This window comes from Nelumbo lutea, chromosome 7 (genome assembly GCF_056320005.1).
Source record: "Nelumbo lutea isolate HS-2025 chromosome 7, American lotus-T2T, whole genome shotgun sequence".
NCBI classification, from domain to species: domain Eukaryota; kingdom Viridiplantae; phylum Streptophyta; class Magnoliopsida; order Proteales; family Nelumbonaceae; genus Nelumbo; species Nelumbo lutea.
This window is the reverse complement of record NC_142690.1, coordinates 18,395,709-18,467,797: the sequence shown is the minus strand read 5'-3', so window position 1 is coordinate 18,467,797 and position 72,089 is coordinate 18,395,709. Positions and strand designations below refer to the sequence as shown.

Here is a 72,089-nt window from a genome sequence, read left to right as displayed (position 1 = left end):
GTATATGTTGAACTAAAGAATCACAAGACCATGAGGCATTTAGTATTAAAATGTTCTTAAAGCCTCTAATAGCAAGAGAATATATAAGTGTATTGTACAATTTATCTTTGCAAGATTTGATAGATTTGAAATCAATAATACAATATCAGGGTTAATTGAAAAATGGACAAATTTCTTAAACCATGCATATGGTTTAGGAAATTAACTAACTATACCCTTACTATTTTAGACAACTGATAGAAAACTTAAGGGTGATTTAAGACAATATGTAAACATTAAGGGTGGAGTTAGTCAATTTTCTAAACCATAGGGGTACTTTAAGAGAATTTTCCCTTGAAAATTTTAGGATAGTTGGATTCTTGAATGAAGCTATTTATTTGGTTCACTATAGATAGACTAAATCTCATAATTGATGACACTAATTTGAGGAAATGTTTGTAATGATGATGTTTTGAATTGAAACATAATATGCATACATCTACATTGTTCCTACAACAATTATAATCCTCCATTATTATGTTTGTAGTTAATACTACACAATAATTTGAAAAACCCAAATCCTAATGTTTATAATCCTTGTGTATTTAGTACTACACTATCAAGTTGCTTCCTCTTCCTTCATAGTTGCAAAAATGGTTTTTCATAACTTAGGCCATGTTTAGGAGTGCTTAAGTTAAATATAAGTGTTTAAAAATATGTGCTTATTTGAATAAGCACTTATTTGCATTTGGCACGCAACTTTTTCAAGTGCTCATTTTTTAAAATAAACACTTATTTTATATTGGGCATTTGGTAGTCTTTTTCTCTAATAAACACTTAAATAAGTATTTGTAACTATTTTCTTTCAAAATTTCAAAATATACTCTTTGAAAGCACTTTTAATAAATTATTTTTATAAAAACATTTTTATGAATTGAAAGTAATTTTATAAAAACACTTTTATGGAAATACTTTTATAAAAGTGATTTTGTAAAAAAACTTTCATAAAAATACTTTTATAAAATTCAATCAGGGACAATTTTATAAGTCGTATTTTAAAATTCAACTAGGAATAATTTTGGAAGAAGAAAAAAATGAATAAGTGCTTATTGTATAAGCACTTAAAAAAATTGGAAATTTGGGCTTAAAAAATAACCCATTATTTTTAAAATAAGCACTTATTTTAGGCTTATTTCCCAAATACCAATAAGTGCTTAATGATCCAAATGAGAACTTATTTTTAAGCACTCCCAAACAAGGCCATAGTGTGGGGTTGATCTAAGCCAACCTCCTCAACCCACAGGAGGTGTTCATTTTCATGGTGTTTTTAATATTTTAAGATACTGTTTGAGTATTTTTTTTTTCAACTTGTTCATTAGTGGAGTATTTTTTTTTTGGTAATATAGTACTCATTTTATCTTGGCTCTCAATTATAGTATTGCCAATTAGAAGAGTTAATATCGTTTATTCAAATAAAAGCTCCACTTTTATAGATTTAAAAAATTGTGGAGAAATAGGCCTTGAATGTTGGCTTCATATGCATTAAAGGTGTAATGGATGGTTCCACATTTAATGAGTTAACCAAGTTTCCACAATCAATATATTGATTACCTAGTAATGGAAAGTTATCTTCAAAGTCATCATTGGTACTAGTAAAAGTTCGTGTTTGTTGCACATGACAATATCAAGATAAGTCATCATGGTAATTTTAGCATCTTTATTAGAACTTATATAATAAAGATAAGTAATTAAAGCATAGTGTGTTACTATTTCAAAGCATGTATGTGTGTGTATTATATATATATATATATATATATATATAAAGATAGATAGATAGAGAGAGAGAGAGATAACTTTGTAGTTCTTTTGAGTTTTTTATCATATAATTATGGCATCATAGGCTAACCCATTTGACTTGAAAGGAAAAACAAATTAATTTTTGGGTGGGCTTAAATTTTTAATTTTATTTTCATAATTAATAATTTTAAAAATAATTATTTTTTATCACATTCATCTTTGTTTAGTAAGATAAATGTATAATTTTTTATATTTTTGTAACTTTAATATATTTCTATCTATTTTTATTTTATTTTAATTATTGTGTCATTGATTGACCCATTTTACCAAATAGGTTGGACCGCTAACCCACCACTTAGAAGGAAAAATATATTTGTTTTCAAGTTAGTTAAGCTTTTTTATTATATTTCCATCACTAATAAAAATAAGTATTATCTACCACACTTATTTTTGTTTAATATGATGAATACATAATATTAGAAATGTATCTTAATGTTTTCTACAAAGTTTCTATATTTTTTAATACTTTTTTTTTGTGTTTCTATATTTAAAAATTTTATTATTTAATTATGACATCATAGGATTGACCCATTTGATCTAAAAGAATGAACCAAGGTTCAAAGCACTAATACTCTTGATGTGCAAAATTTTGCATATTGATTAAACATATATATTATCACTTAAAAACAATTAATCCCCTAAAGCCCCTTTATTTAGCATATTGATCATCAAAAGATATGATACAATATGCTTGATATAAGGTGTATCATATTGATACTTTGAACATTGGATGAATTGTCGATTCATCACTCAAAAAGAAAAACGATTTCATTTCTAAGGTAGTTTTAAATTTGGGGTAATTACTTAAATATACTATATGATTTGATTAAACTACTTAAATATACCTTGTTAAAGCTTTAAGATTGACAAAAGATTAAAGGGCAAAAGAGGCCCTTGACCATTTTTTAAATTTTCAAAATAAGCCAATATCACTAACCCTAACCCCCTGTCCCAAAATTTGTATAAAGTTTGGTTTTTATAAAGAAAAATCAGCATTAAGAGAATATCTTTATCTTTTTTCTTTTTCTATTAAAAACAATTCATTAACCATCTTGTGTAGGTCTTAAATCACCAAATTAATGTTCTTTTATTGGTTCAAGAAAAATGTATATTTCAAGTGTTGAATATAACTTGCATATAAAATATCCAGTTATGGATCAATGAAATTTCCATTATGTAGGGAGTCAGTTAAGTTGCAAGTTATATAAGAGAGTGAATGTAACTAAGGAGATTGTCTAGAGTTTAATATCACTGAATTATGTTGGTTATCCCAACATCTCTCTCTCTCTCTCTCTCTCTCTCACACACACACACACACACACACATTTCAAGGTCCTGTTGTGATGCAGAGAACTCATTGTCTCATGTGCTCTCAACTATAGGTCCTAGAGCCAGAACCTCCAGAGTGGGAAAAAGAAAGATCAGGTTGAATGTTATAAAATATTTCTCTTGGTATTAAATTGCAAGCATATTTCAATATACTCTCCATAACAAAACACATTATTGTCTAGATGGAGTTGCATAAAGGCAAAACAACTATAGAGTAATCTGTTTTCCATATTTAAGCATTAATGAATTGGAGTGTGTGACACCAATACCAGGCCTTGCATGCTTCATAGGCTTATATGAGACTGAGAACTCAACAAAGTAGTGGCCAATCATCTTAGGCTTGATTTCAACTTGGTTAAAAACTTTCCTGCTTTAGACATTGGCCAATAACATTTTTAATCATTTCATGAACAAAACACTCTAACACTTTCAATCATCTCATAAACACATTTGTACAAGTTCTTAATCAATGCTTGGGCTTCATCTTTAAATCTTGTTGAAACCTTTTGTAAGCATGAGAATAGAAAAAGTTGACAAAATCTTTGGTGGAGATTAACTCCCTCGAAGGAGAACTTCTTGAACATTCTCTTCTTTGGTTGCACTCCTTTTACCTCTAATTCTTTATCCGTAATGACTTCACTTGTTTTGTAAGTGCTCTAAAGCTAACACTATTTCCTATCTGCCATGAGTGCACTTGCTACCTCTCTTTGTCCATTTACTTTGTTTCAATAATTCCTTTGAATGAAGAATTATTGGGTTCTATTCAACAAGTTTAAATCATTGAGGTTTGGGTTTCATTATTTAAAGAAGGCATTTTCAACTATGAAGGGTAAAATTGGCATTATGATGAAATATAATAGGCACGTGATATCATATGTAAATAGACCTAAATCACTAAGGGGAGGCCTATTTGTAGAGGTGTAAATTGGGTCATGAGGTGGGTCTAGGCCAAACTATTTTTTTTTTGTTTTGTTTTTTTGACATTTTGAATATTTTTTTTAATTTTTTTGCTAAGTAAACACTTCACTTTCCTTAATTCCTTTGACCTTTGAGAACAAATTGGAAAAATAAAAAATCTAACAAACAAATGAAAAAAATACTTAAATCTTAACAAAATATAAATTAGACAACAAATTGGAAAAAATAGGAATTTTATTTCTTGAATTTGAACAATACAATGGTCAATGGATGAATGAAATATAGAAAATGGAATAAAATATAAAAATATAGTGCAATTATAAATTGAAAATAAAAAAAATATATTATTGAAAAAATAACAACTAATTTAAATAAAATTGAAAAAAATGCAATAATTAAAAAAAATGAAAAAAATTACAAGAATTGAAATATTGAGTATACAAAAAAAATAAAAAAATATTGACTTCATTTTTCTTCAAGTTCCACGTCCACTTGCATCTTCATCTAATCATCTCCTTGATTTTCATCATCTACTTTAGGTGAAACACCAAATCTAATGTCATGCCCTCCTTTGTCTTGTAATATATTCTCAACATCCAACAAATCTTTAAGGTAGATGTACATCTCCAAACTTTCATCATTCCTGCAATTTCTCTTGTCGTCCATTACCCTAATACCTGCACAAAACCAAGATTCTAATGAAACTGTAGACACTGGAGGGGTTAGTAGATCATGTGCCATGCGGCAATGACTATATAGTTGTTTTTCATGTCCTCTCCACAAGGCTAAAATATCAAAATTATCCCTTTCCTTCCAGTCGAAGGAATTAGCTAAAGTAGAAATACTTGCATGTAAATAAAAATTAAGTTTAGTAAATTAACTTGTTGATGAAGTGGTACTAGATTTCTATCTCTTATTTATTAGAGTGATTTTTGTCTTTTCCACTACTAGAACTAGTTGTTTTAGAAGCAAAACTTGTAGTTGTACAAGATTTCCACAAGATTTCCTACGCCCTACCACTTAGATCCATATAAACTATACATTTATCACTTGGGAGGGTATTTTGGTCATTATAAAGTCATTTATCACTTTACCTAAATACCCCCTAAACTAATTGTTATATAGATGTTGGGGGCATTATTGTCATTTTATCTCCCACTAAAGCCAAAATACATAAACACCCCCATATAGCTGTGTATAGCTATTGGGGGTATTTTTGTAAAAAAACCCAAAAAATTGAAACTAGCCATTGGGGGGGGGGGTCTCCAATGGCTAGTTCTTCGGGTGAGTCATGCTCGGCCCACTATGGGCCTATGGGTAGGGTCGTGCTAGCCCATGGGCCACGGGCGACACGATACACATACTTGAAACCCCAAGCCCAACACGGTCCATACAATCGTACCATGCCATAGCACGGCCTATGAACCATTGGGCCGGGTTGGCTCAAAATCATGTCGGGCCATGCCAAGACATAGGTGACACGACCCAATTTACACCTCTACCTATTTGTGTCAAGTAGGGCCAACAAACAATTTATACTTGAGTAGTTTTGAAAACCACTAGGTATATTTAAGTAATTAACCCCTTTAAATTTTGTATCTCAGTTTTATCATTAATAAAAATACTTTGTATTTATCAAACTTATTTTTGTTTAATATGATCCATTATAATATTAAAGATGTTTCCAATTTTACTCATAATATTTTTTATATTGTTATATTTTTGTTACTTCATTATGACATCATGGGATGATCCATTTGTCCGAATTAGTTGAAGTACTTACTTCCCACTTAGATGGAAGAATGGTTTCATTTTTAAGTTGTTTAAACATCTAGGTTTTGTATTGTTAAATTATTGGACATAGATTTAATTAGTATAATTTATTGGTAAGAAACATAAATACCTCAAATATATGATTTAATGAGAGAGAATGAGAGATATATAACACATTAAATATAGGACTTAATTAGAGGGAATTGAATAAATATAAAAGTAGGGATATTTAAGTTAAGAAGAAGTCAACAAAACTCATTTATTCAAGGGCAAATTTCTTAAACTACCCCCACTATTTAACTAATTGACTAACTACCCTTAGTGTTTAACTAATGCCTTGCACCACCATACTGTTTCTGATAATTGGCATTGTTATTAAGTGCTAACAGAGAAAATGAAATGTCAAATTTACCCTCCACTATTCCTCAAATTTTCAAAATAAAACCCAAATTTTAGGAGATAGGAAGCAGTTCACTGCTCCATTTCCATCTTCGTCTCTGTTTTCTGTCTTGTCTTCGTTTTCTGTCTCTTGCCTCTTGCCTTTGTTTTCCTATGCAGAGTGTAGTAAGTCGACAAGTCTACGCCTCAACCTTGGCTCATTTTAGTAGCTTCCTACAAGCAGAAGAACCTGAATCATAGAAACCGATTAGAAATAGGGAGAGGGTTATTGATCTGCATCTTGATATAGAGAAGGTTGATAAAGAAAGTTGCAGTGTTAGTGGTGCCAGAAACAGGTGGATCAAGCTAAATGTTGGTGGTAAGCTATTTGAAACCATTGTTTGAATAATGCAAGCTAGTGGTCCCAATTCTACTCTTGTAGCACTAGCAGATCGAGAGTTCACTATTCCAAACCAATTTTTATAGATCAAGACCCTGAAATCTTCTTAGTCCTTCTTTATGTTCTCATCTTTACCAGAGTGTCCTAAGGCATGTGTTGCTTGGTCTCCCAGAGCGTGTTTTACCAGATTCCCCACACTTTTGCCTGAAACTCTGACAAGAGAATGGCGGAAGCGGGTGGAGCTCAGGAGCAGTTTACCTTTGCAAGTGTTTGGGTACACTTAACTTATGTATTTAAAAAGAGCAGAAATTTGTGTTTCCTAACAGTTTACCTTGAAGAGTGTAAATGTTTACTTCCAATTTTTTGAACCAAACTTTTATTCTCTTCTTCACCATTTTTAATCTAGGCTCAGCTTGGAAACAAATATGTACAGTACAAATACATAGTTTTACACTCTACATATTTGCATTTGTACTCCTTCCAAACTGAACCTTAGCTTTTGCTTGAACACAAAATAGAGCAAGCAACACCTTTCCTTTCTGCCATTCTCTTTGTCTCTCTTCCTCATCTCCTTCTGATGGTCAATCTCCTTAACCATCACCGACGAACTAGAGCATTAGAACTACCGTTGCAACTCTCTTCTATTCGAAATGACTATAGATCTCGCATCTTCGGTCTCTAACAACTTCGATTCGTTCTTTCTTTGGCGGCACTTTAGAGCGTAAATCTCTTTGTTAGCACTCTAGAGTAGAAACCCCTTTCGCCTTTGCTCAAGTACTCCTTGACATTACAGCAAAAAACCCTTTTCCTTCATAGTATGTTTTGTTCAATTGATCTCTTCTTTGATAGCACGGGGTTGAAACCCCCTCTTTCCTTGTCGGTTTCTTTATTGGTGAAACCCTCTCTCAACCATTAACCAAGGTCTCTTTCAGCAATAAATCTTCTTCTTCAATCTTTGTTGTTTGATAATTGTATTGCATTTGCACCATTAAATGTCAAACAAGATTGGCACATTCATACATGCAAATGCCAAACAGATTCGCATTTTTACAAACTAGACAGTACTATTGCATTTGTACTCTATACTTGTGTTTACATCTTTTCAAATATAGCCTAGGCTCAGTTTGGAAAAAATACAAATATAAATTATAAATATGTAGAATACAAAATCTTGTATTTTATATGCATTTATATTTAAAATCTTTACACTCTTTTTGCCAAGAATGCAAAAACAAATATATTGGGTGCAAATACCAAATACAAGGTTTTGCATCATATATGTTTATATTTGTATTCTTACCAACAAATTAAGTCAAATGAAATCATACTTATTGACCAACACCTACTAAGAGATGGTGCCAACTAGCTCAATTGCTTAATAACTGGTTGCAGTGAAGACTTGAAATCAAATCCCATTGTTGTGCTATCATCAAAGTTGGGGATTATGGGTAGGATTGCATCTCTGGGCGAGCCCAACTCAACCCGAGTTTTTGCACAAATTGGGCCTGTACTTTTTGGGTTATAGATTTGCCTTGTGCCAAAAAATTCGAGCTTGACCTAAATTTAGCTTAAGCTTCGATTGAAGCCTCGGGTAGCCTGAATTTGACCCAACCCAAGCCCAGTCGAACAAAAACATATATATAAATGCATTTTATTTATATAAAAACCTTTTTTAATTTTATATACATTTATTATATATGTATAAAACATGCATCAATAAATTCTACTCTTAAATTACATCATAAAGCTCAATAAAAGATGGACCATATAAAAAATTGTCTTCATAAATTCTTTCAAATCCATCCAACTGAAGCCCAGCTCAAATTTCTATTGGATTAAACTCCCAACCCAATCCGTCCAAATTGCACCCGAGTTTAAATCAGCCCCCCACAATATTGTCCTGTACAACGTTTTACACTACATTCCTGCCGTGTATTGAGAACATTTTGCGATAATGACATTTCAGCGAGAGATGTTTTCAATACACAGTGAGGGAGACCGTACCCCTAATAAGGGTGCAACCGCAACGAGACCAAATCAGCCCCCCACAAGGGGATGTACCGTGTGACGTTGTGGGGGCCTGACGAGGCAAACATCCATTGGCCTTATGCAATGGATGGTCGACGACTCGACGTGTTAACGTGGCGCGATTGATCCATTGTTTCTTGTTTGTAAGCGCCACGGTAGATAGTAAATTCTGTTTCATTTACCCTGTTTCCGTTACATTCAGAACTAAATAGATTACAGAGCGAGATCTCAAATCTCGGTTGGTCACTCTAAACAATCTTGCCACCGTCAAGCTGCTATCTTCTCTGGTTTGATCGATTTCTTCGCATTGGTTAAAGAAGGAGGTGCCTCATCAGGCATGCAAGCACTCTCTGCTTCTGTCATTAGGGTTTCTCTCCTCCGATCGTTTCTCTGTTCTGCATTCAGTGTTTACTATTTGTTTACTTCTTTGTTGCTCTTCATCCTTCTTTATTCTTAACAAGTTCTTGTCAATGTGTGTTCAGAGGCTTGGTGGTGGATCTTTTATGTCGGTTGCTGGAAGCAGTAGAGAGAGTGGTCGGCTCCCGAGAGAAGTGAAGGGGATTCTGCAGTCCTTGGCTTCCGGTTGGAATGATGTCGCCGATTCAAAGGCGTTGCAGGTGATCCCGCTGAAGGGGGCGATGACCAATGAAGTTTACGAGATAAAGTGGCCAACCAGAGCTGGTGAACCCGCCCGAAAGGTTCTGGTTCGGGTTTATGGTGAAGGCGTGGACACTTTCTTTGACCGGACTGACGAGATTCGTACGTTTGAGTTCATGTCGAAGAATGGCCAGGGACCTCGGTTGCTGGGGCGGTTCCCGAATGGGAGGATCGAGGAGTTCATTCATGCTCGGGTATGCCATCCTTGTTCACTTTTTGTTATTGCTCTCTCTCTCTCTCTCACACACACACACACACACACACACACAAACAATGAAATGTTGGACTGACACTGTTCTTATTACTGCAAATCTCTATTTTTTTCCCAGATCGTAGTAATTATTTTAACTTGATGTGATAGATTGCACCATATGACTCTTTTTATCATCTCTAGATGGTCTGGCATATGCATTTTGAATTACAAAGAAGAAAACCATTTTTCTAGAAGAATAAAGATGCAGATTGGGTGTGGATTCTTCTTTCTTTAAGATTTATAGGTGACACCTGAGCAACTACAGGAAATATCTTGAACTTTGAGGTTTGTGAAACCGAGTGGATATTTGTAACTGTTAATCCAACTGGATGGTAAATCGGTAACATTCAATCATCTTTCAATGTTAACCCTCTCCAATGTTCAGACTAAGGCACTGGCAACTTCAAGATGTTCTTGATTGGCAATTTGGTCTTTGCTCTTCAGTTGGTCATGCTTTCATTAATTTCACTATTGTATCATCATGCTTGGTTAGAGCTGGTTTTAACAAAAGATTTGTCTCCACATGGTGTTTCTCACCCAAAAAGGAAACGAAGAATATTGAAACAATGAAGATGAGTTGTTGAATTAATATCAAGGTCGCAGGCCAGTATCTGATTTGAAGGAACTTGTGTGGGATTGGTCTCTTTCCTCAGGGAACAAGGTAGAACCTCCTGAAGCACTTATTATCACATAATAGATAGGTATGTTCTCCCTTAGATGGTTAGACCACCATATTAAGATGATTATTGATCAGGCAATTTTAGAATGAGAAGCACAGGCTAACACAAGCATAAAAAGTACATCGTATGAGCAGATATCAAAACATTGCCAACCTCACAAAAGTATACCTGGGCCTAGGGAACCCATACAAGTTCTGGTTGGCCTATCCCTTCCTTTGCAAGTGAATTGGCAAGGGCATTGGCTAAGCTAAGCACCAACCTAATGAGAGGTTGGTTACTAAAAGGAGGGACAATTAGTTCCATATATCTGATATAAAGGAATAATAAAGGAATGTGGAATTAACATTTCTGCCATTCATCAAGCATAAGAAGCACACATGAGAGGAAATACAAATGCTCCAAAGATTTTGGTATCCCAAAAGAGTATTCCAGTCATTGGTTATCTACAAAGCAGACTACAAAAGCTTTTGTTATCTCTATAAATATAAAAGATTTGAATTAAGCTTCTTTTTATGTATACCAAATTAACCTCTAAGTGTGCATTTAATCTGACTGAGAATGCTCTAATAATTTCTAGGCTAGATTATACTGTGATTTTTCTAATGCTACTAATCTGCAATAACTGTAAACTTAGAGCAAAAGACTTTTAAAGAAAAGAAAAAAAGAGGAAATATGAAAATTTCCAGAAGTCATTCCAATCCAACTCATTTTGAAAAGTAAGGAGCCACTGATGAGGGACTACTAGACAGTAGTAAACCACTACCATTGTCTACATCTAGAGTGATTACAGGTAAGGTAGTCATGGTTGCCAAAGGACAGGCATCAGTGGAGAGGTTGCTTGGGATTCCATAGGATTGGATAAACTAAATCCATGACGTAACAGTAAGTCAAAAGATTCCCTCTTTGAGGTGAAGTTGGGTCAGAAGATAAAGAAGGTTGGGTTGACATTGACATTTCCTGAATCTTCTGGGATTGGAGTGTGGATGCGGAACAAGTTAAAGATGAGGATAGGGAAGATGACCTGGATTCAACATTGATTTGAGATCAAGAGTGCCTATGTTGAAGGCTCTAATGCTCATGTCATGGAGGATCTGTTCAGACTATCAAGGAGATTTCAGATTTGGCAAAGTTTCCTAACATTGAACAGCTTTTGTTTCAGTGCAGACACAGATGGTGCCTCTCATTTGGATAAAAGTTCTCTAAACCAGGTGTACAGGAGCAAGGTGTATATGAGTTGGAAGTAATTCGTAATTCTGCTTCTGTTCCTAGTCAAGAAGACATTGGCATGCATCGACTCCAAACTTTTCCATTCAATTAGAGAGTGTTACAGGTAATGTCTTAGGATTGGATGTATCATCTTCTCAACATATTCTAGTGGGTTGTTTGATTGATAATCTTCTGCTTGTCCCTGAAACCCCAAAAGTTACTGATGTCTTTCCATTTCTTCTACCCAAATCCCCATTCATTCACCTCTCAACATTACTAGATTTTTGTAATTTATCAAAAAAAAAACTAGATTTTTGTAGTTTTCTTTGGTTCAGTCACCTTGGGTTGTTGATATTGTTAGGTTTTCTGAAGTCTGAACTACATAAGGGTCTCAATTATAGAATGCCGCAGGAGCTTGATATTGCACCTATAACCACAAACCACTAATCTAGGGGAGATGCTGTCATTTGTGGGGGGTGAAAATTCACGAAGTTCTTGGAATCAGATTTCTTAGCTTCCTTATAATTGTCTCTTATTAATAATGTGGTGGATGGACTGGGTTTTGATTGCTCTCCTGCTGTTGTTGTGAGAATATCAAGCCCTGTAGATGCTTTTGTCTTAGGGGAAGAGTGACTGTGAGAACCCCCTATGCATGTCTTATACAACTGCCTGATTAGGTTGTAGGCAACCTTGTTTGGATGCCACTAGTAGAGAGGTGATTGCTATAGATGAGCATCCTATCTTCCCTTTTCAACCTGTTCTTATCTCTAACCCCTTTGTTGTGTCATAACCTGCTGATGATATGTGATAACTGCTAAGTTGAGTCTGGATTTTTCCAACCACAAGGAGAAAAGGCATTTTCTAAGTGGGAGGTGGGTTTTTTTCTTGTAAAGTTAGCAAAGGAGGAAATCTGAAGTGAAGTCCCAATGGGTTTGTACACAATACAGTGGAGTTCCAAGAGGGAGAGAATACATGCTGTAAGAGTTTATAAGGACAGTTAGTTGGAATTTGGGAGCTTTAGAGGGAGTGACATGGTGGAAACATTGTAAATATGCAAAATATGGAATGATATTTTATGAAATGAGAAAAGAAGCATAGGTACGCCCTTTTAAATTATTATCTTGTTCCACATCACTAAACAAAGCTAAGAAACTAAGGTTATAGACAAAAGAATATGTTCAGAAGTTGCCCTGTAAGCCATAGGATTCAGAGCTTTGTGATAGAATGAGTTAAAGAAAAATTTAAACTAACAGAGAATGCAAATGGTTGTAATAGATCAACCAAATAATCTATTACACAAAGAAAAACTAATATTCAACTTCCTGCTTGAAATGAATATTCAGCAGCTCAAAGTGATAATCATGTAAGTTAGGTAGGCAATAACATTGTTACTCCACATATCTACAATATTATCACCAACTTATGTTACAGTACTATCTCTTATATTAGTGCCGGTAGTGTTGACTAGGGAATATGTATGTCATGGAAACTATCTCTTGTATTCCACATAGTACTGTTAGTGTTCATTGGGGAATATGTTGATTTTGGTAAAATTTTGTTTCACTACCCATGGAAATAGAAATATGTCATGGAAATATTAGGGAAGTTAGGGACATTTTAAACCATTGTTAAGGCTAAGATAATTCACATCCAAGAATCCAAACTTCCTGAGAAACATTCATAATGTGTTCTGAGTGTGTGGTCATCTAGAGATTCTAACCTCGTTAAAGTGCTTGGTGGAACTTGTGGGCAGATTATATGTTCCTTGAAACTAAAGTCCAAGGCTGTTGGCTTAGACCAAGTGCTGGCAAATGCCTACAGCCCTAATTCTTATAAAGGGAAGAGAATTATGGGAGGAATTCTATAGCATAAAGGGTTTGTGGGTTTTAGGTGGGAACTCTAATATTATTAAGATTTGTTGAAGAAAGTAATAATAGCAGCAGGGCTATTACTACAGACATGAGAAACTTCTGTTTATTAATGATTGTGAGCTTAGTGGTCCACTTTTAGTGTGGGCATGTTTCAAATGGACCAATTATCAGAGTTCTCCTATGTGTTGTAAGCTGGATAGGTTTTTATTCACCCTAGATTAAGGCCCACTATCCTTGTGTTTCAAGTTCTGCCCTTCCTGGATCAAGGGGTGCAAGTTAGGCCAGGTTAGATTGGGTTGAGATCAATCCTAGCCCAACCTGAGTTGTTGAGCCCCCAAACCTATCCCTAACCCATCCTAATGACATTGGGTTGGGTTCTAATTGGGCTCAATTAGGTTTGGGTTTGTCCAAATTCTTCACTTCTTATTTCTTTTAGGAAGAAAAAAAACATTATAAGTATAATATGTTAAACCACCTAAGGAGGTTTATGAACTAAATGCAGTATTCATGCAGAGGCCACTCCCCACTCTCCCTATGGCCTGTATACTAATGCTTTTTGGTCTCTCCCTATACATACTGTGAAGAGAGTTTGTGCTGTTTATCATTAATAGCAATAACAAATAACAATAATTTCCTTATATTTCTGGGTACACATTTTTTGTATTATCTCAACATTTTCAACAAATATACATGTTTTACTTGTCAGAAGGAAGGGTATTATGCATATGGATGTCTAAGGCAAGCCCTCAGAAAATTTTTCTGATATTCCAACCAAGTCAAATTAGAAAGATCAGGAACCGATAACCATTTAGAAAGATTGAAGAATCTGCACCAACAGAAATTAACCAAAAAACAAGAGTGGACCAGTTGATATAGGATGAGAGAGAATAAGGAAAACATGAGTATGTCTTTATGAGGAAGGTTAAGGTATACAAATCATGATGGTATGAAGAAAAGATAGAAATATAAAGGTGAAGTCAGATGAACAACAAAATACAGAAGAGTTAATAGTACCTCTGAGTTCCTCCGATCAAGGTACATGAACTCCACCTTTGTTACTATCGTTAGTTCTTGCTGCAGTTAGTTGATAATAGGATACAATCTGGTTGTCTCATATATGTCTCACACATTTACTTCTTTATATTCTGACCTCACCATTTGAAATTTTATTGTTGTTCTTGAAGCTGATAACCATTTTTTTTATCCTGTTTTTCTGGAATTTCAGACACTATCAGCATCTGACTTGCGAGATCCAGAAATATCTGCTCTTATAGCTTCTAAATTGAGGGAATTCCATGATATTGAAATGCCTGGTCCCAAAAATGTAACTCTGTGGGATAGGTTGAGGTATTTGTACATACACAAATTTTAAGGTTTTCAATAGCAGTAAAGATGCTAAGCTGAATTTATCCCTCTTTTCAGAAAGTTTCTTAATGCTGCCAAAAGTTTGAGTTCCCCTGAAGAATCCAAAAGTTTTTGTTTGGATAAGATGGAAGAGGAAATCTGTATATTGGAAAGGAGGTTGTCAGGGAATTATCAATGTATAGGATTTTGCCACAATGATTTGCAGTATGGGAACATAATGATGGACGAAGAAAGCAAATCAATTACCATTATTGTAAGTTCTACATCCATATCTCCCTCTGTTCCAAACATGCAAACCATATAATGGGAGAATGTTTTGCCATGTGCTTATCTGCTGACTGTTCATTAGAGTTCTGTTTTCATATATGAATAGTAAAGAGCCTGTTGAAATGGATAAAACCCAACTTCTGAAAGTATTTGCTCAACTGAGTTTTTGAGAGTTTTTCATGATTTGTAATCCAAGTTACAAGAATCACTACTTGCACAAATGATGTCCATAGATGTAGTGGCCAGTATTACCTGATTTATCACTTTTAATATTGCAAACTAAGTATCATCAGAGTAACTGTTGGATTGAGTACATGGTCATGACAAATTCATTTTTGTATTTGCATGTATTTTTTATTGGAAGGTGCATTGTGGGCTAAGTAAGTGCCAAACTGCTAGCTCTAATTTCACGCCAAGTTTATTTGAGGGCACCCTGTCCATTCAACATCAAGTCAGCCACCTGTATGTGTGTGTGTGTACGGTACTTGTGTATTTTTGTATATGTAAATTTGTGTTTGTATATTCTCTTGTGTATGCCAGTGTGTGTGTATGTGTGTGGCTGACTTGAGGGCACCATATCTATGATTTGATGTCAAGTCAGCCACCTGTTCTAATGTTTAATGTGCTTTTTTTATGTATGTATGGATGGATGGATGCATCCATGCATGCATGTATGTATGTATGCGCGTGCGTGTCTGTATGGTATTGTATTTATATATGTGCATGAGTGTGTGTTCCTATATATGTGTGTATGTAAAGCTGCTAACATCAAGTCAGGCATCTTTTGCCATGATATTCAACATCAAGTCGGGCACCTTTTGCCAGCTTTTAATTGCTTATAAAGGTCAAACTGCTATATCTAATCTCATCCGAAGCTTATTTAAGGGTTCTCTTCCATGATTTAACATCATGTCAGGCACCTTTTACCAGCTTTTAATTGCTTATAAAGGTCAAGCTGCTATTGTCTAATCTCATCCCAAGCATATTTCCAGATTTTAATTTGCTTATAAAGGTCAACCACCTATTGCCAGATTTTAATTTGCTTTTCTATGTTTTTATATATGTGTATGTGTGTGGTAAACCATTTTTTCTTCCTTTTATAGGACTATGAGTATGCAAGTTACAATCCTGTTGCTTATGATATTGCAAACCACTTCTGTGAGATGGTAGCTGACTATCATACAGAAACACCTCATGTTTTGGACTTCAGCAAATACCCTGGTTTGTATTTGTAGAGTTTTAACTCTCTCCTTTGGTTTATTGCTTTCAGTTTCATTTTAAATTCTGGTTTCAATTTAAGTAATCTTGCTATATCTGCATTTGGCGATAGGGTTGGAGGAGCGTCAAAGATTTTTGCATATATATACGAGTTCAGGTAACAAAGTAGTTGTGATGATTGCATGGGTTTATATCGGATACGATATTACATTCTTTCTAGGATTGATTTACTTTAAGGTGTCTAGTATGTAAAATCCATCATAGTTCAAAGAGTTGGTTGTCTCCAGTTCATGGAACAGTTGGTTTGGCATGCGGGGAGAGTGTCAGTTGTGTATTTAAATTCAGAAGCAACCAAAACTCAAGGGTGACCAATTGTTCTCTTTACATTAGTTTATCATAAGAACCAGATCCCAAAAGCATTGGTATCTGTATAATTCTGAACAGTTAGCTAAAGTTAAACTGTAATGTCTACAGTTACCAGTTTACTTTGGTCAATAGGGGGAATTTAGTTAATGAGGTATTGTTTGGGCCAAATGTTAGAGAAGTTGAAGGTCAGTTGGTGTTTCCCACAAACAGTGGTGCAAATGTTAGCGGGTTGTTACATAAAAGGGTAAAAACAAAGGCGACACCTGATCTGGAAAACAATTCTCCTGGAAACTGTTTAGGCTATTTGGAGAGAAGGAAACAAGAGTATTTGAAGAAAAGGAAATGGAGCAGATAGAGTTGGCAAGGAAGGTAGAAGTCCAATTATACTTTTGGATGACAGCAAGAAAGGAAATGGAAGATGTTCACTAACTTGCTAAACTGGCAGTAGACTATTGTTCTGGGCTTTTCTTTTTGTAAATAATAGTATACAAAAGCTGGAGTCTTTTATTTTTCTGATGTATTTCCTGTGTAATTATCCACTGCACAGATTTTTTTGTAAAAGCACAAGATGCAAAAAAGTGCGAGGGGCATTTTGTGCCCAAGGCACTAGGCACAAGGCAAGGCATGTGACTTTTTGAAGCAAGGCGTAAAAATGCAAAAAATGGCAAAGAAATTAAACATATTACATAGTATCATTCAAAAAATAGAAACTTAAATTTTCAAATACATGTTTTAAAAAACCTATTACCTCAAATTAAAATACATAAATATTCATCAAAAAAATTAAAACACATAAATATAGCATGTAAAACATATTCAAATGAAAATGTAAAAAATAAAACCAAGCGCAACAGATAAAACATATTTAAGCATGTGAAACATTCAATCTCTTTATTTATTTTTTATTTTTTGATAACTGAGTGAAATCTCTTTAATTTTTTCTCAATTGCATTACTTCAAATAACTAATGTGATGTCAAGCATTTTGCATTCCTAATTTTATGAGACACCTTTTGTACCAAGCCCCTTGAGGCAAGCCTAAACAAGTCTATGTTTTTTTTTTTTCTTTTTTTTTTGATAAATCCCAAACAAGTCTATGTTAGTGTCTTAAATTTTTATTTTGTGTGACTAGTTTTTTTTTATCATCAAAGGAAACTTTTATTTGAAATTGGATTTAAGAAGTTTTACAACAATGTGTATGGAACAAGAAGTCCCACACAAATACATATTTCTGTCCCTTTACAATGCAGCCCAAAACAATTGTTGCCTCAAAGCCCCTTGTTTAGCAAGATAATCAGCTAGCCCATTTGCACTCCTTCTAACCCATTTGAATTCTGCTTCTATCTCCCATGCAACCTTTTCCACATCCCTTATCACTTGTTTGAATGTCCACGGAGTAGTTCTATTGTTATTAGCCCAAGAGATGATCACCTTGGAATCCCCTTCAACCTCAATTTGCCTCATTCCTAGTTGCTTGGCTATCTTCAATCCTTGTAGCAATGCCATTACCTCGGCTTTTAGAGAGTTGCCCATGCCAATAGGACCAGAGAATAATGCTAATATCCTCCCTTCAGAATTTCTGATTACTCTCCCGGTACCTGACAATCCCGGATTCCCAAATGAACTTCCATTAAAATTCAGTGTAATTCTGTTACCATTTGGAAGTTTCCATTCCAACCTTATTCTCTCTTTCACTCTTGAAGATTGTGCTACTTGTCCAGGATCTCATAATGTCTGTGACTGAGAACTCTTGGAATATATGCAAAGAACTTACCCAATGGGCTACTTTAACTTTGATTGTGTCAATCACCTCCTCCGTGGTTCTACTCTTTTCTAAGAATATTCTGTTATTCCTTTCTTCCCATATCACCCAACAAATAGCTGCCTTTGTAGCTTTCCACATAACCTTCCCTCTTTTCTTTGATTGCCTCAAAAAGTCACGGTTAAAAAGACCTGCCACATCTTGAGGGGAAACCCACCTGCAACCAAAGAGAAGACAAAAAGAATCACAAACATGATGCACAAAAGAACAGAATAAAAAAAGGTGTGTCAAGGTCTCACCACTTTCCTTACAAAGGGAGCACATGTGAGGAGAAAGGCAAGAAAAAGGCCTTTTTTGCATCATATCACACGTATTAACCTTACCAAGGAAAATTTCCCAACAGAAGGCTTGAATTTTTGGGGGGATAGGCTTACTCCTAATTTCTTTTACAGGGAAGTCCCTAGCTGGGTTGCTAGGTGAGGCAAGGACATTAAAGAAAGAGGAACAAGAGAAGAGGCCATATGTGGAGCCTTTCCAAATTCTGGAATCTTCCAAGGACGGGTCCAAAAGGACTTGTCTTAGAATATCTAGCAAGTGAATTAAAGATGCACATTCATTTTCCCTCATGCCCCTTCTAAAACCCAGATTCCAATTGATCCCACTTGGGCCAGGATTACCCAAAAGACTTATTGTTTTCCCTTTTAAGTTTGACAAAGAGTATAGGTCAGGAAAAAGGTCTTTGAGTGGACTATCTCCCACCCAAAGATCTTCCCATAAACAAACTTTATTGCCCTGGCCCACATCAAACCGAATGGAATTAAGGAAAGATGGGTAAATTTCATGGATAGCTTTCCAAGGAGAACAAGAGGATACATGAGGGGCGACTTTTGCATCCCAACCATTCCCATCCAAACCATGGATACTCGCAATGACTTTGTGCCACAATCTATCTCTCTCAAAAGGGAACCTCCACAATCATTTTCCTAGTAGAGCTGAGTTCTAAGTGAAATATTTCCTATTCCCAAACCCCCTTTATCCTTGGGCTTTCTAACTTGATCCCAATTTATTAGGTGATCCTTCCTCTCCTCTCTGGATCCCAAAGGAAATCTCTCATGTATTTTTCTAACCTCCTTGCCACTTTATAGGGTATTCTAAACGTTGAGAGGAAGTAGACAGGGAGGTTTGCCAACGTGGCTCTGATCAGTGTCATCCTTCCACCAAGAGAGATGTAATTCCTCCTCCAAAGAGCTAGCTTCTTAGCAAATCTTTCAATGAATGGCTTCCAAAAATCTTCTGACCTAGGATTACCACCTAAAGGTATCCCCAAATAGCTAGTTGGCCAACTTCTAATCTCACACCCCAAAATTTCTACATCTATTAGGTTCCCCTTCCTCCAGATTGATCCCTACGATGCCAGTTTTGGTCCAATTAATCCTTAAACCTATTATCCCCACAGAGTTATCCAGTAGCCTCTTTAGATTCACCACACCTTCCTCGTTACCACCCTCACAAAAGAAGATTGTGTCATTTGCAAATTGGAGGTGGGTAACAACCTCTTGATTTCTACCTATCCTCCACCCCTGAACAACCCTTGGGAGTCGGCTTTTGCCACCATTCTACTTAACACCTTAGCCACTACAGTAAAGAGAAAGGGAGATAAGGGGTCTCCTTGCCTAATTCCTCTCTCCACCGGAAATAAATCCCTCGCTACTCCATTAATAAGAATTGAGTAATGGGCAGAATTTAGACATCCTCTAATCCAAGATCTCCCCTTAGTTCCAAAGCCCAACCTTTCTAACATTTGAAGTAGATCTTCCCAATTAACCATGTCATAAGCTTTCTCTAGGTCCACCTTACACACCAACCCTTTTCCTCTACCCTTTCTTTTCTCTGCAACACACTCATTGGCTACTAGAATTTGATCCACAATCTGCCTACCTTCCACAAAAGTGCCTTGGAAAGGTGAGATGATTGATGGAAGCACTTTCTTGATCCTTTCTGAAAGAACCTTTGCAATAATTTTATATACTCCCAACAAGACTAATTGGCCTATAGTCTTTAGGGGTTTTGGCCTCCCTCCTCTTCGGGATTAAAGTTATAAAAGTGGCATTCACCCCTCGAGGTACCTCTCCTTTGAGAAAGAATTCATCGAACACATCCAGGATATCATTTTTCAGCCAATCCCAACATTCTTGATAAAAGGCCATTGAAAATCCATCCGGTCCGGGGGCTTTTGATCTATCCATGGAGAAGATTGCATTCTTCATTTCCTCCAAAGTGAAATTCCTCTCCAAAGACAAAGATTGTTCTTCTGAGAGCCTATCCCCTTCTATTTCTGGTAGTTCTGTTGTCACCCCACTTGAGCTTGTGAAGATTTCTTTGAAGTAGTTCACAAAGATCCTTATGATCTCCTGGCTTTCTCTTACTTCCTGACCCCCCTCCTCCACACTGAAGATCAAATTTTTCTTTCTCCTTCCATTTGCAATTGCATGGAAAAATTTCGTATTACCATCTCCTTCAACAATCCATTGACACCTTGGCTTTTGTCTCCAAGAAATTTCCTCCTTTCTTAAAGTCTCTTCCAATTCTTGCTTGATTTTCCATTGATCCTCTCTCTCTTCTTCTGTTAAACTTCCGCTAGCCTCATTTTTGTCAAGCTCCTCGATCTTCCTTACTATATTGTCTTTTATTTCCTCCACCCTCCCGAAATGCTCTTTGTTCCACATTTATTTTCCTTTTTATCCTCTTTAATTTCCATGCAAAACTTAACAATTTCATACTCCCCAAAGGCCTGAGTTCCTGCCACCATTCTTTTAGTCTGGTTTTAAATGAGTGATCCTCAAACCACATGTTTTCAAATCTGAAAGGAGTTGAGCCTCCCCCTGAAATTTCCTTCTCAATGGAAATGGGGCAATGATCCGAGGTGACCCTAGGTAGCCCTTTCACTACTATTGAGCCCCACAATTCTTCCCAGTCAAGAGTAAATAGAAATGTATCTAGTTTGGAGCAAGTTGGGGGGGATTGGAAGTTTGACCATGTATAGTCCACCCTTAACATTGGAGGTTCAATCAATTCAAGGGAATCGATTAAGTTATTAAAATTCCTCATGCTTGGTAGTGATTCCTTGGTTCGGCCTATTTGTTTCTCCTGAAAATCTGATAACATTGAAATCACCCCCCACACACCACGGTCCCTCCCAAACTCCTTTAATTGCACATAACTCCTCCCAAAAGGCCTCCCTGTCTCTATAGGAATTGGGACCATATACATTTGTAACCACCCACTCACACCCGTTCGAGGGTCTTCTAATTTTTATGGAAACTGAGTATATGCCAATCAATTCCACCACACATTCCATTTCGTCATTTCTCCAAATAGTCAAAATTCCTCCTGAAGCTTCCCATGAAGGGGCAAACGACCAGCTTAGAACCCTAGCTCCCCAAATGCTTCTTATCCACCTTCTATTCAGCTGTAAAAACTTGGTTTCTTGAATCAAAATCAGATCTGGTCTTTCTTTCTTGAGAGTGCTCCTAATTGTTCTCCTCTTTTTGGCACTTCCAAGGCCTCTTACATTCCAACTGACTATCTTCATTTCAATCTGCTTGAAACCCCTAATCAGTGGCTACCTATTGTGTCCCTCTTTTTCTTTTCAAGCTCCCTTCTTCCTGCCTTTCATAGTTAATTCCGCACTTAAGCTTCTCTAGCTCGGTTTGCTTTCTTCTTCTTTGCTTTCCTTTCCTCCTTAAATATACCTTTTTTCCTTCACTCTTTCTTCCCACTCTTTTGTTTTCTTCTGACTTTTCTTTCTCCTCCTGACTCAGCCTCCTAGCAACCTCCTGGGTTACAGGTCGGGGAACTAACTCTGGATGGGTGATGAGGTGGTTTGCTCTATTAACAACAGTCTCCTCTCCTAGGGTCGGGTCCACTAGGTTCTCCAGGATTAGGGACCAGATTCTAGCTCTCTCCTGTTCTAGGCTATCTTCCAAAATGTTCTCAGATTCTTGAGCTGTGGCACAATCCATTAGAGTATACGGAGGAAAGGCATTGGTTGTTCCTGCACAGATCGAGACACAACACTTGGAAGGGTGCAAAAAATGCTTAACAGACTGGAAAGGTAAACACAAAGAAATGGGATTAGGGACTCCCTGTGCCAGCGATTCTGAGACCTTCCCTAAATCAATACCCTCTGATTCGGGCTCCCTGTCAGGCAACACTTATATAACATCTAGTTTCTGATCCTCTTGTGCCTCTTTGCTTGGGTCGGTGTCGAGATCCAACACACCAATTTTAGTATCTTGACGATGTGTCTTCTCTGGGATTTCTTTGACTTCCCTCCTGACTGACGCTGAGTTCACCACTAAGACTGGTGCAGGACTATTGTCCGATTCTTCTCTTGAACCAAACTGCAGCATTTAGAGGGAGTTTCGAACAGCAAATCAGTTCCCATCGTTTCGTCTTCCCACAAGATTCGAGTTTTAGCAGTATTCACACTTCTGATGCTATCTTCCAGCTCCAACAGGTTTGCCTTCTCTTGCAATAAATCTTCCCAGTCACTTTCCTCTTCTGATTCATCGCTCTCATGCCTATTGAACTTTGGATTTGGTTTCTCAGGGGATGTTGAGTTGTTCGGTGTCACCGGTTTCCATAACCAAGTGTCGTCACTGCCTTCTCTAGGGACCCTTGAACCACTGGTGGCGGCCCTGCTTCTCTGTAACACACCCATGGCGGGGGGACGAAATACAGGGGTCGAGAGAGACGATGATAGACCCCTGCGATTGTCCATCGACTTTTGGTTTGAGCTGTGCTTTGGTTCGAGCGGTTCACCCGTTGGGTTGACTGGATCCGCATGCTTAGCCTTAAATGAGCATTTATTGCTCATTCCAGCTGTCGCCTCCACATACGATCGAACTGATGCCACGCGTGAGTTGATGGACGGCTCAGATTGAAGATTTTCTGTGGTGCCCTGAAATCCCATTTTCGAACTGACTGTTCACTTGCCTTTGTTTTGCAAAAACGGTCAAGTTTCTTTGTTTCTTTGACCCTTGCCACGTCATCATCTTCAACCTCCCACAGATTTCTCTACAATCTCTCCTCCACCGATGATAGCAGGCCACACCACGGGTTGAGAATCTCCGACTCCCAACTTCACTGTTCCTGGAACTTCTTCCACCTTAATCCCTCTCACACCCATTACGGCTGCACTGAGATTTGAAGTGTCCAGCTCTTCCAAGGCGCCACCGCAATGGGATACGATTTGCGTGAAAGTTTCAGAGGACCATGAATGGAACGGAAGCCCAACCACTTTCAGCCTGAAAACTTCTGTTTGGTCTACACGATTTGCACTGAGTGTCCACTGGCTAACTACCATTATTCCTTCTGAAGTCTGAATGGGGAGAGCATGAACCTCCCCAACCATCCTTCCCATTTCTAACAGGGCCTTATCTGCTTGGAACTGTCACAAATAGAAGGACCCTTCGGAATTCAATTTCTGTTTTAGTTCCTCCGCTATCAAACCCCATTTGGCCACCTTCTTTTTTGATGAGACAACGTATTTTTCAATTTCTGTTTTAGTTCCTCTGCTATCAAACCCCATTTGGCCACCTTCTTTTTTGATGAGACAACGTATTTTTCAATATCTGTTTTAGTTCCTCTGCTATCAAACCCCATTTGGCCACCTTCTTTTTTGACGAGACAACGTATTTTTCATTCCAGCCCTTTTCCTTTCCTGAACCTGTTTTTGAATGGAGGAGTTCACTATTGTTGGCCTGGTATTGCCTTGACTGTTCCATATTTCTTCACAAAAAATCCTGTAATTCTTTCGCAACCATAATCCAACCTTCACTCTGGTTTCCACATGGGATGCATATCATCTGTTTCTTGCCTAGCCCAAACCACTCTGTAACTGTGATGAACCACCCTTTCCTATTAAACCGTTGTTCTGCTTCAAACATCTTACCATTTAATTTCATACTGTTCTTCCAATTCTGGGATCTTCTTGACATTATGGCAACGTCCAGAAAACCTTTTAACCATACGACCACATTCTTCGGAAGGTACACTGAAGCTTTTTTCTCTTCCCTGATCTTCAATGACACCAGATTCCTTGATTTCACTTCCTCGAACTTAAAGAGTTTTGCTTCAACGGATGCTTCCTTTCTCCATCTACCCACTGTTTCAAACCTCTCCATCTTATCTCCAAAGCAAGAATACTATCACCAAAGCTCCTGTAGCAATGGTATTGTTAGCGTAGGGGTATTTCTGTCTTTATACCTTGATTGATGTTGATGATTTGTAATGTTGTGTTGGAACATGTGCTCTTAACTTAAGTAAGGGCACATAGGTCTTTTCAGTCATGTTTTAATAATAATATAAACACTTACTGGCCGACTAGGAGAAGTCGAGTTGACTCTGTCAGTTCGAACCATAATTCTCTCTTCTCCCTTTCTCTCTCTCTCTCTCTTTCTTTATCACCTTTTTTTCTTCTACATAACTGAACTCAATCAGGCCGAACTCTAAGGCATACCTGAATTATAACATGGTATCAGAGTTAGGTTAAATCTGCCTAGATTTCTGCTTGCCTAGGGTTCATTCTCTGTGCACCCTATCTAGGGTTTTCCTCTTTTTTTTTGTGTTCAATTGGAGATAAGGGAAAGGGTTGAAAAGGAGTGATCACTCTCTTCCCTTGGGGGTCTCTATGCCTCCAGTCAGGTCGTATGTGGTCGGTTGCTATGATTTCTGAGATCGCCCTCTCCTAGTAGAGGAAGAATAGAGGGCCGAACTGTGTGGATAGTGGCTGTTGTGTGTGGTGGTTGTGTGTGAAGCGGCTGTTGTGTGTGGACTGCTCTCCTGCTCGTATGGGTGTTACTTCAGCGATAAGGTAAGAGATTTCAGTGCATGATATCTATTATGGATTAAATAGGAGGTGTGTTTCAGACCGTATGCTAGGGTTTCGGCCAGTAAGAGCTAGGGTTTATGTTGGTTTCTTTGTGCTTTCTGAAGGAAGAGATATGATCATATAGTGGTGAGATTTCAGGTAGTTGTAGGAGTAGGGTTTGTGGTGTGAGCACACTTTTCAGCAAACAACAAGTGCTGAAATCAGTGTGACAGGTGTGATCTAGGGTTTGTGGTGTAAAGAGCACACATTCCAGCAACAATTAGTATTGCAATCAGTGTGACAGGTGTGACCTAGTGGTGTGTAGTGTGCAAATCTCAGTGATAATAGAATTCAGCAAGTGTGCAGAATTGGTGATAACATAATGGGAGACAATAATGATTATAAACCTAGTGTGGTGGTGCCTACGAACTACCTAAATGTTCAGATGACCTCCATTAAGTTAAATGGAGAGAATTATGTGCCTTGGGCTAAATCCGTTGAAGTCTTTCTGAAGGCAAAGAAGAAAGTAAAACACATCAGAGAGGAGAAACCCTCCTCTGACTCTCACGAGTATGAAGACTGGGAGCAAGAGGATGCTCAGATCATCACATGGTTGTGGAATAGTATGGAACCTGGGATTAGTGTGAACTTTGCGTTCCTTGATACTGCCAAAGATGTGTGGGACCATGCGAAGAAATTGTATTCGGGGCAGGACAATACAACCAGAGTTTATCAGCTTTATCAAGAGTACTTTAATCTGCAACAGGGCAATCAGTCTTGAGGAGTACTATGCCAACATGAGGAACATACGTAATGAGTTGAATGTCTATCATCCTCTCACTTCTGATGTCAAGATTCAACAGCAACAAATAGAGCAACTTGATGTGACTAGATTTTTGGTGGGACTAAAGTCTGAATATGAACCAGTACGGGCTCAGATATTAGGGGGATCAGCTCTTCCGTCCCTAGAAGAGGTATTTGCTCGACTTCGGAGGATTTCTATCGGATCTACTAAGAACTCTAAAATCTCAGATAGATCTGCCTTTGCTGCATCGAGAGGCCGTGGTGGTAGAGGTGGAGCTCGGGGAGCTCAGTCTGGCCGTGGTGGTGGTAGTGGTTCTGCATATGGCCGAAGTGGCAATGGTGGGTCTACTCATAATCGTGGTGGTGGTCGTACTGGGAGCAGAGATTCAGGGGGAGCCCGTGGTAGAGGACGTAGCTTAGGCCCGAGGAAGTGCAATCATTGTAGTATGGATGGACATACCATCAACTATTGTTATGATCTACATGGTCCTCCCTCAACCTGGGCCAATCATGCCACGACCAGTGACTCAAGTTCCAGCTTTAGACAGGAGAATCATTCATCTGACTAGTTGCCTCCTACATCCACAGATGGTCCCATGAAGGAGATAGTGAGTGTTCCCTGTGATGAATATGAGAGGTTTATCCAATCACAGCAGAACACGACGACTTTTGCTCACTCAGGTATGGCTTGTCTGGCATCTATACCCAATCCCTAGATCATTGACTCTGGAGCCTCCGATCACATGACTGGAACTCTAGGTGTGTTTTCCTCCTTATATCATTGCTCAACATCACAATCTGTCACCCTTGCTAATGGTTCCACATCCTCAATTTGTGGTGTTGGTAATGTTGACCTAGATCCTGTATCCCTCTCATCAGTTCTGTATGTTCTTAAATTGCCTTTTAACCTTGTCTGTTAGTAAGCTGACCAAATCACTTAACTGCTCCATTACCTTTTATCCTTCTATGTGTGTCTTTCAGGATCTCAAGACGAGGATGAAGATTGGTGGAGGGCATGAAGCAGGTGGATTGTATTATCTTGACGGTGGTGGTGGTAGAACTTCAACAGCTCTCCAGTCATTTCTTTCTCCTCTCCAGTGGCACTGTCGATTTGGTCATCTATCGCTAAAAGTCTTGAAGTTCTTGGTTCCGTCCTTGAGTCAGCTTTTTGTTTTGGATTGTGAGTCGTGTCAGTTTGGGAAACACCATCGTGTTCCCTTTAGTTCTAGGGTTGATAACCGTGTGTCGAGTCATTTTTCTTTAGTTCATTCAGATGTTTGGGGTGCTTATAAAGTGATGTCATATAATGGATATTGATATTTTGTCATTTTTGTGGATGATTTTTCAAGGATGTCGTGGCTTTATTTAATGAAAGAAAGAAGTGAATTGTTTACCATTTTTCAAAAATTTTATGCTGAGATTCGTAACCAATTTGGTACCCATATCAAAGTTTTTCGTTTTGATAATGGCCGCGAATATTTATCCTCATCATTTCAAGAATACCTGGACCAACACGGCATTATACATCAGACCTCGTGTACCTACACCCCACAACAAAACGGGGTGGCTGAGAGAAAGAATCGCCATCTCCTTGAAACAACAAGATACCTAATGCATCACATGCATGTTCCCAAACCTTTTTGGAGTGATGCAGTGCTTACCTCTTGTTTTTTGATTAATCGGATGTCCACGTTCATCCTTGATGGTCATTCTCCGTTTCAGGTCTTGTTTTCCACTTTGTCTCCGTTCCCTCTTACGCCGAGAGTTTTTGGGTGTGTCTGTTTTGTCCATAATCTGGGTCCCGGGAACAACAAGTTTGATGCCCGTTCTCTCAAGTGCATCTTCCTTGGCTATTCTCGGACCCAGAAAGGGTATAGGTGTTACCATCCTGGTTCTCGACAGTCCTTTGTGTGTGCTGATGTCAGTTTCTTTGAGTCTACTCTGTTCTTTTTGGGGTCTGGTGATGCTTCTTCCTCCTCATCACCTCCTCTTCAACTTCTTGTTGTCGATTCTCCTCCCTTTGTTCCAGTCGTGACCAAATCCTTGCCTCCGGTGCCACCACCTGTTGAATGCCCACCTATCTGTCATGTGTATACACATCGCCCACGTGCACCAACTACTACTCCTCCGGCTACATCTCTGTCGATGGATTCGGCACTGGACCCGCACTTAGCATCTGAGATTGATCTACCCATTGCTTTGCGGAAAGGTAAACGTACTTGCACCCTTCATCCCATTTCTAATTATGTTTCTCTTACTCACCTTTCCGCTTCCCATCGCTAGTTTGTTACCTTGTTATCATAAGTTATTGTTCCTAAAGATGTCAAAGAAGCCCTTGCCTCTCTAGGGTGGTGTTGTGCCATGGAAGAAGAACTCTCAACCCTTCATCATAATCATACTTGGGACCTCATTGCTCTTCCTCCTGGGAAGCAAGCCGTTGGTTGTAAATGGGTTTATACGGTTATGTATCTGCCTGATGGTAGTGTTGAACGCTTGAAAGCGCGATTAGTTGCAAAAGGGTACTCCCAAACCTATGGCATTGACTACACAGAGACCTTATCACTGGTTGCTAAGATAGGGTCAGTTCGTGTTGTGATCTCTCTTGCAGCCATGTATGAGTGGCCACTATATCAGCTTGATATCAAGAATGCCTTTTTGCATGGTGACTTACTCGAGAAGGTCTACATGGAGCAACCTCCAGGGTTTGTTGCTCAGGGGGAGGATAGTAAGGTGTGCAGAGTAAGGAAGGCTATATATGGGCTTAAACAGTCTCCTCGAGCATGGTTTGGTAGGTTCAGTGAGGTGGTAAAGAAGTTTGGTATGAAACAGTGCAAAGTTGACCATTCTGTATTTAGTCATGACTCTCCGGGAGGAAAAATACTATTGGTGGTGTATGTAGATGATATTGTTATTACTGGGAATGATAACATTGGTATTGACAGGCTGAAGACTTATCTGCAGGATCACTTTCAGACAAAGGATCTGGGTAAACTGAAATACTTCTTAGGGATAGAGGTAGCGAGATCCAAGTATGGGATTAACCTGTGCCAGAGGAAGTATGTGCTTGATTTGCTGGAAGAAACAGGTTTGTTGGGTGCCAAACCAGCTGAAACACCCATGGACACAAATACCAAGCTAAGCAGTGATATAGGTGAAGTGTTTGAAGACCCTGGCAGATACCGGCGACTTGTGGGCAAATTGAACTACCTAACCATTACTAGACCAGACATCTCATTTGCAGTTAGTATGGTAAGCCAGTTTATGCAAAAACCTCTGATTCCTCATTGAAATGCGGTTTTGAGAATTGTGAAGTATCTAAAAGGGGCTTCGGGTCGCGGTCTGATATACAAGAGTGGGGGAAAGCTTGAAATAGAAGGGTATTCTGATGCTGATTGGGCCGGTTCTATGTCTGATAGGTGGTCTACTACAGGCTATTGCACGTTTCTAGGAGGTAACCTGGTGACATGGAAAAGTAAGAAGCAGATGGTTGTGGCAAGAAGCAGTGCAAAAGCAGAATATAGGGTTATGGCGCACACCGCTTGTGAATTAGTGTGGCTAAGGACCCTTCTACAGGAAGTAGGGTACAACATTAACACTCCAGTGAAGCTCTATTGTGATAACCAGGCTACAGTTCATATCTCCTCTAATCCAGTGTTTCATGAAAGAACCAAGCACATTGAGGTTGACTGTCACTTTGTGAGGGAGAAGGTGCTGAATGGAGAGCTAGACACTACACATGTGGCTGACTTATTTACAAAAGGCTTGAGTCGGGGAAGAGTGGACTACATATGTAACAAGCTGGGAGTATATGATATATACTCACCAGCTTGAGGGGGAGTGTTAGCGTAGGGGTATTTCTGTCTTTATACCTTGATTGATGTTGATGATCTGTAATGTTGTGTTGGAACATGTGCTCTTAACTTAAGTAAGGGCACATAGGTCTTTTCAGTCATGTTTTTAATAATAATATAAATACTTACTGGCCGACTGGGAGAAGTCGAGTTGACTATGTCAGTTCGAACCAGAATTCTCTCCTCTTTCTCTCTCTCTCTCTCTTTCTTTATCACCTTTTCTTCTTCTACATAACTGAACTCAGTCAGGCCGAACTCTAAGGCAGACCTGAATTATAACAGGTATATTTGTTTAAAACATGATAATTACAATTTAATCAATGATGCCTTGTCATAACTCATAAGCCACCACAGCATGCATACTGCCATTAAAAACTTATGTAGGCACTGTACAATAGCCTTGTTATGCTTTTGCGAAGCTATTGCAAATAACTAGTTTTGTAATTTTAATTATAATTCTATCTTTTAAAAATGTCTTATATTAAAGAGATGAATGAAGAACATTAGCAAAAAAGGTGGTTCTCACAAGGCACACCAAGCGCATGCCTTTTGAAAGTGTTGTGCCTGGGGCTTAGGAGAGGTGCATACCTTAAATGTGCCTTACCTGTGCGCCTAGTCATGCATTTTAAATCACTGGGACTGAATATCTGTCAAAATAGAGATGTAGATTTTTTCTTCACATTAATCAACTCATCTATTTATTGATATGACTACTTTTATTTCAAAGACTAAATATTGTATCCTTTTTATTTCGGTCTTCTCAGTTATGGTTAGATCTTTATGCAGGTGATCAACCTGGAGATCTTGAAGTGGAACAACTGGTCCAAGATGTTGAAAAATATACTCTTGCAAGTCATCTATTTTGGGGTCTATGGGGAATAATTTCGGTACATCCTTCTTCTTTCATGATTATTTAGCTTCTATTCCACAAGCAGGAATTAAAGTATTATCATGTGATGATTTTTTTTCACTCTAACCAATAACTAAAGAATCTCTTGATAAGAAAACATAATACATGAGCTGTATACAAAATGGATTTGTAAAAACTCAAACGAAGAAAAGATTTAATAAGGCACTTAGAACCATCTATATCTGCCCGCCATACAAAAGCCAAGGCAAGCTAGAAATTTATTAAAATAGAAAGAATCCTATCCAAAATCCAAAAGAAACGATAGCCACTCTCAACTCTAATATATTCACTTGGCACTTAATAAACACCCCATTTAACACACAAGAGCACCCTAAATCCCAATTACAACTGAAGTCTACTTAACTAAACCTTGTTTCAAACTCTCAATTATGTGGAGCTGGCTACATTAATCCTGTTCCATCATTTCCATTCTGTATGGATAATATCTCTCAATTATTACTTGGATGATAATATTATTTACATGGGACTAAAAATGCTCTTGGAAACAGCCTCTCTATATGTGCAGGGGTAAGACTGCATACACCTGTCCCTCCCCATATCCCCCATTGGCGGGATCCTTGCACACTGGGCTTCGAGCTTCCCTTTTAGACTAAAATTGTTAAATAGCTTTACTGTGGCTACATACTTTTCCACCGTTGTGCTCTATCAAGAGCCATATTTTCTGTCAAATTGTAAGTTGGATTATTTTTTAACACTTCAGACCACATTTCCTTTGGTCTTCCTCTTGATATTTTAGAATCTTCTACTTGCACTAATTCACTTATTGCTACAGTCATTGGTCATCTATACACATGACCAAACCATCTTGCTTGACTACTAATTGGAGCTACGTCTAAGTCCTCATTAGTGTTCTTATTTCTATTTATGTCCTTTCTAGTTTTGCCATTGCTGCAGTCACTGGTCATCTATGCACATGACCAAACCATCTTGCTTGACTACTAATTGGAGCTACGTCTAAGTCCTCATTAGTGTTCTTATTTCTGTTAATGTCCTTTCTAGTTTTCCCATGATTCATGCCAAGTTGCCAACATCTTCATCTTGCTAATTCCTGATTCTAGTATAAACCACCTACTCCTATCTTGATCCTCTGCCACGATGGTCCCTATTGGAAGATAGTATGGAGCTTTTTGCCTGACCCTTGTTTATGTTAAATACAAAAAGGAGCAAGGTTGGTTGAGATCGTAGACAACCTTTAAGGACATATTATAGGATTCAACAAGTACTGATTTTGCATGACGACAGTGGCAGAGCCAGGAATGTTCTTTTCGTAATGAAAAAGTTATAATAGGGGTTCACAACATAAACAATAAAAATATTATTACAAAAGGTCAGAAATGAATAAATGACACGAGGGGTGAGAGAGTTGCCATACCTTTGGGTTATAGGTTTTGCGGCAACAGGAGTGTAAAACAGCCCAGGCCGGCATGGCCTGGGCCTATGTCTTTCATTTATATATATATCTATCTATATATATATATATATTTTAATTGCCTTTTATGAAGGTCCCATGCTAGGGTCTTAAATTCTTAATTCTCACACAAACAGGTCCCATGCTAGGGTCTTAAATTCTTAATTCTCACACAAAAAATAATGTTTTTATAATTTTAATTGCCTTTTATGAAGATATTTTATTAGGATGAATGAATGAACAACATTAGCAAATAGGGGGTCCTCTCCAAGCTCCTCCTTTACCTATTTTATATTTTCATCTGTCCTCTACACCGTCACTACCTGATATGTCTAACTCATCTGGCCAACACTCCCCTGTCTGTAAATACATATAAGACCCTCTCTGTTTTTAAATCAGTTAATAAGTTCTGAATTTTCTACTTCTTACATTGGATCCAATCCAATTATCTTGATGTTGTTGATTCCTTCAATAAACTATTAGGTGTTAATTTCTACTAGTCTCATTAGGTTCTGATTCCAAGAGAAGCTCAGGTGTTGATTCCCAGGTTATTTTATCTTTCTTTTTCATTCGTAGGTCCATTCAGCATTAATTTGGTATCAGAGCTGTCAAATTACTTGGTCCATGGTTTTGTTTATGGGAAAATCTATGTTGCGGAAAAGATATGGTATGGAAAGAGTTTTGACCGATCAAAACCCACCCATGAATTTTGATAAATAGCACCTGATTTGCTACCAATCTATGATTCTAGTTGACTGGTCAGAAGTTTTTTAGATGTCGTATATTTTTCATATCATAGTCATACTCTTTGTTTATTACTTCTTTTTACCATAACGTTTTTTCATATAGAAAATTGCCTACCATGACAATATAATTTGCTGAAGTGGTTGAGATTTTACTGTTCGCGTGCTGTGTATGTATTACACTGATGAAATAATCGACACAGTAAGAAGAGGAATTCAAATCTTCTTAATTTCTTAGCACTTCCCTCTGATTTGTCTTGTATAATTGCAGGCACATGTAAACGTAATTGATTTTGATTACATGGAATATGCAAGGCAGAGGTTTCAACAGTACTGGCTAACTAAATAATGTTGGTAAACTTCATCTGGAACTTGTCCCCAACTATTGGTTTCAATGAATTGTATAGTTTCTGTTTTTTGGATAGAAAATGAATTGTATAGTTAATTAGCTATTGGCTTTTATTCCACCTCAGTTTCTGTTTTTTAGCTACGGTATTTTTTCTAGTTCAAGAAAATTGATGATACATAATAGTTGCACACTTTTGGCATGAAATTGATTTTGGGACGTTAGTAAGTAAGCGTTTTTGGGTAGTTTCCTTCTTCCTTTGGATTCTCTTTTTTTTTTTGATAAAACGGGATAATAACAGAGGGGCTACACAGCTCTGGGGTAGCACGTCCCCAAAAATCTAAGCAAGAAATTAACGTTAAAGGTATTGGAATCAGCCCATTCAAAACAGAAACTTCATGAACTATGTTAGCTAACCAATCTGCAACTATATTTGCTTCTCTAAAAACATGTTGATACTGAACTTTTCCTTCCAAGTTATATCTCATGGTCCTGCAGTGTTCGATGATATACTTTAATCTCCATGTCAGTTTGGTTTTATTGTTGAAGCAGTCGATGGCGAGCTTCAAATCACCTTCAATAATGATGTACCTGTTTCTGAAATTGCTTATTTGTAGGTTTTTAGGTCAAGAATATTTCCCAAGTGACCCTTTGCAACACAACCAATAGAGCAGTGACCATTTACACACGACATCAAAGTTTATTTTAATAGCATCTAAACATGGACTCATCCATCTTACCGGGATCCAACTCTTTTCCTTAGGAGCTGATTTATTCTCTCGAAAAGAGCTAAGAGCTCTATCAAGAATGATAGTGGATGTATTATTTTTGAAACTTCTCATTTTTATTTTTCCAAATATGCCAAAGAAAAATTATAAAATTTTCCTTAATATCTGAATTTTGACAGATATTTGGGTCATTATCATTGAACTTTTTCCACACCTCCTGAACTGAGAAAATTAATTCACTTGTGAACTTGAATCAACCAAATCTGTTTTGCATGGTTGCAATTGACAAAAATGTAGTTCAGATCCTCCTCACTTTCACCATAAATACTACAAGACCCATCAATCTTCATTCCTCTATTAAGCAAGTTCATTTTTTATAGAAATTTACTACAAAGGAGGAGGTACATAAAGGTATTGTATTTGGGGGGTTGTTTAGGTTCCTTATTTTGCGATCTCACTAGGCCCCTTGGGAGGAACACTATCTTCATTCCTCTATTAAGCGGTTCTAATTGAGAACTCCCCATCCGTATTTGTTCTTCTTTTTTGGAGCCGAATGAATGAATATTGTCCTTATCTTTTCCCATACGTGGTGTGTAACCAAGTTCATTATTACTTGTTCTTTCCACACTCTTCTTTCTATATCTATCACCTCACTCACTTTCAAGTTTTCATTAGATATGGCGTCCCTATTCACACAACTTATAATCGAGGTATCATCAGTCCAAATATCATTCCAAAAATTTATTTTTTCTCCACTGCCTACTTCTCATCCAATGCCTTCCCTTAGAAGATTTCCAGCTGAGAGGATTCCTTTCCAAGCCCAATAATTTTCCTTTTTCTTTTTAACTTCTCAAAAATTCTCTTTGTTGAGGTACTTGCTTGTGACAACTTGAACCCACAAGTTGTCATTTTCTTTGACTATTTCCATCCAAGCTTAGCTAGACAAGCATTATTTACCCATTGAATGTTTTTGAGACCCAAACCACCCCATTTTTTGGTGGTACATACATGAGTCCAATTAACTGGAGGGGTTTCCTTAAGAATAGTCTTTGGTATTTGCTGATGTCATCAATCACACTCTTAGGAATTTTGTACGACCTCATTATAAATTGAGGCATCATGCTAATCGATGAACTTATTAGCATGATTCTTCCGGCAAGGGAGAGAGAGAGTTCTTCCATCCCTTTAGCTTTCCATTAATTTTCTCCTTGAGGAATTCAAAGGTATCCTTATTAAAAACTGGAGTGTTCCCAGGTAAAGGTCATTGTTCCTCTGTCGGAATTTTGATGACTCTTGATAAAACTTTTTTTGTTCTATGATGGATATTTTTTAAGAAGAAAATATTAGGTTTTGAAAAATTCGGAGATTAGCCAGAAGCTCGTGCAAACTTTTCTAGAATATCCCTAATTTTGGGACAAGCAGGGATCGATGTTTTTGCAAAGATGAGACAATCATATGCAAATTGTTGATAGGAATTTTGGGCCCATTCCTTGAGGCTTTAAAACCAATTGAGTATTTTTGGCAATTCTGCCTCCTTAATCAAATTCCTAGTGAGAGCTTCATCACAAATTACAAAAATATAGGGGGATAGGGGGTCACCCTGTCTAATTCCTCTAGATGGAATAAAACTTCTGGTGGGAGTCCCATTTAAAAGAATTTGGTAAGTTACCCACTTAATACACTTCATATCCCACCAAACCCACTTTTCATGGAACCCAAATTTAATCAAAACATTTTCTATAAAGTTCTGTTCCATTCTATCATAAGTCTTTTCCATATCAGTTTTATAAGCCATTAAGCTTTCTTTGCCTTTTTTTTTTTCTTTTCATGGTGTGAAACATTTGATGGGCTATAAGAATATTATTAATATAAGAATATTATCAATGATTTGTTTATTTGGGACAAAAGCACTCTTAAATGGGGAAATGATGGCATCTAAGAAAAGCTTGATTCTATTAATCAGGATTTTTTAAATAATCTTATAAATAACATTACATAGGCTTATTGTCCTATAATTATTTGTAGCATCAAGGTTCTGAATTTTGGGAATGAGAGCAATGAAAGTCTTGTTAAGGATCCTATGCATTCTTCCTGAGTAAAAGAAAGCTTTAGCCGTATCACAAAATGACCTCCCAATAATAGGTCAGAATTTTTTAAAGAAAAGAACATTTAACCCATTCAGCCCAGGAGCCTTAATGGAGAGAATTTCATCTGTAACTTAAACAATGATGGACTGATTCATTAAGTCATTTATACATGGATCAATATTTGCAATACATTCTTCAATTCCATCAGAACCACCTAAACTAAATCTAGATTCAAAAGAATTACGCAAAAATTCGGCTATCTCTTCGTGGCTAGTTAAGAAATTCCCCTCATTTTTTTTTATCCTGACAATTTTGTTCTTATTTTTCCTTATAGTGGTTGTGGTATGGAAAAAAGTATTGTTTTTATGTCCTAGGTTGATCCAATCAAACCTAGTTTTTTGAGCCCAACAAACTTGTTCACGAGCCTGAAGGGAATCCAGTTGTTTTTGGAGCGCAGTCTCCTTGTTCAATAGTGAAATATTTGTAGGGTCATCAACTAAATTTCTTTGGATAGCCTCCGAATTTGAGAGTATTTTTCTTTATCTTAAAAATATTTCCAAATTTTTCACGATTCCATTTCTTGATTTCTTGGATTAGAGGGTTGCGCTTTTTTATAAATTGCAGTCCCCCAAGCTTTACTAATTAAATTTGTGAGACTCGGGTCTTTGCACCACATAGCCTCAAACCTGAAAGGTGTTTAGGCCTGCCATTTGCATTCCAATCTGTTTGGAGAATGAGAGGCCAGTGATCAAAGGGAGATTACTAAGTGACTTTGGGAAGTTCAATCTCCATAATTCATTTGTTAACATCCAATCAATTCTTTCTTTAGTGGTCTTGTTTCTCCATGTGATTTGGGGACCCACCATATCCATCTCAATGAGGTTACATTGATCAATTAAATTATAGTTAATGCTCAGACCTTGCGTTGGCGGGAGTTGCATGCACTGGGCTGTGTATTTTGATAGATGAAGAAAGCCTCGGTGGCAAATGAAAAGAGTACAGCTTATACTGAGCACAAAGATGAGCTTAAAATTGATAGTAAAAGAAAATCTCAGAACTGTTACACCCTCTGACCATGAATGTTCCCTTAAAAATTTCTAGTAATAGCTAGCATTTGCATGGTCTATGATCTATCATTATAATGGCTTCACATAGTCCCAACAAGCAGTTCCAACAGCCATTGCAGTCATGCCTTGGGAACATTTCCCCTATTCTTCATGGTGAGATGTTATCAAAGTTTTCGTTCTCAAGCAGGGAGAGTGTGTGTGTGAGAGAGAGAGAGGGAAAGATGCATAGACTTTGCATGGCCATATTCCTATTTGTACACAAGGTTTAGAGTATCAATATGTTTTTAAGATTTGAGCCTCTAGGAAATCTTCAAAAGTGGTCGGATGTCATATTGATGAATTCAAAAGCCAATACGCATCAGCATCATACAAATATAATAGGCACTGATATGCCTTGATAATTTTAACTATGTAAATAATAAAATGCAATGAATTTATAAGTGAGGAAAGTAGAAAGTAGATAGATATGAGAGAAACAAATAAATCATGAAGAAATTGATAGAGAAACGGTGACGACACAAATGGATCCAACATCACCATATTATCTCCATCCCTTAGATAACCCTACTTGATTCGTGTCCACTCAATGGGGACAATTTCTTTACACGGCATAGAGCGATAAAGAATGCTCTGCATGCCAAGAACAAGAATACATCTGTTGATGGCAGCTTGCCTCAACCAGTCAGGTTGTTTCCTCAAGAAATACCATGGATCAAGTGCAATTCCATGGTAATTTCCTAGTTATTCAATTCCTTGGCCTACGATCTTCACGACAACGTAGCCTTTGCAGATATGATACACGAGATATGGAAAGATTTAGAAGATCGGTTCTCTCAGAGTAATGCGCCAAGAATCCATCAACTTAAGCACGATCTTGCACTTCTTCAACAAGGGCACCTTACTATAGCAGCCAATTTCACTCAACTAAGGGGCTGTGGGATGAGTTAAATGGTCTCAACACCGTGCCAGATTGCTGTTGTGGATCAGCCAGAGAATTTTTAGTAGAACACGAAAGCAATAAGCTTCATCAGTTCTTGATGGGCTTGAACGAGTCCTATAATGCAGTTCAATCGACCATATTCAATTCAGAGCCATTACCACATTAAACAAGGCTTACGCACTTGTCACGCAAGAAGAGAAACATTTTTCTTTGGCTTCCACACCAAACATTGAGAATCTTGAAGTTGCTGCTTTTGTAGTTTCAAGAAATCGACAGAAGACATTCTCCAAACCAAAGATCAAGTGTGACTATGATATGACCCAGAAATTTGACACGCAATTCATAGGCACAACAGAATCCAAACCACTAGTACATCAACAGGGAAAGAATATCACTTACAGTAGGTCGGTTCTTCGAGAGATCATCGGCTCTCCCAAGCACTCTCAGAATTTTGTACTCAACAAAAAAGTCTTCCTCCATCCCCCAAAGCCCTTTCTTATACACATTTTTCAGCATAACTGCCTTCCATAATAAATGCCCAACTGGCCAACTTATAAATGCCCCACACTCTTCTTATTCCCAACTGACAAGCTATAAATGCTACTCTTCTTATTCCCAACTATCAAGCTATAAGTGCTACTTTTTTTATTCCCAACTGACAAGCTATATATGCTACAAAACTCTCATTATTCCCTCCATAAGTTCCCCCATGTTCAATTATTTCCCCCCTTGGTAGAAAGTTGACATTTCCCCTTCCTGACATATGTAAAATTAATTGGGGGCCTATCATTACCCGCCACCCAAAGTCTAACCTTGTCCTCAAGGTTGAAATGAGGAAACTGGTCTTGAAGCAAGTGACCAAAGGTGATGTGAAAGGAGTAGGAAATGTTGTTGTTGGCACTGCCTTTGAGAATCCTGATACTTTGCTCACAAGAGACAATCTTATACCATTGCATGCACAAAATGTCCCTAGAGACCGTTTGGTGGACAATTCTTCCTGAATCAGGACTATGAGAAGCTTCTACAAGAAGTATCATACGCCTCCAGCCTAAAGAAGGGTTGTTCTCATCTAGCACTGCATTTGAAGCTTTTGTTTTAGGAATTTGCTGTGGCTTAAACTTCTCTGACAATTTCTCTTCATTTTGGTATGGTAAAACCAATCTTTCACATAAACTTTTAGAGGCCTGGGAGTTACTTTGTATCTACTCCTTAGTTGCAGCTTCTAGTTTCAGCCAAACTGCAGGATCTATCTCATCTAGTTCCATACCACTACGTTCATCAACTGGATTGAATCTATAATATTGTATTTCAAGAAGCATTGGCAGCAAAGTGTTCATTTCTTCTTCCACTCTCTCCACTGAGCATGCACTCTCAATCAAAACTTGTCCAGTATCCAGATAACGCCACCCACCTTTTCGAGGCTTTGTTGGGACAGAACCACATCCAATGGATACCAAACAATCAAATCTTGTATCAGGCCATAGAAGTTGTGCATCTCTAATGGCAAAAATAGTGGGATTATGTGCTATAATTGCACCATCTTGCTAGCGGTTTATATCCTTAGAGAAATCATCAAGGTAATATGGAGTAGCAGAAGATGCTCTTATAGCCTACCATATATGATAGTTACAACTTCCAATGAAGGCATTGCACTTCAACCCAACTTGAGCTCCAGAGGGGGATGTTGTGGGCCAATGAGTAAATGAACCTGATTGATAATCCCAAAGGGCCTGATTCTTATCCTCAATCTTTTGGGCCACAACCATTTTCTTGATCAACCCAATGGGTTCCATCTGTTGGAGTTTGGCCTGGATATCTGGGCGCAACCCATTAACAAATGCTGCTTCAAGGACTGATTCTGGTAGGTCACGCAAAGGAGCAGAGAGCACCTCGAATTGGCGACGATACTCCTTAACAGTAGAAGACTGATGTAACGAGAAGAGCTGCTCCTGTAAATTACCCTCCTGAGTCAATCGAAAACGTTAAAGTAGGAGCTCTTTGAATTCTGTCCAACCACAAAAAGGTCGCCGACCATCTTCCCAGTAATACCATGCCAATACATCGCCCTCTAAATAGACAATTGCAGCACGCAGACGCTCTACCAGAAGCAATCCATTAATCTCAAAATAGCGTTTTGCACGAAAAAGCCAACCATATGGATTTTCCCCATCAAAAATGGGTAACTCCAACTTCTTGGGAAGTGAATCAAGAGTATGTTTCGGCACCGGCATCGAAGAAGACATCGGAAATGCCACACTCTTCCCTTTGTTAGTAGCACGACTTGATGCAATTAATGGAGGAGCAATGTTAGTAGAAGACAAAGGAGCAAAAGAGACCTGTTGATGAAGCAACAGATCAAAACGTCTCACCAGATCTTGAATGCCTCCCTCTAGAGATTGGACCAAGCTCTCTAGAGACAAGATCTTCAAAAGCCCAACTACTACCTTGTTTGGATCGAGACGCTGAAAATCGTTACGTAAGTTATCCATCTCCAGCCACAAATCAGAATGCAAAGAAGACAAGCATTCTTCGAATCCCTCCACCTGCGATGTCACTTCCTTAACTGTCACCATGGCCGAGGAAAGATGGGCTCTGATACCACTGATATGACCTGGAAATTTGACACGTAGTTCACAGACACAACAAAATCCAAACCACTAGTACATCAACAGGGAATTGATATTCATTCAGAAGAAAAGATCACTTACAGTAGGTCGGTTTTTCGAGAGACCGCCAGCTCTCCCAAGCACTCTTAGAATTTTGTACTCAACAAAAAAGTCTCCCTCCTCCATCCCCCAAAGCCCCTTCTTATACACATCTTACAACATAAACTGCCTTCCATAATAAATGCCCAACTAGCCAACTTATAAATGCCCCACACTCTTCTTATTCTCAACTGACAAGCTATAAATGCTACTCTTCTTATTCCCAACTAACAAGCTATAAATGCTACAAAACTCTCCTTATTCCCTCCATAAGTTCCCACATGTTCAATTATTTCCCCCTTGGCCGAAAGCTGACCTTTCCCCTTCATGACATATGTAAAATTAATTGGGAGCCTATCAGACTACTACAAAAAAACTAGTCACACAAGGAATAAGTGCTTCGAGCTTCATGGTTGTCCACCAAATTGGAACAAAAATCGATCTTCACAGAAGAATGATGGATCCAATAGTGAATAGGCATCTGGAGGCAGATCGGCTTTAACAACTACCACAGAGCAGTCCCATGCCTCTAGATCCCTAGTTATTAGCCTAACTGTAGAATAGTATAATTAGCTTATGAAACCCCTTAACCAAGAACGATTCTCTACCTCAGTTAATCTCCCCAATAAGAGACATGCATCTCCTTCATATTTATGTTATTGGATAATTGATAGTGGGGCATCAAACCATATGATAGCTTATCTCTCTCTATTTGACAATTACTTCATTGAAAATACTGCAAGACTGGTTTGGTTGCCAAATGGAAAAACATTGCACGTTGCCCATCGAGGAACTGTCACTTTGACTCCCACCATTACAATTCATGATGCGTTGCATGTACCCAATCTTCATTTTGATCTATTACAATATCAAAACTTACTAAGTTTCTGGACTATGTTGCTCTGTTTTATCCTACCCATTGCATTCTGCAAGACCGAGCCTTGAAGCAAATGATTGGCATGGGTAGAGCATATGATGGATTGTATTTTCTCCACCCAATCCAATCATCACTTTACTTTGTTGTTGTTGCCACCTCCCATTCCAACTTTTTACTATGGCATCATCTTTTAGGGCACACCTTTACTCAATGGATTGTAGCAACACCTTTATATTCTATTCTAGGACAATCTTCAACTTCACCATGTGATGTCTGTCATTGGGCACGCCAACCTGGATTGCCATTTCCAATAAGCACTTCTTGTACTTCATCTTGTTTTCACTTCATACATTGTGATATTTGGGGAGGATACCATACCCCTTGACACACAGGTGTATGCTTTTTTTTTTTTTTTACAATTGTAGATGATTTTTCTCGGAATACTTGGGTGTATTTGATGAAGTTTAAATCAAAAGTTCACATTCATTTCACATCCTTTTGTTTTATGGTTGAGAACCAATTCCAAACTCGTGTTTGTTGCATTCAGACTAACAATGGAAAGGAATTCTTAAGCCAGCCATTGCAGCAATTTTTATCTAACCATGGTACGTATCTTACATCAATGCTCCTGTGTTGACACTCCATAGCATAATGGAGTTGTCAAATAGAAGCATCAACACTTAATAGAAGTTACATGATCACTATGCTTCCAAGCTTCTTTGCTTGTGGAATTTTGGGGTGAACGTGTTTTGACAATAGCCTACATCATAAATATGCTACCATCTCCTATCCTCTCATGGAAAACACGTTTTGAAGTATTATTTGGCCGTACTCCATGCTATGAACATTTATGCACTTTTGGATGTTTGTGTTACGCCCACAACACTACTCATTGAGACATATTTAGCTCTAGGTCTCTTAGGTGTATATTCAAGGGCTATCCTTTTGGTCAGAAAGCTTATAAAGTCTATGATCTTGGCTCACAATGAATACTTGCTTCCCGAGATGTAGTCTTCTATGAATATGATTTTCCATATGCTTTAGATCGACAACAAAGCCTATCTCTCACAGTCATACCTACTATTGAAGCGATTCTGTTCACCCCCCATCTCAATGATTACTTTTGATACTCAACTTCAACTCAAGGTTCATCCACTAGCATCTCTAATTCCCATGCATCTTTGTTAAAACATATAACCTCCCTTTAGGAACCAAAATCCTTTGTTGAGGCTAGCTCTGATCCTCTTGGGCGTCAAGCCATAGCTAACAAAGTAGCCGCATTGGAACGTAATAATACTTGGACATTAGTTGATCTCCCTCCAAGCAAACATCCAATTGGGGCTCGATGGGTGTATTGCATTAAGTTCAAAGCTGATGGCATTGTCGAGCACTATAAAGCACGTCATTGAACTATCAAACTAGTGATGTGTATAGTAATCAAATAGGAAATAAGAACTGAATCAATGACTTGTTTCTTAATGGATAAAATGATTACTTAATAAAATATTTAGGTGTATGGTTTTCTACCCAACATGTCACTGAACTATCAAGGAGCTTAGAAAAGGCAGAACCTATTCACTAAAAGAGAAAGCAATAACTCATTTAGTTTAATTACTTCATTCCTAAAACTGTCTAATTCTTTTTTCTTTAAAATGTACAATTCATAGAATTTTTTTTCTTACATTTTATTGGGAAATTTGAGGTTTAAAATACATTATTTGGCCATTTGTAAAGGGGGTTCCACTATGATACCATAAAGATATGATACTTGAAAAACTTACAACTAATCAATTGGTATCATAAGATGACTAAGCACCAAATAGGTGGTATTCATCAAAATTCATGGGTGTTTTGATTTGTCAAATCTCTTTTGGTACCATGCCTTTTCGGTATTAGACTTTCCCTTGAAAAAATGTGTCATTGCATAAATAGTTAGCGACGGTGGCAGGTTTGCACCACCACCAGAACTAACCTTAATCTACCCTGATCTATAGGGTATATTCAAATCTAATTTTAGAATACCCTGATTTGGTAGGACCCACTAATCCATACCCTTTATCTATAATGGGTTCCTATACCAACTTGGTCACCGATTCAATAAAGGGCAAATTTCTTAAAGTACCTCTATGATTTAGGAAATTGACTAACTCTACCCTTACTGTTTACATATTATCTTAAAATACCCTTAATTTTTTGACAATTGTCTAAAATCTCCCTTATCATTAATTTTTTGCCATACTCCGGTATGATGCTTTTTTTTTAATTCCTAAAATACCCTTTAAAAAAACCCATACGCTCCCTTTTGTTTTGTTGTCTCATATGGGTTTCATGCATAGAAACCACTTGTCCTCTCACGGTCTCACCATGATCACTATCTAACCACAGTAGAAGTCATCGAGGGATTCCACCTCATTCATGTTGTGCATTTCGTCTTCCGAATCCATTCCATTTATCAAACCAGAAACTCAAACCCCCTAAAAGCTTAGATTTTTCCAACCCAACTGCAAAATCAAATGAATTACCAAAACACATGCTTTTTGTGTTGACGTAACAATAGAAATCCGACAGGCATTAATCGTTGGATCGGATATTTTTTCCAAAGTGCGACATGACCTTCTTCTTGGACTATGCTTGTTCAAAATGAGCGTATATGAATCTCATTTTCCCAACTGGGTACTTTTCACTTTTCTCCACTAGTGAATATGGGCTGTAAGATATGATTGGAGATTGGAATTTCCCGTTCTTGCCTGATTTTTTTTTTTTTCTTTGTGAATCCTGAACTGATTGAATCCACATTTCCGGTCCATCTTAATAAAAATTTGAACAAGGAAAGAAGCTTGAAAAGAACAATAAGGAGATAGTAATAAGCAGAACTTTGAACTAATTACCACTGAAATCTAAAACGGATTCTCAGAGAAAAAGCGCAAAAAAGAAACTTTCTGCTTAGTTCACAATGGTTTTGAGAGCAATGATTAGAGAAGAGAAACGAACACACGGAATCCGACTACCTTATTATAACTTCTATAATCTCTCAAGTCTCAATCTATTGATATTTAGAATCTAGAGCTGTTTGACAAGGACCACAAATAGAAATAGGAGTCCTGAATCGTAAATTATCGGGAAAGCAGGGGATTCCTACAATTGGGTTTCATCAGTTTGATTTTATTTTGAAAATTTAAGAAACAGTTGAAGGCAAATTTGATATTTGCTTTTCTATTAGTAATTACCAGCGATGTCAATTATTAGAAAAGGTAATGGTATTTTAAGATATAAATAATAAGGATAGAGTGGTCAATTTTCTAAACCCTGGGATACTTTAAAAAATTTGGCATTCTTAAATAAATGGGTTCAGACGGTCCAGGCTCCATCATCCAGACCCATTTTTCTGGTTCTATTCCAGAGTGGAAGCTTCTGGTATTCACAATGTTGAAGTGTGAAGGAGAGAGATGATCTGGAAGAGTTCTTTTTCCGGTGGCGGCAAAACATTGGACGATCAGATCCAACGTTCCAACACACTTTGGACTGCTGAGATTGGACAAAGCGGTGACTTTTCGGCTTCACGCTCCAATTCTACGTAGGAAAGGAGAAATGGAGGGAAATTTTGGGGCCATTTTGTCCTTTTCCTTAATTATTAACACGTAAATAGATTTTTATTTTGAGAAATATATAAAAAATTAATGACCCATCGTTTGCCCTCATCCCTTTTGTGCGATAGAGTTTTCCGATGCTGAGACGGAAGAAAGTCTTCTTCTTATCGGCCCTTTCGTGACCAGGGGGGAGAAAGAGAGAGAGAGAGAGAGGAGAGAAGAAGAAGAAGAACCGCCAGAGAGAGAGAGAAACCGAGAGAAAGCTCCTCCTCCTCCTCCTCCTCCTCCTCCTCCTCTTTGAAGGGCACAGAAGAGCACTTCTTCTCTTTCTCCATTCATGGATTCTCCTCCCTCGGCCCACGATAGCTTGTCGCCCTCTCAGAAGGACAAGGATGTGGCAGCTTCTCTGGTGGATCCCTTCTTGAAGGAGGCTCTTCAGAACCCTCGCCATCGTCTCACTGGTTAGATTTCTTTGTTCTCTTCCTTTTTGCCCTTGTTCTCGTATCTATCGTTGTTGTTTCTGTTCACTTTTTGTCCTATTGTTGCTACTCTTTAGAGGGTAATTTTTTTGGGGGTGATGTTGATTTGTTTTCTGTTTTTGGAAGTGGTTTTGTTTAGGATCTTACGAAGTTTTCCTTTTCTTTGTTGTTTTTCTTTTGAGAGAATTTATTGTGCATATGTTTCTTCAATTGGAGTACCTTGATTCTGGTTCTTCTTAAGGGTTGTAGGAGTGGTGGGACTGTTTCCTTTTTAGGATTTTAAACTCAGATCTGGGTTTTCTTTTTTCGGTGACTATTATATACGAGTGTTCTGGTGTGCTCATTCATCATTCGCTTCATAATTGGGCTTCAATTCTTCGTAGATCCGCGCGTTCTAACTTCCAATTATCATAATTCATGATAGGTTCTTTTCTAGGTCATTAGTTATAAGAGTTTTTATGCCATAAGAATACATAGTTCACAATGCTCTCTTAACTTTCTGCCTTTTGAAATTAAGATGACGAAGGTTTTCATTTGATAGCCAACAACATGGACCTGTTTTCATGTCTCTAGATTTGTATTCGTTTAACTGTTATTGTCAACGTAAGAGCTAGGTTTCTGTACCTTTCTGGGTCTGTTTGTCTCTGTCAGATGGAGAGACATCTGAACATTTTTCTAGTAAAATTCTAATGAGAAGGAAAGGGAAACGTATCCTCCTCTTTAAGTGATTCAAACGACTTCAACTATATATGAAGTATGAACAAATTTGATGGGACCCAAATTTGCTGGTTTCAGGCAAACTGAATTTTGTTACACTATGGGGTCTATTGTTTTGAGAATCTAAATATCCTTGCTTAGAAGAGGAAACAGAAGAAGAAGATGTAGGATGGTTGGTGGCATAAATATTGTGAAGAGTACCTCATGCCCCAATGCTGCAAGTGGTTTAAGTTACTATACAAATGGAAACTATAGACAGAATGATCAGTTGGATTGTTATTGATTTAATTATGACTTAATCTAAGCTGAAGAAGTGGGAATATGAATTTAAGTGCTTTGTCAAGCTACCTTAGTATACTCCTAAGTTCTAAGATACATGGAATGGTTATGTAATTTTGGATGTTAGACTTTCTTTCTGTGAACACTTTATATCAAGGTTGGATATTTAGATATGCAATGGGGTCAAATCTATGCAAGCCCTCGTAAAGTGCACACCCAACTCAACTTGGCCTTAATCCCATCTGTTTGGGGTTGCCTTCATAAATCCTGTCCTGCCATGTTTCTTTACCAAGATATATTTTTTTTCTGTCAAAATATAACCCCTTAAATTATTTTATTACCAACTCAAACCACATTTTCTTTGGTCTTCCCCTTGTTCCTTTAAAGCCTTCTACTTGACTCAATTTACTCATTCTCACTGGTGCTGTCATTGGTCATTTATTCAGATGACAAAAACCTTCTCAGTCAACTTTCCCACTACTTGCCACTTATTTGAGGGACTCCTAAGTCCTCTCTGATGCACTCACTACCCTTTTTAGTCTTTCTTTATTTATGGCAACATAAATGTAAAAAGGGAAAAAATAGAAGACAGGTGTAGTCTCAGGTGGGCAGAATATTCGGTGCGCAAGGTGGGAAATTTGCCCACCATGGGAGCCAAGTGTGGCAAAGTTCTGGAAGGATTTCTAGTGTGGTAATAGCATGCTGAAGGATTTGTTCCCTAACTTGAGTTTTCTTTTAACAAAGATGCTTCTATGGCTGATCGTATGGTTGTGCAGAATTGGGGGGGGGGTTGTTTAGTGTAGAGGTGTACAGCCCACATGTCGTGCCAGGCCTGACTTGATGGTCTGTGCCGCCCGCGGCCCATGTGTTGTTACGGCCCAGCCCACGGCTTAACCTGCACCTTGGTCTGTCAAGAGCGGGCACGACATAGCTCGCAGGGCCTAGGTGCTCAGGCGAGGCGCATTTTAGGGTAGGCGCCTCACCTAGGTCCTAGGAGTAACCCATTCAAAAGGCGTACGCCTGGTGCGCCTTAGCCTGGCGTGCGCCTTTTGAAAATTTGCCACTTTTTGGTAATGTTGTCCATTCATTTATCTTAATAAAATATCTTCTTAAAAGCAATTAAAACTATAAAATTATCATTTTTTGTGTGAAATCTAAGAATTTAAGACCCTAACATAGACTTGTTTGGGCTGGCCTCGAGGGGTGTGGCACAAAGGTGGCTCGTAGAATTAGGAATGTAATATGTCACATTACCTACTTGATGTAATTGAGAAAAAAAGAGATTGTGGGTTTTATTGCTTTAAAATGTTTTATATGTTTGATTTCATTTTTAAATTCTCATTTGAATATGTTTTACATATTATATGTATGTATTTTAATTTTAGATAATATGTTTTTTAAAACATTTATTTTAAAACTTAAGTTAATATTTTTATTGATATTATGTTTTATAATTTTTTGATTTTTTTTGAAATTTTAGCTTTTTTTTTTTTTAAATTGTGTGCCTTGCCTCAAAAAGATGCGCACCTCGCCTTGCACATTGCGCCTCTGGCGCAAAATGGCCCTTGTGTCTTTTTAGTGCCTTGCGCTTTTAAAACATTACAATCACCAAAATACCCCTCTTAACAACTAAAAAACAGTTAGTTTTTAGGGTATTTTGGGCAATTGAATTATTTCCAATTCCTATAAATAGCCTTATGGCCCCTATCCTCCACCTTTCTTATCACATCAATTCAACAATCATCATTCAACAATTCTCTTATTCTCTTAATCTCTTCAATCTTCCCTCTCTGTCTCTCTCAATCTCTCATACATGCTTTGCAATTTGTGTGAACTTTGATGTGGTAATCATTGCCTTTTTACATATCAAGAAAATGCTCGCAAACGTGAACTGGGGTACATAAATACCCTGGTTTGGCGTTTGTATCGCAAACAAACAGAGCCTTAGTTTCAACTGAGACTGAAACATAATTGTGAAGGCACGTTTCCCTAGTATTAAGTGTTCAGTTCTTAGGAATTGGATTTTTTATTAATTTAGTCATAGATGAGTGACAGTGGAATTAATTTTTATATAAATAATTTTGGGTGATTTTAGCTTGATTCTCTATTTCCTTATGAATTATCTCATTTCCGTAGTTGGTTTAGCAACCAGAAAACATTACAATTGATGTTACATAAAAGAATAAAAAACAATAGTAAAATTAAGACAATTATATAGTCTATGATAAAACAATTAACAGATCTCTATTTTATTAATGCAGGAAGGAGATAGAGAGTTGACTAGTAATTATAATTAATCACTTTTTAATTCAATTGATTTGTTCAAGTTCACTGAGTTGAAAAGTCCATCAAAAGAAAATTGACTGTTGAAAATCTTTTATCTTTGAAAACATTTAGACGAAGAGGATAAAAAATGTGAATTAACTTGAATGTCTTTTACATGAAAAATTATCAATTAGATTGTGTATTTAGAAAGCAGAAAGTGCAAGTCAGAGTAGTATTGACTTGAATAATGAGATTCTGAAAGATATGTCTTTCATACATTTTATTCGGGGAGTGGGTTGTTCTGAGGAGTGTTCTTTAAATGAGGTCCTTTGGTGCTTATTGTGTATAGTTTTGAAATAGATTATTCGTTTTACTGTGTTTTGTAGTGAGTCCTTTCTTGTTGCCGGGCCCGACAATTCTTTTATTAGGTAATGTATTCTGCATGTCTGTTCAAGATTCATTCTTTATGAAGCATGTCACTTTTGTGATGCAAATGTGACGTCAACTTTTTGATTTACTGCACTCCCTCTCCTTCTCTTGGTTTTAGTCTTTCTTGGCATTCTTGCTACATGATTCCATGTGGTCACTGGAATGGTAAAGATACATGCTTTGGTTTGCCTCTTTTTTTTTTTAATTTCTCCTATGATTTTTTGCTTTTCTTTTTTTTTATCTTTTCAGTTCTGCGTATGGAGCTGGACATTCACAAATTTATGCAAAATCCTGACCAAAAGCAATTTGAGTTTCAACATTTCCCAACATCCTACCTCAGGCTTGCAGCTCATCGTGTTGCTCAACACTATGGTCTTCAGTCTATGGTAATGGATAATGTCAGTGATGGCCTGGGAAGCAGAATAGTGGTGACGAAAACATCCGAAAGCAGATTCCCTGCTGTCTGTCTATCAGGGATTACTGCAAAACAGCCAGAAAGTGATAGACCTGAACAGGTTAAGATTGCCATCAGGCCAAGGTCACATAAAGCTTCTTCAAATGATGCAAATGATCAGGGAATTAAACATACTCTTAGAACTGTGGAAGAGAGGAAGGAGGAGTATGATAGAGCACGGGCCCGCATTTTCAGTAACTCCAGCAGTTCTGATTTAGAAGGTTCTTCATCTGTAGCAAATGATGGAAGAAGCTCATGTTCAAGCAAAGATGAGAGTGAAGGTTGCAGGATAACTGTGGATGAGCCAGACAAGACTCCTAGCACAAGGGATGGTAGTTCTTCCAGAGTCGCCATTTTCAAAGACAGGGAGAAAGATCGTTCTGACCCAGATTATGACAGGAGCTATGAAAGGTAAGGTTGCTTTCTCTTAATTGGGGTAAAAAGTAGTTATTGTCAACTGGTAAAACTGATACATTTCATCTTCTGCAGGTATGTTAGGAACCTTACGCCTAATCAGATATTTGCCTCGGGGCCATTCAATATCCAAAGCTTTCAGCCTTCATTCATGCAGTATGAATCCGGGTTTCCTCTGAACCAACAGAGTACTCAGACATCCTTCAGCTACAGGCCTTCAAATCCAGCTGTGGGCCAATTTTGTTCCGTGGGATTAAATCAGACTTCTAGGGACCCCATGTATATGCAATGGCCTAGTCCTGCAATGATGTATGCTCAGTCATATGAGCAACTTAGACATGCTGTCTTCCAGGTAGGCTACGCTTACATATTTTGATATCATTAATGAAATAGAAATGGGTTAAGGATGCTTGCAGATTGTTGTTACACCTTTTTTGGTGGTTCCACTTTGGGGATCTCCTGGATGATTAAGATAAAAGATCTGATTACTGGTATCCATTTGGTCTCTGAAGAAAAGGTGCAAACTTTGAAAGACAGGTCTTAGCACTTCAGTAATTTTTAGTCATAGCTATCTAATTAGTGTGCTTAGTAAGCATTTTCCTGGGTCTGTGACTTGTTTTTTGATATGGCACGTGTGCATTCAAAGTGTAATGGCTGTCTTTATGACAACTCGTGTCCATAGCACATACAAAGGTGATACCCATACATGTTAATGTCTGAGTCACTTTTATAATGGTGCAAGGAATGATAGTTATTAATAATGAATTTGCACTTCGTGCCTTCCATAAATATTGCCATTATGCCAGCCTGTTAATGGGCTTCACTCTAAACATATTGGAGTCACAAGAGGAAATGGGTGAGACTGGAAATCCCTTGGGTTAGAATATGTGATAGGTCAACCAAACTTGGTTTGCCTTTATTGGATCTTTAATTTTGTTGTATGGAAGATAAATCGGAAGGCAATGATTGGTTGGGTGGGTAGGCTGGCTTATTGTCATCCTACCAATCGGAAGAGAAGGGATCATTTAGAACCTTTCTATCCTATGTTTCCTGTCTAAAAGGTTACTGGTCAATTCTTGGTTAGGAGATCTTTGAAGTGGGACCATCGTATTCTGGTGTCTGCAGAGCCATCTTAAGAATTTGGTGTATGTTTTATACTCTTATTTCATCTCTAATTATTTATTGCCCATTACTGTTACTGCAGGCTCCATTTTATCAACAACCATTGAGTTTTGATTACTCTCAGAACCATTAGAAAACAGAGGATATCTGTATATCATTACTCCTGCAGTTCATTTCATTTCCTTTCTGTTAGGTACTACTGAGCGTAGGGACGCCATTTGTTTATTTCTGATGCACTACCCTATTAGTTGTATGTTTCTATTTTCCTTATTAGCAAGGAGTGAAAGCTAGTAGTATTATTCATATCAGTCATATACTGTTGGTTCAGTGCGTACATATAATTTTTGTTGGTAATGGAATTCTATTCATTGATCTTTTGTGAAACATGATTTTTCTTGTTTTCTTTCGTTTAGACCTGATTATGCTGCAGTGGGTTTAAAGTTTTGATGGGAATCCCCAGTTTTTGCTTTTTGATATTCTATGGGTTCCTAGTTGCACTGCATTGCTTGCTTTACATGTAATATAGGTGCTCTTCTATTTTGTTTTCAAGATGTGTTTGTTGGTGTAAGCTGGATGTGTACAGTTCAACGAGTGTGTCTTTCCATATATTAGATAATCGATTAAATGGAAAACACAGCGATGATGGGTGAAAGAACCAACGGGTACGGTAAGTCTTGACTCAGATGATCGTGCTAGACGCTACAAAGATAATTCATTTGTGTTGTCTGTGTATGTATGTAATGTGGTTATCTAGTTGATAATTTGGTATTGAACTTGGTGTCTTGGTGGTAGGCTGGTATCAACTGGTTGCTCTTCATTTGTTTTCTTAGTTGACTACTAGAATCCATGTGATACATTTGGATGGAATTTTATTTCTATTATCATTGAAATTGTAACTGCAGAATCCTTTATTAAAGTGAAAAATAGATACCAAAGACGTTCCTTTCTCACCCAAGGTCGGAACTCTGGAAGTGACAATATTTCTAGGTCAATCTGTTGGGATTTTGTATTTTGTTTTAATTTTTTCTTTGGTTTGTTTTCTGTGTATGCTCTGCAAGTTTTAATGGTTGACGCTACTTTTTCGAGTTTAGGCGGGAGGCGTAGAAAGCAATAAATCACACGCATATGAAATATCATTTATCACAAGCTCACAACAATTTGAAACACAAATCAAATTCCACTACCGTTTGCAAGTGCGTGATACGGTGATAGTTCGGTATTACTTGAACAACATCCTAATATTTATAATATTAAAAATATAGAAGAAAATGGACTTGGTGAGACGGTGGTGTTTCAAAGCAAAGTGAATCTGACTTGGCTTTGTGTTTCTTAGTGTCGTTGATGGGGCCACGTTCTTCCCTTTTTCCATCCTCTCCACCGTTGTCTTCATCAACTTGGTTAGATTCTGATTTGGTTTGCCAGCTTTCGTGGTAATATGTTGCTGAGACACCACCACCTTCACTGCAAATTATTGTAAAAAAAATCTGTTCTTGTTAAAACTGTGCATGAATTAGCCCAGTAATGAACAATTAAATGACCGGGATGTGGTTGGAGTTTGGAATTTGTTGCTGTGTTGTGAAATGATGCAAATGGAATGTAAATCCCAGTAAGGGTTAAATTTGCATGTGTTTCAACATTACATTTATGTATTGATAAATGACAGACCAATGCATATTTATATTGATAATAATATGTAGGTGTATCAAGAAAAAAGAAATTAAGTTGTATTCAAGTGGACTTTTGATAAGAAAAATTCTGTTTTATTAAAATTCATGTTTGCATCTATTATAGTTAAAACTTTGTTTGGTAAAAAGGTAATTTGTTGATGTAAAATTAATCCAACTTTGCAATTTATATGAATTGTTTCACTTTACATATATGTATTGCTTCTAATTGCAGCATATGGGGAAAATTTATGGCCTCATTTGCCTTTGGAATCCGTGTAAATCAAGTACGGTGTAACTGTTTACACCTGTTTGATTGTCTGTGTCAGGAGGGAGTGTTATCATAATTGATGTAAAACTTTACTCTATTTCAGTTTTGCGTACGTTTTGATAGAGTGGATTTTTACGTGGATAATGGATGTAAAATAATACTTCCACTGCAAATTATTGTAAAAAAAAATTTTTCTACTTAAATGTACATGAAATAGCCCAATATTGAACGATTAAGTGATTGGGATGTGGTTGGAGTTTGGAATTTGTTTCACTTATGGCTGAGCCTGGAAATGATGCAAGTGGTCAGACCAGAAAAACTGGGAAACGGTAACCTGTTTGGGTCTGTTTTATCCTAAAACTGTTATTTGGCCAAACCATTTGGTTAGCGAATTGCTGACCCGGGTAGTTGAGTGGTCAAACTGTTTTCATCTTGGGAATTGTTTTGGCCTTTTTTTTTTTTTTATATTTTATTTGATGAGTCGTTGTCCAGTTGAATTTTAAAAACCTTGGTATTATATTGTATATAGATTGTCAAATTTATATATGAAAAAAAGGAGAGAAATCACATATTCACACATGTCATACACTTTCTTTATCAATTACATGGATTAGGGTTTGTTCATGAAATTGAAGAAATGAAACTAACAAATGTAAGTCGGTATTATTAGAGTTTGTTCATGAAATTGAAGAAATGAAACCAACAAATGTAATTATTTTTACTCTTTGAAGAGCTTAAAGTATTTGTACTCTTTGAAGAGCTTAGTTTTCCTCAACCTGCATTTGTAAGGAACCATGTTGATTGAGAGTACTCGTAAAAAATGCCAAAATATGCACTAGAACACACATCATGCCATCTCATAGATGGAGAGCGGAAAGAACCTGAAGCCATGCACCTGAGGGACACAACCAACCGATTGACTCTTGAGAAGATTTCCTTCTTTGTGCAGTTATGAATCCTTCAGTGGCAATGTTTCAAGGGAAATCCGCCACGCTTCCTTCAATATAACAATCCTTCAAGTACTGTTTTCCCTATGTAAAACCATATACTAGATCTTTTTAAGGAAATTATTTGTTTGTTCCTACTCACAAGTCACAAGTGGCTAGGATACCTACAACTGGGTGAGAGAGAATTCAAGATTTTGCCAGCTTGAAAATTCATCTTTATAACGTTTTAAATTGATGAAATTCTTAATCCAGTATCAACATTTACCTTTTCTCTTTGGTATTTAAATTCACGTTTAATTCTTCCAATGGGGGCTTTAAGCAATTTTAGACAATAAAACATAGCCGTTCCATATGTTTACATATTTACCAGTACCGAAAGAAGTCTGAAAGCTAATTACAGTTGAACCACTCTTACTCTGCTGAATTCTCTTTATTCATAAATGGTCTTGCAATAACATTCATAAGAGAAATAAGAAAGACATTTTAGCAATTAAAAGTGGAATAAAAAATCAGCCCAAATGTCTGAACCTAATCAAGCATGCTAAAATGGATTCACTAGCTAGAGACAAAGCCGGTAAGGATGACTCATTATTGGTATAAAATATCATCAGCACAAGTTATCAACATTAGGGAAAATTCCTGATCTTGTGCTTTGGGTTGGGCCTAATTCCACTTGGGTCCCCAAACTTTAAAATGTGACAATTCGGTATCCAAACTTTCAAAACGTATCAATTCAGTACTTGTCGTTAACTAGCCCGTTAAGTGGCATTTGAAGAGATACAAATGTCCTTCGAGTGCCATCTAACTCTTTTTACCAACCCTCCAAATGTGAGCAAAAATGAACAGTTCCAAATCCTTGCCTCTTCTATTCCAGAAAGTTGGGGTCACCAGAATGCCCACTGAGTCATGACCCCAACCTTTTTGAATAGAAGAGGCAATGATTTGGAACTGTTCATTTTTTTGTCAACGTTTGGATAGTTGATAAAGAGAATTAGATGACATTCGAAGGGCATTTGTCTTTTCAAATGCCACTAGATGGCTGGTTAACGGGCTATTTTACGATGTGTATTAGATTGACACGTTTTGAAAGTTCAGATATTGAATTGTTGTGTTTTAAAGTTCGGGGACCAAAGTGGCAGTAGGTCCAAAGTAAATGTATTAATCGGAAATTTTTCCTCAAAATTATTTCTTTTTTTTTATGGGATTTATCAACATAATAACTTTTCAACCAAACTTACAAGGCCAAGTATACTTGCCACCCAAGAAACCTATAATTATAGAAGGCACATCCATCAATTGTTACTCTAGTTGCCACAACTTGGCCTGAACTCTTGTTTTTTTTTTTTTTTGGTAATAGAAAATGAGATTTCATTAAACTTACAAGATGTACTATACTCTTCGAGCTGACTAATGCTTTGAGCTACTACTAAAGTTGGGTGTCTGTCCACTTGGTTGAAATGCCAATCATTCATGGCTTTCCAGATGTTCCAGTATATGATCAAGTGAAGAGCTATCCATTTGTTCCTATCATTTGAGCTCCACGAAGGAGTTTGCTTCCAACTCATTATCCAATCCTCTATGTTATTGCATTGAAAATTACCATATCGATAACTCATGGGGATTATAATGCATACTGCTCTAGCAAAGTCAGAAAACCAGAGCAAGTTCTGAATGGATTCCAACTCATGGGGGCATTTGGGACACTGACCTTGATTTGTGATATGGTGTGAGCAGGATTTTTTTTTTGACTGCTATTGCTTCTGTACAACAATGCCAAATAAAGTTTTTAACTTTTTGGGGACTTGAGATTTCCAAATGAGATTCCAAAGTTCCTTGTTTGGGTGTAACATGGGTTTATTGGCTCCCCACTCATGATGGTGTGCTGATTTCACTGTGTAAGCTCCATCATTAGTGCAATTCCATATTGAGATATCTTCAAAGTCGTGCCAAGGAAGAGGGATAGTGAGGATGGCTTGTACCTCTTGATTTGAAATATTCTGTCTAAGAACATTCAAGTTCCATCTCTAGGGATGCTGCAACATCAAATCAACCACTTGGTGTAGACTTGTTTGATTTGGCTTTGGGGTCTAAATTTTTCCGTTTGGTAGCAACAGAACTCATTGATCCTCCTAGATGTTCGTTGTTTGTTCTTCCATTTCCAATTCTTCTAATTAGGCCTTTCATTAGGGAATTCCTTTCATCAATCACACTTCTCTAACCCCAAGATGTGTTCAAGCCTATTGGAACTGAAAGGAAATCTGCATGGGGGAAATGTCTTGCCTTCGTTGACTTTCCCCAAAGGGAATCACCATCACGCAGAAGCTTCCATGCTAATTTTGCAAGCAAAGCGAGATTAAAAATAGATAGATTCTGGAAACCAAGGCCTCTTGATGTTTTATTACCACAAAGCTTCTTCCAGCTCATCCAAGTAATTTTCCTTTCATCTTCTCTTTTTCCCCTGAAGAAAGATGAGCATTATTATGAATTTTCTGAATCAAGTAGGAAGGAATTTTGAAATGACTCATTTGGTAGGATGGAGAAGTAGTGACCACTGATTTAATTAAGGTTTCTCTTCCAGCTTGAGTCAATAGTTGACGTTTCCAGCCCTTCATTTTGGACACCATTTTTTTTCAGCATTTCAGTAAAGTTTTCCTTCTTCTTCCTTCCCATTGATAGATTGAGCCCTAAGTATTTTTTTGGGATGGCACATTCTTTGATATGGAGCATTGATGAGAGGATACACCTAAAGCGACGTGGAGTGTTTCTATTGTAGTAAATTTCTGACCTAAAGAAGTTTATCAGTTGTCCAGAGGTAGAACAAAATTCATTTATAATACTTTTTAATTTCAAAATATTATGAATATCAACTTTAATGAAAAAAAATGTAATCATTAGCAAAAAATAAAATCAAAACTCAGGAAGCTTCTCTTGAAATTTTTATACATTGGAGTTGTCTTGAATTTGCTGCTTGGGAGAGGGCAGTGGATAATGCTTAAGATGTTAGAATAAAGAGGAATGGAGACAAATGGACACCTTGTCGAATTCCTCATTGAGCCTGAAAATCACCTCTTTTTGTGCCATTGATCAACATCGAAAAGGTCACCGTTGACAGACATTGGTGAACTATTTTCCTGAGATGAGGGTGAAACCCCAGTTTCTCCATGAGAGTTAAGATGAAGTACCATTCCAGCCAATCAAATGCTTTGTTCATCTCAATTTTAATGGCCATCTACCAACTCTTACCCTTTTCCCTTGATTTAGAAAGTGGAAAAGCTCATGAGTGAGAAGAACAGTATTTAAGATGCTTCTTTGATCAACATAGGCTCCTTGAGTTTGATCTATTGACAAAGGCATGACTTTTTTGAGTCTGTTAACTAGGCATTTGGTCAGAATTCTGTAGTTGATATTTGTAAGACTGATTGGTCTATAACCTATAATCACAGCAGGCTTCTTTGTTTTAGGGATAATGACAATGTGTGTTCTTTTTAGCTTAGTGCCGATTGTATCTTTTGAGAAAGCCATTTGTAATGTAGAGCTTTGCCAACATCCTGCTCAGTGGCATGCTAGAAATTTTGATAGAAGAGAGCTGAAAAGCTATTCGAACCAGGAGATTTGTTGGGATTCATGGAATTAAGAGCATATTCAATTTCTTCCTGGGCCAGCGGTTGAAGTAGTTGATCATTTATCTCTCCCGTTATGATTTGTTGGATGTCATTTAGGATGTTCAGATTGGTTGAGGAGCTGTTTGTGGTGAAGAGGGTGGTAAAGTAATTAATGATTTCTTATTCAATTCTAGTTCAGATCTGGCCCAAGAGCCATCACTTCACCTAAGAGCAACTTTTTTATTAAATTGGCACCTGCTAATGGTGGATTGGTAGAAAAATCTTGTGTTCCTGTCTCCTTCAAAGAGCCACAAGACCCTAGACTTCTGTTTCCAGTGAACTTATTCTCTTCTTAGCTCCTCAGAAAGCCTGATCCTTAAATTTCTTTTTTTTTTTTATCTCCATAGTCAATAGAATTTGGTTGATTTTGAAGAGAAGTGATCTCATCCTTAATCACCTTGATTCGATTCCAAATTCTTCCAAAGGAGTTTCTATTCCAATTCTTTAAATGCTGCCTACAAATTCTTTGTTTACAGTCTAACTGTTGTTGCACATTAAAGCCTCTCAGGTTAAGGCTGCTCCAGGTTATGTTGATGACTTGTTGGCATTCAGGATGAGAAATCCAAGCTGATTCAAAACGAAAAGGGTCTAATTCCTTTCAATCTTGGGGACAACAGTTCAAGATTACATGGCTGTGGTCAGACCCTACTACAATTTCATTTAACACATAAGCTTCAACATAGGTATTCCGCCAAAAGATAGATACAAAGAATCTATCCAAGTGTTATTTAATTAAACCACCATTCCATCTATTGTTACACTAGGTAAATGGCTGGCCATTCCAACCCAAATCCATGAGACCACAATCCTCAATGAGGTTATTAAAATCCTCCATACTTGGAGAAATTTTTAGTCTTCCTCCATTTTTCTCATGTATACTTGTAATTTCATTGAAGTCTCTCATGTAATTTTTAGCACAAGGAAATTCTGGTGGACTTCTGTTAGGTTGGCAATCTGATATCTCCATTACCCCAATCTATCTGTCGAATAGACTTGGCCTGAATTCTGGAACATTAGGAAGCTAAACAAATTAATCAACACTATATACATGTTCATTTTTTATGCAGGTTTATGGATTCAACTGTTAGGCTTTCAGCCAAACAACTGGGTTCAAAACAGTTGGTAAAGCTATTGTCAATGCAGAAAGACCGAAAAAACTTAATTTGAATCTTGTCCATTTTCAGCTTTTTCATCTTTCCTTGTGCTTGTCGTTGGGTTTTTTGGTCCATGTGACACTAAGGCTGTGTTTGGTTTGAAGGAAAAAGTAGGGAAAGGTAAGAAAACCTTTATAAGCGTTGTATAGGTTTCCTTAATTTTTCCTTCCTTTCCCTACCTTTTCCTTTAAACCAAACATAGCCTTAACAAAAAAAAAAAAAAAAAGCTATTATTTTGGTCTTTTGAACTTCCTGCAGACCAAAAGATGTGCCAAACATCACCTACATCTATGGTTGAAATCACTATGGATGGGGTGCAAACACATGAAATACATGGTTACCAACTTCAATAATTTATATGAATAAAGACATTTCAATCAACATAGCATTTAACTATCCTAAATAATTTTACTAATAATGCGTTATTCAAAACTTTATGACAGAATCTGCTGACCACAACAACATATTGCTGGCCATGTTCATCCGCCCATACATTGGGAACATGGCCACCAGTGTGTGGCTGGGTGAACATGACCGGCAATGTTTTATGATCAGCATATCCCAGCTCATCTCGGAGGTCTGTCTTCTCTATATTTTTGTTTAAATTGCCAGATGGGGTGAAAAATATTGAAAGTACTCCCTTAGTTTCCCACATCGATTAAGTATATTCTTATAATCTCTTAATATACAATAAAGGTGAATTTCATGCTCGCTGAGCTCGGTAGCGTGAGCTTCTCACCCAAGTGGGAAGTTGAACCGAGGGGCTTGGGCTTCGTGGTTCTTAGAGTGGAGGGCAATGCGTGAGGCTGGTTACACAGAATAGCGAACACCTCCCGCTCCTCACAGTGGGAAGGATAACAGGGCTGGTGCTCCCCAGACCCAACACGCCCTAATAGCTGAGTCCCATCAGACAATCACCTTCTTTTTAGTCTGTAATTCTAGAAACACCAACAGTACCAAACAGCCCCCTAAGTTCATCGAAACAATATTTTAGAAATTTTTAGACTCTCCCTCTCTCTCGCAATAATTTCAACTTATATTAAATATGCATATAGTATATTATTTCTATATTATAATTTAAATTGAAGGGTTTAATTCGTTTAGACCAAAGCCTGTGAATGATTTGAATGGTCCATCTGTTTGGTTGAACCGCATAGGTCCACGGATTTTCACCATGTCAAATGGGTTGTTTGAAGTTATCGGGATCAGGGTAAAACATAGCCAGTTATTTCTAAGATGACGGATCAACCGGTCCAACCATTTATATTAATGACGTGTTGCAAACATTGGTCAAGTTAGGTCAGGGAAAGGAGTGAAGTTGCTTGAGGTCGAATGCCAAGCCATCTGCAATATGAGAAGTCACATATAAGAAGTATTAGATAACTTTTAGTTTTACACCGCGAAATTTGATTCCATTTACTTATTTAACACACCGCATAGATGAAAGAGATAAACTTTAGCCACGTGGCTGATGGTTATTATCCTTACAGCTGGCAAACAAGCGCATAAAAATGTCAGGAGTTGCCAGGTGTAAATTACCAATAGTTGAAGTTTAAAACAAATTCTCTTTGTTCCCATATCGGTTACAAGGAGTCGTATACTTACAATAGAGATGAATCATGTTGTCGCTGAGCTCGGTAACGTGAGCTTGCCACCCAAGTGGGGGCATCAAGGTGGCCGGACGTGGGTTCAGCTTTGAGGGGTAGAGTCTTATGGTGGCTTTTTGCTGGCCTGCCCGTTCCAAATAGGGAGTTGGACCAAGGGGCTTGAGCTAAGGCTTGGGCCTCGTGGTTCTTAGAGTGGAGGGCAATGCGTCTGGCTGGCTTCACAGAACAGCGAATACCTCCCGCACCAAATAGTGGAAGGGTAACGGGCCGGTGCTCTCCAGGCCCAACACGCCCCAAGGGCTGACCTTTACTGAACGGTCACTTTTGGAGTCCTATGCGGAATGGCTAATTCCACCCACCAAGCTACCCATTTAAACTTAAAAATTGGGTTTGTGATGAATATGGACCTTATCGCAAGAAGGACCCAAGGCCCACCAAACCATCTATTTAATCATTATGACATTTTATCATATACTTTAAGTTATTTTATTAATAACATAAACTTCTAAATATTTTTGGTTTAATTTATTAATGGTATTTAGTTTCCATATCCAATCCAAGTTTATTCTAAATATGATGAATTAGTTTGAATTCAAATATTATCAAAAAATTAATTTTGATTTAGGATCAGATCCATGTCAGCCAAATATTTTCTCTGACTTGAAACCCTCATAACTTAATCATTTTTTTTTTGTATTTTTATTATATAATTCATAAAAATATGGCTAAAGACAGTGGCTCAAAGAAGTCATGTTATAACCATTGACCCTAATGAAGGGCATGCATCCTACCATAACCATACAATGATTTTAAGGCTTAGGATTAGGATTTTCGGAGTTGAGGGTTTAAGAATTAAGGGTTTAGAGTTTAGACTTTAGGGTTTAGTGTTTAAGATTTAGGACTAAGGTTTACAGACTTAGGGTTTAGGGTTTAATGGTTTGGAGTTTATATTTTAGGGTTTTAGATTTAGGATTACGTTTTAGGGGCTTAGGTTTAGGTATTAAGAGTTTAGACTTCAGAGTTTAGATTTTAGGATTTAGGGTTTGGGAAAATAGGATTTAGATTTAAAAATAAGGAGGTGGCAGGAGCGAAGTATTGCCTACGACTACTATAGAATATGGGGAGTATACGAAGATGGATTTATTGTGGTGGTTTGGGGGTGTTCTAAAATTGAAAGGGAGGCATGTGTAGTCTTGCTTTCTTTTCAAGTCCATTCTTATTTTTGGCTTTTGAGAGAGGGAAAGTGGTCAATGAAAAATTGATTTCCATTGACCAAGATACCTATGTTCTTCCTTCATATTTAAGTGGGGTGCATGGAAAATTTATTTTCCTTATGAAATAGTGATACCCATCTCCCAAATGCGTACCCTAATACAGAAAATTGACCTTTAAATTCAAAATGCATATATGGTGCTGATATACACACTTAAAACACCAACAGTACCATATATGGTGCTGATATACACACTTAATCCCTCGTATAATTTCGCTTTCTTTCTTTTCTTTGTTTTTCTATTTTGGTTTCCTGGGTTTCTCATAAACAATACCAACTTCTAATTTTAGAAAAATCAAAACTACTCTTTCACAACAGCAAGGGAGAAAGGAAACACCCGCTCAAACAGCATCAGCATACTTCCTGAGACAGCATCGGCGCATGCTGATGGACATAGCGCCTTATTCCATCTCCAATTTCGCGCCTACAGAATGGGCATAACTGCAGTTTTGATCGGCAGACGGAACACGCCTGCCAAAATAAGAATTTAGAACATTTCATCAGCATATTTCTGCATTGATTTATTCTCTTCACAACCTCATCAGAAATTTAGATAAAATTGTATGATTGCATTACCTGATTCCCACAACAATCAAAGATGACGTCTATTGCCTTGGCACAGCAGATGGAGCAAGTCTGTAATAGTCATAAAATAGTTCCCAAATCAGGAACAGCTAGTAAACGAAATCTACCTATTCAGTCATTCCCTTACAAGAACAATAAGGACAAAGAAAACAAAAACAAGAAGAAAAAGAAAAGGAAAACGAGAAAGAAGTGGAAATAAATTAAACTATTAAGCGATGCGATCAATGTATAATTTTTGCAGGATTCAAAGGGGCGATACTCATGGATATAATTTTCATCTCCCATGGAGAAGGGTATTAAGCATTGAACATGGCTACATGTGTTAAATATCAGTAATTAATTAGCATTTCAGTGACCCAAAAAACCGATACATATACTATTGATAATTGAAACCATGATCCTAATCTCTATTGGTAAGAAAAATGAAGGGTTTAGTGGTAATGGTATTGGTACCAGGTCATCAGAAGAATTGCTCTCTGCTCCATGTTCAATGTAAGATGCATTCAACAACACACTTGGATTTGGTCCCTCAATTCCAAGAGGTGGGGGCAAAGGCGATATATTTGGAGCTCCTCCACTTGGGTGACTGCATTGGACAATTAATAGGGAATTAGGGTTTAAGCCTGCCAAAATAATGTTAATGATGATAATATTAATTAATAAGTAGGCAGTACTGGACAGACTCCACTAGTACGTACCCCAATATGTCTCTTCTTATTGTTCTTTCATGATGTTTACGTATTTCCTTCAATGCTGCTTCAGCAAACTTCATTCTTTTTCTTTCAATGCATTTATTTTCGGACATGATTTCTGTAAAACTCACAAACTGGAGAAATACAAAACAATCATGGAAAGTTGGGCAATAACAGACTAGCTACAACTAATTAAAGGATAGGTATAGCGATTGAACTTCAGATATCTTTACACCTGGATGTTATGGAGGGCTTCATCTTGGTCTTTCTTGGCAAATTCCTTCATCATATCCCAAGGCCCATCTCCAACTCCAATTAAGATGATAAACAAAGGGTATGTACTGAAAGGAAGGAAATACGATGAGAACGTGGAAACCCAAGAAATAGCTGAGTCACCATAGGGTTCCGTTCCAGATTCTTGTTTACTTTTTTGTTTCAGGATTTGACCTGTCCTGGTGTTGTTTGTTTGTTAGAGGTAAAATAGGAAGTAAAATGATGTGGTCTCATGCACTATATATTTATGTGAAAGAGGAAGGTTATTTATTTAGGAGTATGAATATGATCCCCACTTTATATGAGATGGAATCATAGAATAAATGGTGGTGCAAATGAGACAAAAAACTGCAAAATCTGCATCAGGTAGGGGTGTAAATCAAAGTCACAAACAAATGGACATCGTAAAATTCAAATTTACCTTGCAGCGACAATTGCATCCATTGTTTCCTTTTGCGTGCTTTGTTGTGGCACCTGTGAATCCAAAGTAATAAAATTGTCATGGACGCATAGCCTTAACTTAGAACTGTACAACTTTAATTTGTAATAGCTACCAATCAAATTAGACTGTATTGTCTCATAATACGTGCAAAGCAAAATTACTTGCTGAAGCTAAATATGGACTAAACTGACTATGCCCAAGAAGAGAAGTGTACCTGGCCATCTGTAAATATTAATAAAACATGGTACCGACCACCACTTTCCTCAACAACTTTCATAGCCATTTCAATGGTGGGGGCAAAGGAAGTTGGCTCTGCCAGAAAAAAAAAAGTTGAATAAAACAAGAACTGTAATAAAACTAGAAAACCAGTCCAACTGAAAATAATATGAAGACGGTGAATTGAAAGAAGTTGAATATGGACCTTCTGGTTGAAGATAAAGAGCTATTTCTCTATATCTCATTTGGACTTCATCGAATCCAACACATTGTCTCTGGTCTGGGTAGAAACTGAAGATATGCTTCTCACCAGTCGTTACTGTCACAAGGGAAACCATGATTAATTTATATATCTGTTTTCCAAATAAGAACTGCGAAAGAATTTACTGTATCAGATCAAGCTCAGACAATGAAGTACTACCATCTCCAAATCCAAAACAAGGGATGCTCTCTTTCTCATGAAATTCACCAATTGTAGTTGAAACCATCTGTATTGCTTCTTGATAGGGATTTATGGAGTTCCCAATGCGATGCAGGCTTCTCGCTCCGAATGAAATTGTTCCTAGTTACGTAGCACCTTTTAGCATGTTGCCCACAATGCAGAAGAAGTTGATGATAAGAATACAGATGAAGAGGGCGAAACCTTTCAATTCATTGCTCTTTGTAAAATCGATACCAATTATGAAATTTGGATGGAGATCGAAGAAACCAAGTAGACCAGGGACCTAAACGGAGGACAAAAGAAGCATTATCAGTAAGCATAAAAATGACAAAAAAAAAAAAAAAAGAACAGAACAGTTCCTAATTAACATTGCAAGCAGCAGCTGATGATCATGAAACACACTAGCTCATCAACAATCCATTAATGGCTTAATTAATTAATCCCACTCAAACTAATGAGTTTTTTCGCCTGATAAGAATACGATTACAGAATTACAGCAAGTATATACAGATCTAGAAGCTACTTTTTTGATAATTTCCCAGGGAGGAATCTCCTCCCAGATCACTTGGAGGAGGGAACCAGAGAACTTCTATAAACACGCAAACCAGAAAGAACCGAGAGGGACATCCAGTTTTCCTCCACTCCCTCCACCTCTTCCGGCTCAGGGAGCTAGAACATCTTCCTACTCCTAAATCTCTGAATGATTCCTTCTTTATTGGTATAGAAGAGGGGGAAGATATATAGAGATGGTTGATGGGTGGGGCTTCTCCTGGGCCGTGTCTGTGTCGACCCACTGGCGGAAGAGGGAACATACTAGTGACAGACCACCGACAGTCCGATCTCTCAAAGACATAATTTGCTCACCAGTGCGACTTAGAAGTGATGATGATCAGATGAGAGCAACCCCATCTGTAGCAATTGGGCAGAAACCTACAAAGTATCGAGGAATTCTCGAAGAAAAGTAGGGTGTAGACAGACTGAACAGACAATAATTAGCTTACTGGATCGGTTAAAGCGTCTGATTGTATCTAACCTGATCCGGATTATACTTGCAGCAGTAGTCTCCTTTCCGCGTCCCTCGACGACCTTTGGCCCAGAAACCATGGCGTTCAGGTGGAGGACTGTGTGGTGAGAGAACTGACCAATGATCCTCCGATGGAACCCTCGATCCAGACGGCCTTGAGCCTGCAGAGCCCATGAATTCTAAGAGAAAGTGAGTGACAGACGTCTCTTCTCAACTCTCAAACTTGAATGGAAGGAGGAGGGACCCTCCACTTCATGTTAGTTACTTCGTCACCACCAGTTGAAGGGTATGTGAAAGAGAAACGAGTGGAGAGAAAGTAATAAATAATAATAATTGAATCACACACACACACACACTTATAAATGACATTATTAATAAATATAATAAATATAACTTCTTTTGATAACTAAAGAAGTCATCACTTTATTATTAAATGGAGGGGCTATATATGTAAAATATCCTCGTCCAAGATATAAGATGGTCTCATGTTGCATATTCATTCATTATAATTGTCGGTGCCATCTGGCAAAATTGGGAAGATCTACTTCTTTCATTACTGTGTATCTACTTAATGTCTTCAATCACGAAACATGGGCCGATGGGACTATTTACTTGTAATTGGTTACATTGCATAGCATGTGAAACACAACGCATAGAGCAGCAGATCGGGGCTCATTATGGGTTGGAGACCGGCTATTCGCGTTCATAGACCCATAAAAAAATTCATGAACCCAAACCATTTTTGCTACGTATAAGTTGTGTTGAAACGATAAAATCAAAGTTAACCGTTTGGGTTGAACGGATTAGATCGTACTATGACATCATTTTATACACAAGGATATATATATATATATATATATATATAATTTATAAATATATATTTTATTAATAGATAATATATAATTATATTTTGCATTGTGCTTTGAATTTTTGTTTTTGCAAAATTAGCAAAGCAAGGCACCTATGACCTCTTAGGATGTATAGATATTAAAAAGTTATCCAAAATAAAAAAAATATTGTTCCAATCGACCATTGAAATGCAAAGTTATGACCTTCTAAAGTTTATATGTATATTTAGTGTACAACCTGACCTAGTCATCGGGTTGAATGAATCAACAGCCCAATCACTCAGATTGAATAGTTTTGACTAGATCAACAGTTTTATGACTAATTCTGAGGTTTCACTAAAACCAGACTTGGAATCATAGTTGAATACGGGTTAAAAGCATTGCTTTTTTGATATATTGATATGATCGTACCTTGAATTAGATAAAATGACATTTTGACGGAGCCATGTAACAATTAATCTGACGCCATGATTCTCAATTTTAGCCCTAAAGACACTATCGTAGCAAAACTGCAAAAAAGAATTTGTTTCAAAGCATGAAAGTAATTTGGTTAAATGGTGTAAATGTTTAAAGTATGGAGAAATATTAGAATTAAAAAAAAAAAAAAGAAAACAAGTGTGGAGAAATATTTGCTACGCCGGTTGGCCTGGTCTAAAGTAGGGGTGTCAATTGGACTAGGTTTGGTCCAATATGATCTAGGCCAATGTGAGGCCATTATAAATGGACCAAGTCCAATCTAATCCAATGAATATTTTGAACTATTTTGGACCGGTCCAATTTAATGTCTGGATCATTCAATCTATTCAAATTCATTTTGATTTAGATTGGTTTCAACCCAAACCTGGTCCATTGATACCTATATTCTTATCTTATATCAATGGGCTAGATATTGGCTTAATCCAACACAATCCAATGTAAATTTATTAATGATGGACCAGGTCCAATCCAATGTAATAAATATTTTGTACCGAATTGATCCAATTCAATATATCTTGTTGGTCCGTCCAACCACCCAAATTGATTTTGGATTGAATGGGGTTCAACCCAAAACCAGTCCATTGACACCCATAGTCTTAAGACCAAACCTGTGAATCACACAACCTTAATGCCCAACCTTGAATTGGATGAGGTAACGTGATTTTAGGCTCTGTTTGGTTTGTGGGAAGATTTGGGTGGGATGGGAAAGTGTAAAAATTTACCTTTCCATTGTTTGGTTTTATATATGGGAAAATAATAAGAAAACACTGTTACGAGGGAGAAGAGAGAAGAAGGTGATGGAGAAGAGAGAAGAGGAAGATAGAGGGAGAGACAGAGAACTCCATGACTGAAGCTTCGAAGATGTCCTCCGGCACCAATAGTCTCCCCTCCTCCACTGGTGCTTAATCAACCACCACGTAGTGGTCCCCCCTTCTTCTCACTTTCTCTATAACAGATGATGAAAGCATTGGCGATCAAAGAGAGAGGGAAAATGAGGGAATGAAAGAGAGATAGGAGTGGGAAGATGGGAAGAATAGGAAGAAGAAGATGAGGGAGACGGGAGATCGCTGAGAAAGGGAGAAAGGGAGGAAAACAGAGTCGCACTGTTTCTCTCCCTCCTCTGTTAGTCGTCGATGGTTCATTTTTGTCGACCCATCCCTTCTCTGTTTGTCGTCGATGGTAAGTGGTAACAGTGGTTTCTTGAATTTTTTTCATTGGGGTCACACCAAAAGGGATCTTATTATTTTGGTGCAACCCCGATTCCATGATTTTGGGATCTGACATCCCACATTTTTCTCATCCTATCCCTCTATTTCCCTCGAAACAAATAAGAAAAAAAGGAATGTTTTTAAAATATTTCCTTTCCCTTTTTCTAATTCCCATCCCACGAACCAAACGAGCCTCCTCAAAACACATCCAAAATTTTGAAATAAGAAAAAGGCACATCGAAAAGGCCACGATTTAAGGTTTTAGTCGAATGCTACGCCCTCAGAGCGGATTTCACGCATCCCAAAGGAAGTATTCCCTGCTTTTTACATATATTTATAAAAATGATTGACCGAATAAGCAAGTATGGTTAGCAATTGAATAAAATAATTTATATCTTTACTCAGAAAAAAAGAAAAGAAAAGAAATGAAGACGTGTCTGCCCGTATTGGTTGGGCTTTTGTAGTATAGAATTTACCTAAACCCACTGTCGTGATTCGTGATTGAAGGAAGAAGACAACCAACAAAGAGTGTAGATATATAATAAGTGGGATAAATGTCTCCCCATATATGAAAGGATGCCAATGGCATACAAAGAGTGTAGATATATAATAAGCCTTTGTCCCAATGTCTAAACGGGTCCTACTATTATATAGGAAAAACAATTGGCTTATCCCATAGTCAAAAACCCATCCAATCACAAAGCAGATGTCATGTGCCTCTTTATCTATTATGTTTGGTTATTTTAAATTTGAAATTATTGAGTAGGAAGAAAGAAGAGAAAGAAAAAGAAACAAAGGTACATTAACCAATTCTCGTGCACTTTTTTAGTCCTCATGGGTTGGGATCTGGGTACGGTTTTATTCTGTTTTGGGCTTCAACTCATTCCAAAACCCAAATTGAATCCTAGTGCATCCAATGTGAGAAATATCTACCTATCAGTAACTATGAATAAACATTGTATTTTTCCATAGACATTTCAATGATGTGGGTTCTACTTCTACAAAGGAACCTGCCAGTCAGAAGATGTGGGACTATTTGTCTGTATTGTCAACACATGGTGAGAGGAAACCATGATTTCTATAAAGCAAATATCAAAATGAAGGACTTACTAAATGGCACTATCACACCAGAAACTACCGGGAATCTTCTTCTCATTATTAGAGGTTGCTTCTTCTACTTTTATGAGGATAAGGATTCGTTCTCCGAGCTTCTGGTTGAATGACTCTTTACCTAAAAGTTGCCCACTGTCATACGATTAGAAACCAAACCTTTCCATCCATTGCTGTTTGTAAAGTTGATCCATGATGAAATTTGGATCGGTTCCAGCTATGTTCAAGAAGCCCAAGGACTTAATTAAATCAAGGAAAATAATTGTTTGGAATTGAAATCGGTCATTCCAATTCTAATTATTTGGTTGGACAGAATTGAAATATTACTGCATCCTCCCATTTAAGGGTATTGTCATTCCATTCTCCTCTCTTGCGAATGAAATCCCATTTTAATTATTATAATTCTAATTTGGATTCTTATCTGAACCAAACAGATTATGAGAACAAACCATTCCAATTCCAAAAGATTTTGATTCTGATTCTAATTACAAATTAATTAAATGGACCTTAGTTTCTTAAAAAATAGGGTTGCATGCACTTGCACATGATGCCAGGAAGATATGATATTAGGAAGGGCTTTAACCAATCATCAAAATCTCCCATGAATTCCTATGAATGTCATCTGGTTGGTTAGTGCTTTTCCACCCTAATGAGGTGGTTTCATTAATTATGCTTGGATAAACAAGAATCAGCCGAGTTAGCACACCTAGGCACAAATTGCACAGAGCAGGATAGTCCAGAAAGGGGAAGTACTAGTCTCCGACAGTGCTTTTATCACAAGCATTTCCTTCAATCAAGACCGAGACAGCATCAAGAGCCGAGAACTTGAGGCCTTCAAGCATTATCTAATCCTCAGTCTTATCATTACCCAACCCTTACTACCTAATCAGGTGACTTGTGCAAGTTGTAGAACAGAAATTACCTTTTGCTGGTTCGATCCACTTGGGGTATGCTATCCAAAAATTATTCACACGTCCTTACACAAGGCCACTACCACCACATATTTTAGGAACATTTCTCTATCAATGACAAGGGGTGATATTCCCAATGTAGAAAACTTTTGGGGTTAAGTAGGCTACTAGTTCTTAATAATTCTTACATGGTTGGAGACATTATTGAGTAAAACATGTCTGATTCTAGGTGTGCCTCCATAAATTCATGCTGAATTTTTTTTTTCTTCTTACTTAAGTTCTCTTCTTATTGTGATTTTGAAATGCTTTCATTTTTTCGTTTTTTTGTTGAATTCTTCTCTACCTTTGGAGGTGCATTTGCTCTATGATCTTTTTGCAATCTGTTTGTAGCAACAAAGAGATGTAGTAACTTTTATAGATTTTGTGTTTCTCTATCTTGACTTTGATCTTTGATGTCATCCATCCGATTAGCTGCTTTTTGTTTTCTCTGATAGGTGCAAATAATTTGGTCATTTGTCCCTCCTATTGTATTTTTGTATTCTTTTTTAATAAGTAAAATTTTATTTTAACAAATAAAAAAAACTTTCATGGTCATCTATTTAGGCAACGGCGGTGGTGGCTGATCTTATGGGAGTTGGGGAAGAGCTGAAGAGGAGATGAGGAAGAAACGGGCAAATGGGAGACATGAATGGGGTCAAATGAAAAAAAAAATGTGGAAAAGATTTTATAAAATAAAAAAAATGTCTTTTATGTCAAACAAACCAATTTAGCTTTCATTTGTTAAGCCTTTCTGTCTAGCGGCAAAAAAAGTTTTGGGTAAATTACAAAAATCCCCTTGTGCTATAGGGTTAGTGATAAAGACTCCCTATACATTAATTTGCAACAATGACCCCCCTGAATTTTAGTCATTAGACAAAGACCCTCAGCTGTTAAGTCAGATGATGAAAAGTGTTAAAATACCAAAATACCCTTTTAGACTTTCTCTATTTTCTTTTTCTTGTCATTTTCTCTTAAAACCTAACTGGCCCAAAACAACCTTGATTTTCACCGCAAAAGAAGCGGATCACATATGGGGACATGTTCCCAGTCTTTGATGAGCTTGCAGATAAACCCATTTTACCCAAAGATGCTACCACAATGCAGTCCTACAGAAAACTTGGTGCTTAGAGAGACCCAGAAAGGCGGTCGAACTGCTATGGTGAAGTCAGTGATGACCCAAAACGAGAGAGTCGGTCTAGTTAGTAAAGATAGCTGTGACGTTATGGGTATATGACATTATATGGTATGGCCTTATGTGGAGAGATTATAATATTTAAGATTGGCGTGAGCGAATATCAAAATATAAGTAGTAAAATTTCCACTATTAAAAAATGTGTATTTGTAGTTAATCGATCAAAAGCTATGAAGCTTCCTCCATTCATTCTTCCTACTTTCAAAGCAGTATAAAAAAGGATATGTTGACACCACTAACATCAACAATGATCAGAGTGTGATTGTGGAAGACATTGATATTCCTAGGAACAACGTGATAACAGAGTTTGTTGTAGGACATGTTATGACCTCAGTTTTTTTTTAAAGTCAAATATTGACATAGTCTATCACTGATTCACGTTTCCTTATAAGAATTCAAATCCCTCAACCACCAACATCTGATCAAAAGAAAATTTTCTGATCACTTATGCTTCTACATAGTTTATATAAGCATCTGAAAAATTAAAGGAACAATATTTTGAATGCCATGAATCCCTAAGTGAAAAAACTCTAATTGTTGAGAACATCAGGATGATTAGGAGAGTGTTGGAAGAAAAGAACACAATTCCAACAGTGAATAATCAACCCCCGTTTAATCTTCAATCTTAAATAGATATAA

General features: G+C 37.4%; 2 protein-coding genes, 1 long non-coding RNA gene and 1 other non-coding gene across 4 annotated transcripts; 3 read left to right on the top strand and 1 right to left on the bottom strand.

Moving 5' to 3' along the window:
* Nucleotides 1–45,013: 45,013 nt before the first annotated feature.
* Nucleotides 45,014–51,797, top strand: LOC148845439 (Single-stranded nucleic acid binding R3H protein). The gene is made up of 4 exons (XM_088956111.1): nt 45,014–45,715; nt 49,673–50,288; nt 50,367–50,643; nt 51,496–51,797. The coding sequence occupies exons 1-4, from the start codon at nt 45,592–45,594 to the stop codon at nt 51,544–51,546; spliced, it is 1,068 nt and encodes a 355-aa protein (XP_088812237.1). The 5' UTR covers nt 45,014–45,591; the 3' UTR covers nt 51,547–51,797.
* A 704-nt stretch (nt 51,798–52,501) lies between these two features.
* LOC148845438 (uncharacterized) lies at nt 52,502–53,182 on the top strand. Its single transcript, XR_016102556.1, has 2 exons — nt 52,502–52,606; nt 52,747–53,182. It is a non-coding gene; the product is annotated as an uncharacterized LOC148845438 (long non-coding RNA).
* A 7,556-nt stretch (nt 53,183–60,738) lies between these two features.
* Nucleotides 60,739–61,044, top strand: LOC148845437 (signal recognition particle RNA). Its single transcript, XR_016102749.1, has one exon.
* Nucleotides 61,045–62,087: 1,043 nt separating this feature from the next.
* LOC148845436 (E3 ubiquitin-protein ligase RGLG1-like) lies at nt 62,088–66,085 on the bottom strand. Its single transcript, XM_088953217.1, has 11 exons — nt 65,675–66,085; nt 64,843–64,924; nt 64,621–64,761; nt 64,405–64,518; nt 64,198–64,295; nt 63,963–64,015; nt 63,504–63,609; nt 63,275–63,402; nt 63,030–63,162; nt 62,568–62,627; nt 62,088–62,462 (listed from the first exon to the last, which is right to left on the bottom strand). The coding sequence occupies exons 1-11, from the start codon at nt 65,837–65,839 to the stop codon at nt 62,343–62,345; spliced, it is 1,200 nt and encodes a 399-aa protein (XP_088809343.1). The 5' UTR covers nt 65,840–66,085; the 3' UTR covers nt 62,088–62,342.
* Nucleotides 66,086–72,089: the final 6,004 nt, after the last annotated feature.

Bases quoted from the DNA above. Each gene is read 5' to 3' on its own strand.
- LOC148845439 (XM_088956111.1), top strand. From the start codon at position 45,592: ATGGATTCTCCTCCCTCGGCCCACGATAGCTTGTCGCCCTCTCAGAAG. The intron at 45,716-49,672 runs GTTAGATTTCTT...TTATCTTTTCAG, and splicing joins CCCTCGCCATCGTCTCACTG to TTCTGCGTATGGAGCTGGAC. The intron at 50,644-51,495 runs GTAGGCTACGCT...CTGTTACTGCAG, and splicing joins TTAGACATGCTGTCTTCCAG to GCTCCATTTTATCAACAACC.
- LOC148845436 (XM_088953217.1), bottom strand. From the start codon at position 65,839: ATGGGCTCTGCAGGCTCAAGGCCGTCTGGATCGAGGGTTCCATCGGAG. The intron at 64,519-64,620 runs GTAGTACTTCAT...CCCTTGTGACAG, and splicing joins TTGTTTTGGATTTGGAGATG to TAACGACTGGTGAGAAGCAT. The intron at 64,296-64,404 runs GTCCATATTCAA...TTTTTCTGGCAG, and splicing joins TCTTTATCTTCAACCAGAAG to AGCCAACTTCCTTTGCCCCC.